General features: G+C 51.0%; 2 protein-coding genes across 2 annotated transcripts; one reads left to right on the forward strand and one right to left on the reverse strand.

The window, feature by feature from the left end:
- Positions 1-11288: 11288 nt before the first annotated feature.
- LOC129522272 (eukaryotic translation elongation factor 1 epsilon-1-like) lies at positions 11289-11842 on the reverse strand. Its single transcript, XM_055344408.1, has one exon. It carries the CDS (start codon positions 11835-11837, stop codon positions 11289-11291), a length of 549 nt encoding a protein of 182 aa, XP_055200383.1. The 5' UTR covers positions 11838-11842.
- Positions 11843-29247: 17405 nt separating this feature from the next.
- On the forward strand, positions 29248-60512 carry TGM2 (transglutaminase 2). The gene is made up of 13 exons (XM_055307723.1): positions 29248-29336; positions 32597-32776; positions 37365-37607; positions 40810-40928; positions 43328-43456; positions 44502-44679; positions 48241-48376; positions 49015-49118; positions 50467-50709; positions 52271-52543; positions 56628-56788; positions 57808-57944; positions 58723-60512. Exons 1-13 carry the CDS (start codon positions 29327-29329, stop codon positions 58871-58873), a joined length of 2064 nt encoding a protein of 687 aa, XP_055163698.1. The 5' UTR covers positions 29248-29326; the 3' UTR covers positions 58874-60512.
- The last annotated feature ends 7308 nt before the right edge of the window (positions 60513-67820 follow it).

Genomic DNA, 67820 nt, shown 5'->3' on the forward strand with positions numbered 1-67820 from the left:
GCCGGAGCCCCCAGAGAAATTAGTTCCTCGGCCTTGGTGGCTTCACCTCATTTGTGATGTTAATTGCATAGATTTGCATAATGTGCTCACTGAAGTGTTATTTTACTTGCACATTTAAATCATTTAATCATCTGTGTTTTTCCCCTCTTAATCTTGATGATCCCAAGATGGGGAGGAAGAGGTAAAAGAAAGGGGAGTCTCTAGGTTTCTCTCTCTCTCTCTCTCCTCTGTCTCTGTCTCTCTCTCACATACACACACACAGATAAAATACACTCTCTCTCTCTCTCTTTTTTTTTTTTTTATAAAATGCACTCTTGAATGCAACCGTCGTGTTCAACACGCTCTCCCTCCCTATCACTGGACTCCAGCCACATTGGCCTTTTGCCATTCCGCACACGTTAAGCGCATTGCCGCCTCGCAACCTTGGCACTTGCTTTTCCTCTGCTGGGTATATCTTTTCTCTGGATATCCATGTCGTTCCCTCTCTTACTTCCTTCAGGTCTTTACTCAAACATCACTTCGGAACACTTTCTCCACCTCCCTGTTTTATTTACTAGTTCTCATCCTTCTGTGTTTTTCTGCAAAGCACCCGTCACCACCAGCATCGCAGTATGTTTGTCCGTTTGTCCTTTGTTAATCCCCTTGGTAGAATGTAAATTCCACCAGAGCAAAAGTTTGTTTTTGTTTTTGTTTTTTGCTGCCGTCTCTCTTAGTGCCGATGCCAGTATCGGCCCATAGTAGAAACTCAGGAAATATATCTGTCAAATTAATGAACACCCATTGAGGGCTCAAAGGCGCCGGGAGGATAAGATGTGCTAGCTATACAGTCATGGTTTGCTCAAGACCATACACCGAGGCACTGTTAGCTCTGAGCTCAGTACCGGGGGTTGCTATCACCAAAGACAGTCTTTTCTCAGAAATGGAGCTGTTTCTGGACGTGCCCTCCAGGGGCTGACTGCAGGTCAGGTTCTCTGGGGGCTGACGTTCCCCAGGCAGGCAAGACCAGTCGTCTGGGCCATAGGAGTCTGAACAGGCAGTGTTCTGGGGAACCAGGCAGTTGTTTTGCAACGCATATGTGGCGTCCTATGAGGGGGTAGTCGGAGGTCAGGCTGATAAACCCAGAGGTCCCTCACTATCTGACCCTGGAGGATGCAAGGAGACAGCTCTGGGTCACAGGGTCAGAGGTCAAGGAGCCTTTTGAGGAGGCTGCTGTTCCCACTTCTTGGTAGATGTTTTGAACCAAAGGTCAGCTGGAAGGCCAAGCCTCATCGCACCATTGTACACATGAAGAAAGTGAGGCTCAGCCCAGAGGAGCTGCTTGCTCAGGTGCCCTGATCAGGACCTGCCTTACCCAAGAGATCCCAGGCTCAGAGGCCCTGGTCAGGAACACCTCGGGCAGCCATTCCCACGGCCTGTGTTGTGCCTCCTCCTCCTCCGGGTCGCAGCTCAGATGTCACTTCTTCAGGGAAGCCTTCCCTGATACCCTTGGTTTAGGTCAATTTTCTTTGTTCTCAGAGAATCACATTCTATCCCTTCAGAGCCCACATTCCTTTGCAGCGACCACCTGGCAATCTGGCATCTGCGTCCCCGACCAGGTTTGAAGCTCCAGGAAGGTAGGGACCATGCAGGGCTGTTCCAGTCACCTGCCTGTCCCCAGAGCCTAGCATGGGGTGTGTGTGTCGCAGGTCTCGCCGGCCACGGTTGGATGGATGTGCATAGCATGTGCACACATGTGGAGGTGAGACATGCAGAAGCATTTTGCAGACCACAAGGTGGCCACAGGTGATCCCCCTGGGGACAGGGATGGTCGCTCAGTTCCCCTCAGCCCTGGGAGCAGAAGCCCATTTGCCGTGCTCTGCCTAGACCCTTAGATCTCTTTCCCATTTCCTCACCCCAGCCTTGGATTTCCAGCAGTCTGCACCTGTGTCTCCGTCGTGGGCTGCCTCGGGCCACCGGAAGACCCTTTGGGAGCTGGACTTGCCAAGGAACTAATACCCCCTGCCCACTCCAGTGGGGGGGCCACCCTCCATCAAGGCCTGCCTGGAGGAGGTAAGACCCCAGCTTTTTGCCCAGCAGGGGGACTTACCTTCGCTTTGACCTGCCCTGTCCTGTCCCACTCCCCCACTTGGCTTCTGGTGCTCCTGGAGACACCCCCTAATAAACCCCAGTCACACAAATCCTGTCTCGGATTCTGCTTCAGAGGCCGCACCTGGACAGTCCCTTCCACCCAGCGGCCCTTTCACATCTGGCTGAAGCTTGAGTCAGACACACCGAGGTCTAACCCTGACTCTGCTCCTGACCAACTGTGAGGCCCTGGGCAACCTCATCGACCTCTCTGGCCTCCTCTGTAACACAGTAGAAGAGGTATTTAGGAGACACCTGATCCAGGCCTGGTGCCCGGGGCAGGAAACAGGGGTGGGCTCAGTGAAGGCTAAGTGCTCACCACTGTCGCCAGCATATTTTAACGCTAAACATTCCACTGCCTTTTGAAGCCTCAAATGGGAAAACCAGGTTCAGAAAAGCTGCCACCCTGTCCCCTAAACTATGCATGTGCCAGGAGTTCAGGGATCTGTTCTAGAAAGCTCCAGAGAAATTGTTGGGCCTTCAGCCTCCCTATCTTTGTTGAGTGTCTTCGGCCCAATCTCAGCTCCGTACAGAAGTTGCACTCTCCTGTTCCTCCAGGGCTTTGTCCTGCTATTCTCATCGGCCTGCCTGCCTAACTCCTACATACCCTTCAAAGCACAGCTCTGGTATCACTTCCTTCTGGAAGCCTTCCCCAATCATGTTCCTTTCCAGGTGGGGTTTAGCACCTTTTCTGGGCACCCACATCTCCTGTTCCTGGCCCAGCACAGAGATGGCCATATTTGTACATTTTTGGTAACTGCCTCTTGACTTATCTGTCTCTTGGAGAATCAGGACTGATGTGCTTTTAACTGAATCCCAAACACCCAGCACTGGGCTTGGAATACAGTAGGTGGTCAAATGTTTGGTGGGATGATGAAGACACCAAGCCAGCTCCAGATTTCCCATATAAGCTTGTAGCTCATAGTCAGGGGTGGCAGGGGTTTGGGGGGGGGGGCGCGGAATGGCTATACAGCTCTTTGTGAATTTATCTGTTATTTGGCTTCATTTCATTGTTTTCCTTTTCCAAGGAAATCATTTCAGTCTTGAGAGGCCCCATCTTGTCCTCTCTTTAGCAGGAAAATGTGGGCTCTGGCATCATAGGAGCATCCAGCAGGGGCTGGGGGAGCTGCTGACACCTCCCCTCTGCACACCACGCACCCTCCCAGCCTCTCTGGCCTCCTCCTGGACCCCTGCAACATCATACCACCTGGATTTGCCACCTCCCTAGCTCACTGACTTTGGGTAAATTACTTCCCTGCTCACTGCCTCAGGTTACCCAGTTGTGAAGTGAACAGCTTAAAAGTCCCTGCAGGGATTCTGAGGTTCCTATCCCTGTCTCTTGCTCCTGGGGGGAAAAAGAGCCAAAACACATGTTCAGGGACAGAACAGGGGTTTATTCTCTGGAGAGAGGACTGGAGCTTGAAGATAGGCTGGGGGGCCTCACCCTGACAAGCCCAGCCTCAGCTCTGGGAGGGCAGCTTTGCCACTGAGGCCCCCAGCAGGGCTGGGCAGGCTGAGCTGGCAGAGGGAAGAGGCTTGTTTTTCAGGGCCTGGTCTTCCCTGGGGAAAGCCCTTTCTTGGCCTGCAGGGCTTCGCCCAGCCCCTGGCACAGCCAGGCATCCGCTAGGGTGGGGGATAATAGTGGGTGACCCTGGCCTGGTCCCCGTCTCCTTCCCTGACTCTGACCTGACCCCACTTAGGCCTTCCCCAATTTTTTAGCTTGGGCATAACTTCCCTGGAGACCACGCTCAGAGGTCTGGCTCTCCTGGACCAGGGAGGAGCAGGAGTCAGGGAGGAGGGGGCTGCCTGTCACAGTGACCGAGGAATTGACCAAGGTGAGATCTTTGGATAGCACGGCATGGTGGTTAAGAGCCTGATGACTGGTTTTTTTTTTTTTTTTCTTCTTTAAATGAATCCTAGCTCTGTCTTTTAACTTTTCTGGGCCTCAGTCTACTCATCTGTAAAATGGAACTAATAATGATATCTGTTTACCTCTTGGGGTTGCTAGGAGAATCGGCTAAGCAATTATTGGCTCGTGGCAGCATATGGCACACAGCCAATGCTCTGTAATAAGCTTGTACTTGGCTCCATGGACCTGTGGGACACCAGATGTCCAGGTCCTTCTCTGAAAGTCTAGTCCTTGGAGGCTTGAGTAACACCATGCAAATGGGCAGCAGGACAGTCTCGGAGTGTGTCCAAGGAGTGAGGAAGGGGGAGAGAAGGAGATTCTCCAGCAAGGTAGAACATGGAGGAGTAGAGGGAATGTTTCTTCGACTGCTTTATGTGAAGATGCACTGCTTTATGTGCAGAGATCCCACGAATGTGTGCATGTGGTAGAGGAAGAACAGGGGTTGAGAGCAGCGCCCCAGACTGGGGTCAGGAGAGCCTCATCCCAGCTTCAGCTCAGACCTGCACTGCTGTGTGACACAGGGGAGGCAGTGCCCATTAGCAAGCTTGTTTTCTTGGAGGCCAGAACCATCTGGTCTCAAGGGGTTGTTTCTAGCACAACCGATGGTTGGATCTAGCTACAGCAAACTCTGAGCCACTGGCAGGAAGACGTGGTTCCGAAACTCATTCTATTGATCCTTTCTCTTTGGCTCAGGCAAGGACCTTATGCCCATTGTACAGATGAGGAAGCAGGCTCCTGAACTGAGAAACTCACTAATAATTCCTCACCTTTCCATGGCAGGAATTGGTTCCAAAGCCTTTCCGTGTGTAAAATAATCCACTTAAATAATCTGTGTGCTTCCACATCACACAAAAACAACGGAGTAGATGTTTACGCACTCTGGAGGCCATGTTTGGGGTGACCTGAGTTTATATGTAGGCCGCCTCTGGGATGGAGCTCATGTTGGCGTTTCCAGGTCTAGCCAGAGCATCTCAGAGAGAAAGCTGCCACCATTTAGCAGGACTGAAACTGAGGTACGAGGAGGGGCAGGTGGGTGATGAGGCAAGTGTACTAAGAGCTAGAGAGAGAACAAACAGTGGGGGAGGGGTGGGTGCTCTGGATGCACGCACTGATTTTTGGCCAAGCTACCATCAGAAAGTCAAGTGCATGTTGTTGAAATCATGTGCTCCTTGGCAAAAGGCAATAGGGTTTATTTAACAATGATCAGCATTCCCACTTGGCTGTTTGAGGCAACTCAAACTTCACATGTCCCAGACTGAGCTCCAGTTCTCGCCCACCAAACCAGCCATCCTAGCTCAGACATTGGCAACTCCCTCCTTCCTTGGAATCATCTTCGAAGTCTGTCTTTCAAGATCACACTCAATATCTTAGCAGGCTGGCTCTACCATCACCTCCGGCACGGCTGCCACGTCTCTTGTCTGTGATTGCAGTAACCCCTCACTCGATATCCTGCTTCAAACATCTGTCCAGTGCGATCTGTTCCTCACACAGGGTCCAGTTAACAGCCTATTAGACCCTAATTCGGATGGCTGTCTCCTCTGTTGAAATTCCTTCAATGGCTTCCTTTTCATCTAGAGTAAAAAAATAATGTCTTTGGAATGTTCTAGAAGACCTAAATAGTCTAGTTCTGTCTATTGGCTCCTTACAATACTTCTGGGAGGGAAGCAGGGGAGGAAGGTTGGCTCCTACTTTACCGATAGGGAAACAGGCCTGGAGGATGGAGACTGTTGTTCTGGGTCTGGAGCACAGATCACCCATTTGGGGGCCCTGTCCACCACCCCGTCCTAGATGCCAGAGCAGGCAGCTGCTGGGCTGCTCACCCCACCCTCTCCACAGAGCACTGGCTCCCTGCCCATTCTCCAGAGGGGTTATTGCCAGATGTTGAAAGAGGCTTGTAGACACTGGGCGCTTGGCTGGGACAGGCCCCTGGATTCCACCCCTTTTTAGGCCAGTTCAGAATAAGGCATGGTCCACTCTGGGCTGCTGAGTAGCCACCAGAGGAATTTAAATCCTCTAGGGTCTGAAGTGGGTCAGCCCCAGGGCAGCCTGCTGGACCTTGGTTTTTACCCTTATTTGCCAAGTGACCTTGGGCAAGTCACTTCTCTGTTCTGAATTAAGCTCTTTTCACACCACAGGGGGTCTAATATTTAAGCACTCTAACAACAAGTTGATGAAATGTGGGCTGCATTTTATAAGATCAAAAAACAACCAGAAGCCAGAAGATGTCAAATGTAAGCTCACCGTTGATCCAAGGAAAGGTCTAGAGTGAAATGTCACTGGGTTTGATCCCCAGCCCCATTATGTTCAACATGTCCATAAATCCCTTTTAGATGGGAAGAGAGCCCATGACAGTGTGATTGGGGCAGGCAATAAGACATTGGATGTCGGAACCAGGACGTCCAAGGACCAACAGGCTGATTATAAAACCACAAAATATAATATGAGTGAATGTCTCTCCCCTTGGACTTGGACCCAATCACCAGCAATGGAGTCTGGGATTAAGAGGTCAGGATGGAGGGAAAGCAGGTCTAACTCAGTAGTTCTCAGGAGGCATTTGATTTCCTGGGGTCATTTCTGGCTGTTTGAGCAATCAGGGGGTTCCAATGACATTTAAGAGGCAAGGACCAGCCCACATTGCACAGAACAGTCTCACACTGTTGAAAACCACCCCATCTTTTTCATACCTTACAGATGTCTATCGGATGCAAACACAGCAAATATAAATAGGTAAGGCTTCGGTGCATCCCAGTACAGCAAGTTCCGTATAAGAAGTGATGTGGAAAACTCAGTAACTTAGGAAAACGTTGTTGTTGATAGGGAAACACACATGGAATAAAGACACTAACTCAATTGTCGAATCTGTTCTTTTCTGCAGTGTGTGTAGTCAATGCTTTAGACTACCACCAGCTACGGATGTAGAGGAAAGGGGTTCCAGATCATGAATGCAGTTACTGCAAATGCAGTAGGACCAACCATAAATATTTAATAGGGGCGTGTAACTCCTTTTTAATGGGCTTAGAGCCAAATAGTAGTCAGAGATGTAAAAAATCTCATTGAATTGTTTTAAGGATAGTTGTTTTGAATCCATGTTGTGAAAATTACATGTTGAGATGAAAAACCTGTTGTTTTTCAATCTTACTCAAAAAATACCCCCCTAGATGCACCACGAGGTTTCTTGACAACATTGGATGGAAAGCTTCCTTTTGTGATCCATGCATTCATCGCCTCTGTCTAATGAGGGATATAATCGCAAAGTGCATTTTTTTAAAAAGATCTGAAGACAGAATGCACCCCTGTTGAGTAACGGGTTTCTTTTTTTTTTTTTTTTTAAGGTTTTATTTATTTGACAGTGAGAGAATGAGAGAGAGAGAGAGAGAGAGAGAGAGAGAGAGAGAGAGGTCACAGAAGCCTGGAGAGAGACAGAGGGAGAGGGAGAAGCAGGCTCCCTGCTGAGGAGGGAGCCAACATGGGGCTGGATCCCAAGACCCTGAGATCATGACCTGAGCTGAAGGTAGACACTTTTTTTTTTAAGGTTTTATTTATTTATTCATGACAGATACACAGAGAGGGAGAGAGAGAGGCAGAGACACAGGCCGAGGGAGAAGCAGGCTCCACGCAGGGAGCCCAACGTGGGACTCGATCCTGAATCTCCAGGATGCAGCCCTGAGCTGAAGGCGGCGCTAAACCGCTGAGCCACCCGGGCTGCCCTGAAGGTAGACACTTAACCCACTGAGCCACCCAGGTGCCCTAAGGAGTGGGTCTCTAAGGAAGGTGTGTTTTCTGTGGACCAACCACTACTATGTCCTATGTCATAAAATGGGAATTCTTTGTCAGTGCACCCTGAGGTTCATCTTGCTTATCTCTCCATTTGACAGGTTGCAGTGTCTTGGCATGTTCTCTTTACTTCAATTAAGGTTATTTATCTTTCTCTTATCATACACAAATAAGTCGGGGCTGTTGCTTCTTGCCCTAACAACAGTTTTTATTTTAATTTCCACCTGTGCTTTCTGCCCTGTCATTTTCCTGCACTTCTTGTGCATAATGGTGTCTGGTTGCCTACGTCTCTGGAATCCAAACTATTCATTATGAGTAGATATAGGTTTTTATGTCTTGTTGGGTAGTTGTGCCCAAGAACACATTGAAATACACAGATTTTAGTATAAATTACTTCCTTTGAATACCTCCTTCATATTACAGACTGGGTGTAGTGTTGACATATAAGTGTGTTGGGAGATTATCGTCCATGAATTTCATTTCAGAAAATCAAATTGAAAGGAAGCATAAAATTGAGATAAAAAGGGAACTTTGGCGATTACGCTTTCGGGTTTATACCCAACTAGAATGTTATACATGTTCACCAAAAGACAGGTGTAAGAATGTTGGCGGCGGCAGCACCATTTGTAAGAATCCCAGACTGAGAACAATGGAATATCCATCAAAGCTGAAAGGATACCTAACAGAGGTGAGCCACACAATGGAATACTCCACAGTGAGAAGGATGGACTATTTACAACTACACATGGCAATGCAGATGAATCTCATGGGCACATGCAGGTGAGTGAAAGAAGCCAGGCACAAAAAAGTATGTACCGAATGATGTCATTATATAATGTTCTAAAATCAGCACAATGAATCTATTAGAAAAGACAACAGTTACATCTGGGTGGTTCATGATTGGATGAAAGCACAAGGGAACTTCTGAGTGATGATCATGTGCTCTCTCTTGGTCTGCTGTGGTCATTTTGTGAAAGTCCATCAAGCTATACACTTAGGTGCACTTTCTCTGTGTGTATGTGTGTGTATACATATATATTCATAGAGAGAAAGAGAGATCTATATCACTATCTATATCTATCTATACAGAGTGTGGTGAGGTTTCTTTGTTTTGTTTTGTTTTGCTTGCTTTTAAGTATTTGGCTGACACAATTGTGGATGCTGGCAAATCCGAAATCTGCAGGGTAGACCAGCAGGCTGGAGGCTGGAGGTCTGGAGGCAGAGCCAACATTGGAGTATGAGTCTGAAGGCAGTCTGTTGGTAGAATTCTCCTTTCCTGGGTAGGGGTGGGGGTGAGAGGCAGGAGGGGCAAGGAGGTCAATCATTTCCTATTAAGGCTTTAGACTGATTAAATGAGGCCCACCTACATTATGGAGGGTAATTTGCTTTACTCAAAGTCTACTGATTTATTTTTTTTAATATTTTATTTATTTATTCATGAGAGACACAGAGAGACAGAAAGGTGGAGACTTAGGCAGAGGGAGAATCAGGCTCCCTGCAAGGAGCCCCATGTGGGACTTGATCCCAGACCCCAGGATCACGACCTGAGCTAAAGGCAGACGCTCAACTGCTGAGCCACCCAGGCATCCCTAAAGTCTACTGTTTTATTTTATTTTTATTTTTTTAAAGATTTATTTATTTATTTATTTAGAGAGAGAGAGAGAGAGAGAGGCAGAGACACAGGCAGAGGGAGAAGCAGGCTCCATGCAGGGAGCCCGACGTGGGACTCGATCCCAGGTCTCCAGGATCACATCCCGGGCTGCAGGCGGCGCTAAACCACTGCGCCACCGGGGCTGCCCTAAAGTCTACTGTTTTAAATGGTAATCTCATCTTTAAAATATCTTCTCAAAAACAGAATAATGTTTGACCAAATATCTGAGTACTGTGGCCCAGCCAAATTGACACATGACAATGCTTTACCTCAATAAAGTTATTAAAGGGTGGGAGGGACTTTTGGACTGACAAGGTTGAGAACCACTAATTTAGTTGAAGTTCATAAAGGAATCCACATTATGATTAGTCACCAAAGAGCCAGTTCTACATTAAATTGTGTGAGTAGAAGTATTGTAACTTGATCAAGGGAGGTGATCCTTTCTCTTTCTCTTTCTCTCTCTCTCTCTCTCTCTCTCTCTCTCTCTCTCTCTCTCTTTCCTTTTCTTTTTCTCTCTCTGCTGATTAGTCATCACTTGGAGAGTTTTGACAATATCTGGAGGCTACACCTTATGGTTACCTAGGTCATCATTGGAAAGATGGGGAAAAGGAAGTGGCCAAGGAGAATGATTGGCATATTAAGGGGCATGATTCATATAACATAACAAAGCCTTAAAAAAATGGATGATCTGAACTGATAAAGGGCATCTATGAAAAACCGACAGCTAACATCTTACTCATTGGCAAAAAAGCTAAATGTTTTTTCCTTAAGGTCAGTAATAGGACAGACAATGATGTCACTCTTGTCACTTTTATTCAACATTGTACTAGAGTTTTAAACCAGAGCAATCAGTTAAGAAAATTAAATAAAAGGCATCCAGATTGGAAAGAAGTAAAACTATCTCTACTTGTAGATGGCATCATCTTATACACAGAAAATCCTAAGGCATCAAGTAAGAAATTTTTGGAACTAATGAACAAGTTCAGCAAGGTTATAGAATACAAGTTCAGTATACAAAAATCAATTGTATTTTTACACAATGACAATGAATAATCTGAAATGAAATTAAGAAAAATTTCAATTTGTAATAGTACCAAAAAGAATAAAATATTTAGGAGTAAATTTAACAAAAAATGTGTAAGACGTATGCGGAAAATCATAGAATATTGTTGAAAGAAGTAAACGATCTAAATAAATGGAGAGAGATTCCATGTTTGTGGATCCAAAGACTTGATATTGTTAAAATGGCAATTCTCTCCAAATCGATCTACAGATTGAAGACAATCTCCATCAAAATTCCAGTTGGGAGGCAGCCCGGGTGGCTCAGCTGTTTAGCACCTGCCTTCAGCCCAGGGCCTGATCCTGGAGACCCAGGATCAAGTCCCGTATCAGGCTCCCTGCATGGAGCCTGCATCTCCCTCTGCCTGTGTCTCTGCCTCTCTCTCTCTCTCTCTCTCTCTCTCTCTGTGTGTGTGTGTCTCATGAATAAATAAAATCTTTTAAAAAAAATTCCAGTTGGCAGGCAGCCTGGGTGGCTCAGTGGTTTAGTACTGCCTTCAGCCCAGGGCGTGATCCTGGAGACCCGGGATTGATCCCACATCAGGCTCCCTGCATGGAGCCTGCTTCTCCCTCTGCCTGTGTCTCTGCCTCATTCTCTCTCTCATGAATAAATAAATAAAATATTTTTTAAAAATTCCAATTGGCTCTTCTTTTGCAGATATTGACAAGATGATCCTAAAATTCATATGGAATTGCAAGAGACCCCAAAGAGTGAGTACAATCTTGAAAAAGAAGAACTAAGTTGGATGATTCACACTTCTCAATACAAAACTAGTCATCAAGCCAGTGTATGTTGGCATTAAGGTTAGGATATAGTCTGTTCTTGAGGAAGACAACAACGGACAAATGTTGCCTGATTCCTGGATAATGTTGAATGTGACAAAACCAGCGAGACACATTAAGATATTTCTCCTTTTCTTGAACTGTGAGGTCAACTATAAAACGATGAAGTCCGTAGTATAATAGGATATCTGCTAAGGTAAAGTTATATCCTGCAAGGTACACTTTATCTTCAAGATACGAATTAAGATCCTTCAACAGAGTGCGGATATCATCTTTATTGGAGTGTCCATCTACTCGAGTTACCCTGTATTCCAACCACTGCTGAACAATCGCTTTTTCTTCTGCAGTGCTCCCAAGCAAATATTCTTTGTTGGCCTGCTTGACAAGATGAGCTGCTATAGTTGTCAGTCCTGTTAGACTCGGACCATTGTTTGTTTGAAGAACTGGAATCTGGCGCTCGCCCTGAGCGCTGTATTTGTTCCCTTTACTCAGCCCCAGGGACTTCTCCCACAGCATCAACTCCGCGGCCGCCGCCATCTTCCGGCAGGAGATGCTCTAAGGTTAGGATAGATCAAGAGAATAGAACTAGGAATCCAGAAACAAACCATTATATTTATGATCAGTTGATTATCAACAAGGATGCCAAGACCGTTCAATGGGGAACGAAGTCTTGCGACAAAGACAACTGAATGTATACATGCACACCATTCACAAAGATCAAATAAAAATGGATCATAGACTTCAACGTAAGAGTTAAACTATAAAACTCTTAGAAGAAAACATAGGAGTACAGCTTCATGACCTTAAGTTAGGCAAAGTCTTCTTAGATATGACACCAAAAGCACAAATGGCAAATGAAAAATAGATCTATTAGATTTCATCACAATTAAAAACTTTTGTGGTACAAACAGCATCATCAAGAAAGTGAAAAGACAACCCAACAGTAGGAGATAATATTTGCACGTATCTCATAAAGGATTTGTATCCAGGATACATAAAGAATGCTTACAATCCGTGAACATAATAAAAAGACAAACAACTCAATTTAAAAATTAAGGATCTGAATAGACATTTCACCAAAGAAGATATACAAGTGGCCAATAAACACACAAAAAGATATTTAGCATCATTTGTTATGAGGGGAATATAAATGAAAACTACTAGATACCACTTCACACCCACTAGAATGGCTATAATTTTTAGAAAGAGACAATATTAAGTCTTGGAAAGCACGTGGAGAAAATGGAAAGCTAAGCATTGCTGGCGGGCATGTAAAATGATACAACAACTTTGGGGAAACAGTCTGGTGGTCTCTCGAAAGGTTAAAGGTACAGTGACCATATAATCCAGTGATTACCCTTCTAGGTATATACCCAAGAGAAATTAAAAGCTACATCCACACAAAAATGTGTACACAAATGTTCACAGCTGCATTATTCACAAGACCCTCAAAGCAGGAATGACTCAGATGTCCATCGACTGATGAATGGGTGAATAAAATATGGGATATCCATAAAATGGAATATTGTCTGACATGGAACAGAAATAAAGTTCTGGTATGCGCTACAATATGGAGGAGCCTTGAAACCATTATGCCAAGTGAAAGAAATCTGTCACAAAAGACCACGTATTGTATGATTCTATTAATGTGAAATTTCCTAAATAGGCAAATCCATAGAGACAGAAAGTAAATTAGTGGTTGCACCAGTTGGGAGAACAGTGTGGAGTGACGTGAATGGCTATGGAATTTCTTTTTGGGGTGAAGAAAATGTCCTGGAAGTAGATTGTGGTGAAGATCAACAACTATGAATATATTAAAACCTATTAAACTGTGCACTTCAGATGGATGAATTTTATGATGTGTTAATCATATCTCAATAAAACTATTTAAACAACAACAACAACAAAGGGTGAATCCTTGATTCCATGGTTAGAAGTTTACCCTGAAGCAATAATCACGAACAGGCTCAAAGATGTAGCTTATATCGCTCAGAATTCAGTTGCAGGAAGCAGAAATTACATTTACCGCTCTATTTATTATCATTATTATTTTTACTTTTCCCACTTTAAACAAAAAAGACATTTAATATGGGAAGTTGGGTTCTTGCAAAATTATGGGAAGATCTAGAGAGTGGACTGGGCCTCCAGGAGTGACTCAGAAAGTCCCCGTCATGCCGCCTACCCATGGGAGCTACTGCCTCCACCACAACCCAGAAGCTTGGGGCTGTTGTCTTCAGGAATTTGTCACATTAGCTTTAATGTAGGGATCAGATGGTGTTGACATCCTCATCACCACCCCTGGACACCCACAGGGTGGTGACTGGACACTGAGACCATGGCTGCAGAGAATCCTAATGACCTTCCACTGGCAGGAAACAGCCAGAGCAGGAAAAGAGACCTGCACCTCACTTTTATCTTCCATGTCTCACCCGTAGGCATTTAATGGGCATGACCTAACTGGTCTCCAAACCCTAGCTGCAAGGGAGTCTGGGAAATGCACCCTTCCAGCCCCTGCAGCACAGAAAGGCACATGGGAAGAGGTTGAAGTGTATGTTTTTTTGTTTTGTTTTTTAAGATTTTTTTTAATTCATGAGAAACAGAGAGAGAGAGGCAGAGACACAGGCAGCAGGAGAAGCAGGCTCCCTGCAGGGAGCCCAGTACTCCCTGGGATCCCAGGATCACGACCTGAGCCAAAGGCAGATGCTCAACCACTGAGCCACCAAGGGGCCCGAAAGTGGATGTTGAAGGAACCAACCTAGCATAACCAATGGCTTCAGGAATGACTGACTACTGTCAACCTAGTGAAAAATGGGAGACAACCCAAATGTGCCACAAAAGGGGTTTGATAAATTAGGCTTGGTCTATCAAGTCATGATCTAGATGACCAATGCACCATGATAATACACACGTGACTTGAAAACTGCTAGACACACACTGAAAAATAACAGATGACAAGATAGTCCTTATAGGCAGCTTTCTTTCATGAGAGCAGGAACCACACCTGTCTTGTCCACCTATGCGTCCCACATGCATGCGGCACAGAGCCTGGGCTTGGTAAACATTTGTCAGATGAGTGGAAGAGATTCTATTTTAAGTGTATATAAGTGAAAATTTATTTATATGTACATAAATTTACAAATACACATCAACTTTTTTTTTTTTTTTACAAATACACATAAACTTAAATATGATTTAGCAACATTGAAGGAAATACAACAAAATGCTAACAATTGTCCTCTCTGGGGGTGTTATTTTTTTTAAAGATTTATTTATTTATTATTTGAAAGAGAGAGTGTGTAGAGGGGAGGGGAAGAGGGTAAGGGAGAGAGAGAGAGAGAGAGAGAGAGAGAAAGAGAGAGAGAGAGAATCTCAAACAGGCTCCATGTTGAGCAGAGAGCTCGATGTGGGGCTAGATCTCATGACTGGAAGATCACAACCTGAGCCAAAATCAAGAATCAGATGCTTAACCAACTGAGTCACCCAGGTGCCCCTCCAATAATTGAAGTGGCTTTTACTTTCTTCTTTTGGCTCTTCTGTAGTTTATAAATTTTGAACAGTGAACACCAATTAGCATCAATGAGGAGAAAACCAGAGATGTTCTGTTAAAGCCACAGAAAGAAAACATGCCTGCCTCATTGCTCTGTCTCCCTCAGGGCCTGGCACAGAACTGGGCCCAGAGTGGCCCCAACTCATGAGTGCCCTTTCATTTGCTGCCTGAGCGATTTCTGGCTCTTTCTCAAGGAACCTGAGGGTAGAATTGAGCTCCTAAGATAATCCTGACTCTAACATGGTGATGGTTCTCCAGCGAAAAGTGGCCAAGTGCCAAAGCCACGTGACTCTTCCCAAGTGTGAGGCTTGAGTGCTTGTGGAGGCTGTGACAGGGTGAGGTCATGCTCAAAGGTCTTTAACAGTTGGATCAATGACTCAACCCTGCCCCTCCTGAGCATCTGTCAGGCCTTGGGGAGGTCTGCCGGCAAGGAGACCTGATGTCACTACTACCAGCTGGGCTCAGCCAGGCCAAGTGTTTGTGGGGACCAGAAAGGGGCGTCTGTCCTTCTTCAGGGCTCCTTGGTATTGCGAGGAGTTCCTAGTGCATGGTTTGTACCACCTTGATTTATACAGCTGTTGAGATCTTAGGGTCACATTAAGAGGAGCATAGGGATCAGAATGAGAAAAGTGAGAGTCTCTCTTAGCTCTGTGCTATCCGTCGCCACATCTGGGCGAGTGAGGCAGATTATCTGCCTGTTTCCCCATCTCACCAAGAGCCAGCTTCTGCCTCACACTTCCTGCCAGTGGACAGGATACCTGATAATGGCTGGTCTTCTTCCTCCTTGGGGCTTTAGTGGGGGTTGGGGGAAACCGCAGAATGCTTGATAGCCAGTGTCAGTGGATCACACCCATTAACCAGATGAGAACACTGAAGCTTCAAAGGGGAAGGGATGTGGTCAGGGTCACACAACCAGAAAAGGAACCTGTGGGGAGTGGGCTCCACTATCAGCTATGGCTTTCAGAAACTTCGGGTTAGGACTGGGGTGGGTGGGGGAGAAACACAGAGAGATGTCACAGAAGGATGGGAACTAATCCCCACCGGGAGAGTGTGCCTCACAGGACCTGCAAACACATCCCAGCCTCAGGCTCCGCCCTCTTAGAGAGACTCCTACTCATACTACTTCTGCCCCTGACCCACCATGGGCATCATTTCTCCCTTTGTCCTTGATTTGTTTAGCCTTAAAATTGGGCCAGGGATCATGATAATCATTAAATTCAAGCTCTAAAATCCCACCGTTAATAATGACACCATTATCTTCCCAAAACTCTGGGCTAACTACACCACTCCCCTGCTTAAAGGCTTTCCCATGGCTCCCTATGGCTTACCCTGAGCCTGGCATACAAGGCCTTTTGTCATCTGGACCTTATGAAGCTCTCCAGCCTGGACATTCCTTCTACTTCCCCCTAAAGTCCATCCATGCTGGGGGACTCCCCCTTCCCATACCCCTGAATGCCCAGATAGGTTTCTTTGCATGAAATGTTTCTCTTTGCCTTATCTGCCTGACAAACCCAGCTCATACTGCAAAACCCAGATTTTTTTTAAAGATTTTATTTATTTATTCATGAGAGAGAGAGAGAGAGAGAGGCAGAGATACAGACAGAGGGAGAAGTAGGCTCCACGCAGGGAGCCCGATGCGGGACTCGATCCCAGGACCCCAGGATCACGCCCTGAGCCAAAGGCAGGCGCTAAACCGCTGAGCCACCCAGGGATCCCTGCAAAACCCAGATTAAGTGTCACCTCCTCTGTGAAGCCTGCCCTGATCTGCCACACAGAAAGAATCCCTATCCCATCTGAGTTCTCTCAACCCCCAAGCCTCCTCTCAGCCCCCAAGCCTCTTCCACCACAACCCCAGTCTGTCCCCTAGTTTTATGAGTTTTATGAGTTTACACAGTGAGTGAATTCTAACCTACTTCCTCCAGTGACCTGACAATTCCTTGACAGCAGGAACTATGTCTTATTCATAGCTCACCTACAGGAGGTGCTCAATAAATGTTCATTAAATAACCTATCCAGTAAGTAAGTTGATCCCCAGAAACCTCTGCAATCTCTAACTCTGGGTCTCTGGGTGGTGTGAGCATTCTCTGGGCCTCCACATCCCTAGCGATAAAATTACAAGGCTGAACCCGCTGGCTTTGAGGGCATGACCTATCTCTCCCCACAAGCTGTGATAACTCAGAAACCTCAGTGATGCAATCAGCTCACTTAAGAGCTAGTTAGCTAATGAGGAAATTGGGAAAAGTTAAGCCATCTCTAAGATCACACAGCATCTAATGTGTGTTGGCCAAATCTTTACCCCGTCATTACTGAGTTTCCTCTGAGCTTACTACAGCCTACCACTCCGACGCACAACCATGCCCAAGTAACCACATCAGGGAAGAGCATCTCAGGCAGAGAGAACAGCTAAAGCAGAAGCTCTAAGCTGAGAACATGCCCGACGTGCTGCAGGAATGTCAGGGAGGGCAGCAGGGGGAGGATGGTAGGAGAGCAGGTCAAAGAACAACAGGGTCAGACTATGGATGTCTTGTGGGCCTGATAAGAACTTGGGCTTTGGGGCCTGGGTGGCTCAGTGGTTGAGCATCTCCCTTCAGCTCCAGCCATGATCCTGGGGTCCTGGGTTCGAATTCTGCATCAGGCTTCCCACAGGGAGCCGGGCCCCCCCTCTGCTTGTGTCTTTGCCTCTGTGTGTGTGTCTCATGAATAAATAAATAAAATCTTTAAAAAAAAAAGAACTTAGGCTTTAATTGGAGTGAAATGGGGAACCATCACAGGTTCTTGAGCAGAGGGGTGGCATGATCTGACATATTCTAAAGGGATCCCTCTGGCTGCTGTATGGATGGAAGGAGAGGGGAAGGGACAAGAAAGGAAGCCCAGAGACCTGGTTCAGGTGACAGACACCAGTGGCTCTGACCAGAGTGGCGGCAGCAGAGGCTGAAAGAGAGGCTCAAATCCTGAAGATATTTGAAAGGTAGAATCATCAGGACTTGCTGACATATTGGTGGGGCCTGAGCAGGTGGCATGGGGAGAGTCAAGGGTTGTTTTTTTTTTTAAGATTTTTAAAATTTATTTATTCATGAGAGACACAAAGAGAGAGGCAGAGACATAGGCAGAGGGAGAAGCCTCTGATGTGGGACTCGATTCCAGGATTGAGTCATGACCTTAGCCAAAAGCAGATGCTTAATCACTGAGCTACCCAGGTGCCCTGAGACTCAAGGATGACTCCAAGGTGTGAGGCCGGAGCAGATGGAGTGGTGGCATTTCCATCCACTGGGAAGGGCGGCTCTCGAGGCGCAGGTCGGGGTTCCATCGGAGAGTCGAGGACGCAGAAACCTGAATCTAGAATTTAGGAGTGAGGATAAGCCTGAAGACGTGGGAGTCATCAGTACACAGACAAGGTCTAAAGTCACGAGGCTGACTGTGCTGCTCCTGGGATTGGCATGAGGGTTGAGGGAGGTGAGGGATGGACAACGTAGATCCCAGGGTATGGTCAGTGGTTAGCGAATGATGGCCACACAGCTGGTGACGTGCTGGCTGTGGGAGGGGCACGTGGTCCTGGGGTGAGACTGGGAAGGACAGACAAGCACAAGGAACAGCAGAGGCAGAGGCACGAAGGTGTGAACAGGGCCCCAACACCTCCGTAGCCCGGGGCCCCATCCTCTCCGGCCTGGACACTAACAGCAGCCTCTGCCCTGCTCTCCCTGTGTCCTCACTCACACCCCAGGGAACAACTGACTTCTTCCAGGGGAAAGGCATTTTGCAAAAAGCATGGATTTTGGAGCTGGGCAGGCCTGGTCCTGGGCAAGTGCATCAGTTTCCCCACCTGTAACAGGGCAGGCCACGGAAAGGCTTTTAACAGAAGCTACTGGAGGTAGCTGAGCCGGCATCTGCTGCTCCCTGTGGACCTGGGAGGGAAGGTTAATGAAGGCCAAAGCCCTGCTTGGCCCCTGTCTCTCAGGATACCACAGTGGATGGCCTATCTGAATGCCAGCAAGGCGATTCCAGTGGCTTTCTTGGACCTCCTGGTCCAGAAAGATGCACTTTTCCCAGGGCTACTAATGGCAGCCAAGAGGGGGTGGGGAGTAGAGGTGCCCTTTGTGGTCAGCTGGCAAAAGAATGTGTCAGAACTCAGGACCAGGGGCCTGAAGAAAGGGACAGATGGAATGGGAACCAACCTGCAGACCCCAGGGCCCAACCTGGCTCCCAAAGTTCCACCCATGACCGTGGGCAAGCCCCTTGCTCTCTCTGACCCTCACCCTTCCCATCTGGAAATTGGGGTACGGGGCCATTCATCAGACTGACAGAGCACTCCTGGAGAGAATGACAACATAGGGTCTTTGTGCAGCCAGTGGGGCTGGAAACAAGCCAACACAAAGCGATAATGTGCATAAATGTTCTCCATGCGGAGCTGGCACAGTTGGGGCCTACTGACGCCGGCATCCTCTCTCACACGCCCAAGGGAACAAAAGGAATTGAGGTCCTCCAAGCCCTTGGGAATAGTAGGAGTCATAAAAATAGCCAACATTTGTACAGCTTTTCCTGGGCCCAGTGCTGTCCCCGGCACTAACTCATATATTCCTGAGTCTGGGAGGTTGATGCTCTCGTTATGCCCATTTTTGGGGGGTGAGAAAACAGGTACAGAAATGGGAAGGCACCTGCAAAAGTTCATGCAGCTGGAAGCTGGCTGACCCTAAAGCCCGCTGTCGGCTCTGCCGCTGGGCTCCCTGATAAGCCAGGATACTGCCCTGAGCACCCACGGAGGGTGGTGACCCGGGATGAAGGTAGGTCCTGATGTGGGATTTGTCCTCACCTGAGATGGGGCATCAGTCACCTCCCTCTTTCCACTTCTCTGTCCCCCAGCAAGCCAACCACCCACCTCCACCAGGAAAAGACAGGGTTAATCTTATTTCAGCCTTCAAAAAAAAAAAAAAAAAAAAAAGACCCCAACCTGTCAGGTCTGGTTTAGAGGCCTGAACATTCTGAAAATATTGACAAAGCAAGGGGGCTGCCTCCGTGAGAAGATCCTCAGCGAAAGGGGAGATGCTAATCCAATGTGACAGGGGTATTTTTATCTTAGGCCAGGAAAGCAGAAAGTGCAAATTGCTCCTTTGGGGGTCAACCAGCTGTGTGGCAGCTCTGAAGCCCTCTGTGGGGGCTGTGGTGGGGTGAGTGCTGGGGTCCCCTCCCCCACCAGCTCTATTTCCCTGGAATTGTTTATCAGAAAACCAAGCCTTGACGACTCTGCTCTTACAGTCACAGCATGTGGAAAGCACAGACTCTAGAAGCATCAGAAATTCATTATTTGGTCCAATGTTGTCATTTCTCAAGTGGCCAAACTGAGGCTGGCAAAAGACAATGAAGCCCTGATTTTATCAACCATCTATCAAAGACCATGGGTTAGAACCTTGCATTTCAGAGCTGCTGCCCTCTCATCACTGCAACTAGGGATCTAGAAAGGCAGCTGTGGCTCCCTCATGACTTCGATTTGGATTCAGGTCCCTGTTGTATGGTCCAGAACAGGTTATTTAGGCTCTCTTAGCCCGTGTCCTCAGTAAAATGAGGACAATAATCTCTAAACCCCACAGAGTTGTGGGGAGAATGACAAGAAGGAAGTGTGGTTGCACCCATTCAGCTCGTTGGTTGCATGAACAGGCACAGACTCAGGGCAGCTTAATAACCCAAAACTCAAATGGAAGGAGGTGGGGATGGCTCACAGGTATTTATCCAAAGGAAGACCCAATGTCCCAGGAGAGGTTCTAATTGGCTGAGTTTGGGTCCCAGGTCTGCCCTTTACTCCTGTTGGGTAGGGCTACTGATTGACAGCCCACTAAACTTATAGAAAAGGGCAGTTACCTAGAAGCCACCCCATGGACAAGCTGTACAAAAAGGGGTCCATGAACTTGTGGAGACCCGTGTGCATTGGAGTTTATTATTCTGGACACTAAGGTCTACCCTTTCAGGAATGAGGTCAACCTTCCCACCTCCTGTGACATTGAGACACGGTGACTGCAGGCCCCCCTTGGATGGGAAGGTGTGGCTTCAGGCTAAGTGGGTCAAGCTGAGTATTGCTTCAGACCTCCACGCATTCGGTTGGGGCAGACAGTCACTCAAGTGGCTCATCAAACAGGCAGGAGAAACAAGTGGTCGGTTCAGCCAGACAAATGTTCGATTTAGTCAGACAAGCTCAGCCACTGCCCTAGAGGGTCATTTATTTCCATGAAAGAAAAGTGTGTTTGATTCTTATTGACTGAACTGGGTGTGTCAGGCAGACAACCAATGACTCAGGCTAAGGGGGTGGGGGTGGGGCAGAGATGCTGGGGAGGGCTGCAGAATCTGGTGGTTCATCCCAAATGGGAGCTTAGCAGGCACTCACCACAAGCCTTAACTCCCTTTGCATGAAATTCTAGCAAGATTGCTTATAAGCGTGGACTTCAGAGCACCCTCTGCCCCTCCCAAGCTGATTGACTTTGGGCAAGTCCCTTCACTGCTCTGACCCTCTTTCCAACTAAGCAAACGATTTTTCAAGCACTTTCTTTGAGTGTATGTGCATGTGTGTGTGTGTGTGTGTGTGTGTGTGTGTGTGTGTGTAGGGGTGCTCCAGAAACCTTGTATAACACGTAAGTAGGGCTGTGGAGCAAACGGAAAATCAGTGCACAGTCCTCAAAATTCTGAATTTCAGATGTAGGAGCTCTCATGATGAATTTCCTCTTTATTCATGTGCTGGGTTTGTGGGTTTGATTTTGTTAAGTTTGTGCCAATATTGACAAAGGTATTTTAAGGGTTGGCTGTGCACTTTTTTTTCTTTTTTTCGGCACACTTCTGTTCTCTTTTATCTCTAGCTATAGTTTTTCTACCTACTTTGCCAAAATTTCTTTGTTTTAGAGTATTTCCATTTTTATAAAAGCTTGACTCTAAGTTTAAAATGGATGATTCTTTTCTTTTGAAAAATCAATCTTTAATGACCTAAGAGATATGTAAAAACATTTCCCCACTTAACAATTTTTCAACTTCCAGAGAATTCTGAAACCACTTTAATACTGCCGCCCACCCTCCCAGTCATGGCCCCCAAACCCCTCCCACCACTGTCAGCAATCTGGAGTGGACTTTTTCAAATCTTCTGTATACTTGTATTTACATACTTTACATATATTTCCTTATATGTTCTCATAGAAAGTGAACAGTCATGTGGAAGTCACTCCCCACATAATATTCTGCCATTTCTTCTCCTTGCTCAACATTATGACTTGGAGTTTATTCCACGGCTGTGAGCAGAAGGCTACCTCTTCCTTTTTTCAACTGTCAGCATTCCTGGGCCCTAAGGTTGTGGCCAATTTGTCATAGGAGAAAATACTCTAAAGACCCTCCCTGTCCATTTCCCTTGGGCACACATGCAAGTGCTTCTGTTAGGCTTTTTTTTTTTTTTTTTTTTTTTTTTTTTTTTATGATAGTCACACACACACACAGAGAGAGAGAGAGAGAGAGAAAGAGAGAGAGGTAGAGACATAGGCAGAAGGAGAAGCAGGCTCCATGCACCGGGAGGCCGACGTGGGATTCGATCCCGGGTCTCCAGGATCACGCCCTGGGCCAAAGGCAGGCGCCAAACCGCTGCGCCATCCAGGGATCCCTGTTAGCCTTTTGATATGAGAGTGGAGTACTATTTGCAAAAAATTGCAAAGCTTTTTCTTGACTTTTTGTTTGTTTTTAAATCAACTACTATTTCTAAAAACCATGCTATTGAGATATGATTCATACCCAATAAGATTCATCAATTTCCAAGTACATAGTTCAGTGGGTTTTGGTATAATCACAGATTTGTACAACTATCAGCAAATCTGATTTTATTTTATTTTTTTTAAATTTTTATTTATTTATGATAGTCACACACACACACACACAGAGAGAGAGAGAGAGAGAGAGAGAGAGAGAGGCAAAGACACAGGCAGAGGGAGAAGCAGGCTCCATGCACCGGGAGCCCGACGTGGGACTCGATCCCGGGTCTCCAGGATCGCGCCCTGGGCCAAAGGCAGGCGCCAAACCGCTGCGCCACCCAGGGATCCCAGCAAATCTGATTTTAAAACATTTTCTTCACCCCCCTCCAAAGAAACCTCAAATCCATCAGCAATGACTCCTCAATCCCCTCTCCCTTCAGCTCCTGACAACCAGGAATCTACTGTCTGTGTCTACGGATTTGCCTATTCTGGGCATGTCATGTATATGAAATCACACAATATGTGGTCTCCTGTGACTGGCTTCTTTCACAGAGGGTTATGGTTCTGAAATTCATGTTGTAGCACATGTCAGTACATCTTGCCTTTTTATTGTCAAATAGTCAACCACTCTTTTTGACGGCTTATTTGCTACCAGGCATAGTGTCAATCCTCACAGAAAGCCCATGAAGGGTCACTATTGTTCTTGTCCCTGTTGTACAGATGAGGAAGCCAGGGCTTGGAGAAGTGCCTTGACTTACCCATGATCACACACCAAAGTAAACCGAGATGAACCGGGGTCTCTTGGGCACTCAAGCCTGTGTCCTCATGCCTCTGGGTCATTGTCATGAATGCTGAAGATTGCCTTGTACGGCTGGACAGAGTGAGCTGGGCTATTTACCCAAAGCCAACAATCCCGGGTGTGACCATAGTTCAAGCTCCTGTGTGGCTTGCTTGCTCATGCAGCTTTTTGAGTGCATCTCTCTTTTTCACTCACTCTTTCTCTCTTTTTGTTTCAGCACCGTATCTAGTGCTTTTTTGCTCTGATCCTTATTTCTCAACTTCTAATCTTTGGGGGCTGTCGTATCAGGCTAGGATATCACCTCTTAGTTAGGACTGTATGCCAAGTAAGTGATAATGGGTGGCGAGTCTGGTCTGAAGTGGGTTTTCCCATGAGTAGAGCAAATCTTGCTGCCTGAAATGGTCAGGAATCTGCTCTCCAAAAGGCCAACAACTCTCTACTCCCTGGGGTATCTGGAGAGTTAACAACTGAAACTACTCAGTGGGGTCAAGGATAATAGGATTATAGAACACACTTTCTCCTTGGGAGGGGCTTTCACTTCCTCTTCGGATCTCCTCCTCATAGCCCAGTAGGTTATTAGGGGTTTGGAGTCTCTTTTTGTTAGGAGACTCAGGCTTGAGCCCCCACAGCCAGTAAGAGGGGGCCGGGGTTGGAGCCTGGGGTCGTGGGACCCAGGTCAGTCCCTGCCACACCAGCTCACCACTGGTCCCATCATCCACACGCCACTCTGCTCCCTGGGAATTGCAAGTTAAATAAAAAACAACTTTCTATCTTTTCAAAATTGGGAACAGAGGTACAGGGCCAGAATTTACGTTTGTATCGTGTTTGGAGGCCCCACTCCAACTCTTCTGTAACTTGCTGTGTGGCCTGGGGAAAGTTGTTTGCCCTCCCTGAGCTCAGCAAGGGGTCTTTCTACTCCTGGGATTGGAGGAGATGTAAGTTGGGCCCAAACATCTCATTTCTGGTGGACACAACAAGAATTGAGAGAGGCCCCAGCACCACACCCTGGCTCTCCTGGTCCTGCCATGGGCAACTGGCACCATACATCCTGCCAGTCAAGACTCTGGAGTTAGCTCAGGCTTGAGCGAGTCTCTCTCTTCCTCTCTCTCTCTCATTCTCTCTCACTACCACAGGTCACTTACTCACTCAACAAACATTTATTGAGCAGGTGGGTGGAGGGAGACAGATGCATATACTGGTCCTTATTCACGGCGGGCTGTGACAGTGCCCTGCCGGTGGGGAAAGGAAGTCCTGGTGTGGATGGACTCTGGGAGGAGGTGGCTTCTGGGAAGGGCATAGAGCTTGGGTGAAACTTCCGAGAGATCAAGGCGGGAGGGCGTCCCAGGCAAAGGGTGTGGCTCGAGCAAAGACCCAGAGGCAGATAACCTCGGGGTGTGTCTGGGGCCAGTGGTGTGCCTGGTGAGGCTGGAGGGTGCAGATATGCGTGATGAGATTGGAGGGTATGTTGGGCCAGATCTGTCCTCCGAAAGCCAGGCAAAGAGCTTGACTTGGCCCCGAGGTATTTCAGCAGGGAGGGGCCGTACAGACAGCTCCTCAGAAGGCTCCTTTTGGCCCCACGGCTCCCCTCATCATCACGGCAGTCCTGTGAGTTCTGGCCTGTGATTCCTGCTTTCACAGAAACTGAAACTGGAGCCCCACCAAGGGGAACCAAAGTGGCCACAGTCACAGAGCTAAGAGGCATTGTGAGGGCAGAGCTACAGACAAGATGTCTGGGTCAGTGCTTCCACCTGTAAAATGGACACACTGGGAGGGCCCTTCCCAGTCGGGCACTCTGTTCTCTGCTCCCCATCCCCAGGCCACCTAGATCCCAGCCCTAGACAGGCCACCAGTTGAAAGGTCACGCCTGTGCCTTGACATTTTCGTAAGTCCCCTGTCCTAATACCGCTACCTCACCCCATTCCACCTCAGGGGAGTCTGGCCCTGCTCTCCCCTGGGCTCCCTCATGCCAGACACTGCTCATCTGTCATTAGTCATCAGTTGGTAGAAAAATTGAGGCCTTCAAATGCCCTATCATGGTCCCACCCACTACTGCCCTGCCCTCCCTCTCTTTCCAGCTCAGCCCTCCAGGGCCATCTCTGGCCTGGGGATCCCTTGTCCTTGGGGAAATGGCTGAGTCCAACCAGGGCCTAGGAGCCCCGCTGTGATGTGTGATCTCAGGCAGTTTACCCAAACTCTCTGAAGCTTATTCTTTTCTTTCTTTCCTTCCTTCTTTCCAAAGCTTCAAAGAAATCAGTCATAAACTTTTGAATAGGAAAATCTCTAAACTCTTCTACATTCTGAATTTTTTCTGCTGAATGATCAGCAGAAAAATGGGCAATCACAGAAAACAGAAATATCAATAAACATATAAGGTGATAGTCAACCATTCTTCCTTCAACTCTCTCTGACTCAACCCTCCTTCTCTCATGCCATAAACATTTATTGAACCTACACCAGGCACCATGGCTCAGAAGCATGGACCCCTGCCCTCGGAGGCCTCACTTGCCAAGGACTGTAGGACTGAACATGACCCAGGCCCCTGAGGCCCCACCCCAGGGGGGCCATGTGGAATAGGACAGCCCTCTGAACCATGGAAGAGCCAGCACAGGCTTTTGAATCAAGCCCGAGTTCCAAGCCCCCACTTCCTGACTGTGTGACCCTGGGCAAATCACTTCCCTGCTCTGAGCATCAGTTTCCTTATTTAACAAATGATGAAGACCATACTGTGAGGTTTAAATGCCACAGCGGACTGGTCAGGGGCTATTCAAAAGTTCTCAAACTTCATCTTTGTCTCTACCTTGAGGCTTGGAGATCCTTAGGGAGGCGAAGGAATGATCTCTTTAATAGTGGGGTTTAGGCATCTGTCAGTGACCCTGGCTACAAGACTTACCTAGACTGTGGGGAGTTTGAGCACCTCTACCCTGAATGTTCTACATTGCCTGCAACCTGCTTTACTTACACATAAGACTATCCCTTTTATGAAAGAAGGGGAGTCCTGATTCTTGATGGTATCATCATTAAAAAAAAACCTTAGGTAACATTTATTGGGCACTTGCCATTGTGCCTAGTACTGAACAGACTTTATCTCTGATCCCCAGAGGTGGGGCTCCTTGTTATACCCATTTTGTAGAGGAGGAAACCAAGCCTCAGAGAAGTCTAGTAATTGCCCAGAGTCACACACAGCCAAGAGTGATCTCAGGTGCTCCCCATCTGACCATTGCATGGCACTTCTCCCGCAGAGGATGATGAAGAGCCCTGCCTATACTCTTTGAAGACCTTGAGCCCATTATCACCTGCTCTGGGCCTCTGTTTTTCCTTTAGTAAAGTGGAGTTTTGAATACTTACTTGTCCAATAAGGGAAAACAAGGCAGGGTTTCCCAGCCCCTCTGAACAAACAGGAAAACTGAAGCCTAGAGTGGGGCAAGGGGCCCCCTGGTCACCAGGCCTGGAATTCACGTGTTTAGGCCCAGCTTGGGCTCTGGCCCCTGCCTGCCATTTCCTGGAAACCAACTGACCCCAACTGTCCCTTGATTGCTCAAGTCACTGCATCACTCAGGTGGCCACAGTTCTCTGGAAAGGGGAGAGGAAGGAAGAAGAGGCAGCTATTTGGGTCAGGGACAGGCCCAGGGCTCTGTGCCAAGCCCCTTACCAGTAACAGCCTGAGGGGTATTCTGAAAAGACTCAAGTGGGTTCCTGTCCTCCAGGGAGCTCCCAGAAGCAACAAAGGGAAATTAGTCCCAAGTGAAGAAAAACCCATTTCCAAACAGAAAATAGCAGACAAAAGCAAAATCTACCCTTTCGATTGGGACAGGGAAGGGCAGGATTGTAGAAAAATGCAGCCTGCAGAGCTTCTTTTGCAAAGCCTGACTGTGCTCGGGCCTCCTGTTTCTCTTTGAGCTCACCTGTTCCTCCTGGCCAGGTTTTGGGACACAGGCATTTTTGTTCCCAAACTCAGGGACTCCAGTTGTCAAGTGCTCCTTATCTACTAGCTGTTCAACCTCAGTCATTTGGGTGGAGTCTTACTCCAGGTCCCCATTTTACAGAGGGGAAACTGAGGCTCAGAGAGCCCAAATCCCTGTCCGTGGCCACACAACTGTTCTGGGTCAGAGTGGGACTCAAAACTGGGTTTCTTGGGGATCCCTGGTGGCTCAGTGGTTTGGTGCCTGCCTTTGGCCCAGGGCATGATCCTGGAGTCCCGGGATTGAGTCCCACGTCGGGCTCCCTGCATGGAGCCTGCTTCTCCCTCTGCCTGTGTCTCTGCCTCTCTCTCTCTCTCTCTCTCTCTGTGTGTGTGTGTGTGTGTGTCTCATGAATAAATAAGTAAAATATTTAAAAAAAAAAGTTTTCTTGACTGACACCCACTCACCTTGCTTCTCCCTCTGATCTCTTACCAGTTGCAGGAAAGAGTTTTTGTAACAACATCTGCATATCTATAAAATGGGGGCAATTACAAGGTTCCCTCACAGGGTTATATTTTATGGGTCAGCCCTGGGTTATGGGTTTGCTCACTGAGACCCCGGGCAGAGCCCACTGGGCCCAGGGACAAACATCCACTAAAGGAACATGGGTTTATTCCTTGCACTGTGCCACACAGGAATGAAACAAAGGCCAGTTTGGTAGTCGAGATCCAACGGTAGATAAGGAATTTGTTCTAGAAAAAAGACAACAACTGGGGGAGGCAGCCAGGCCCCAGTCTCTCCAGGGACCCTCCCTGCTCAGGTCTCATGGCAGGTAAGAAGCACAGAAGGCTGGGGAGCTAGAGACACACAGCTAGGGTGCTGGGGTCCAGGGGCCAGAGGCTGAGTCCCTGGAAGTTTGGCTTTGGTCCCTTCTGACACATGGTGGATCTGCAAGGAAGCTCAATGAAGTGGGGGGGAGGGGGAGGACGGGTGGTGAGAGGCGTAAGTGGCCCAATGGGTGCATGGATGTTGAGGGGGGGCTGAGGGGTGGATGGGAGTGTCAGATCATAGCTTGGCTACCGGAAGAGGTGTGGGTGTACCTGTCTTCGTGGGCCTGTCTGCACGTCTGCACCTGAGTCCGCGTCTGCGTGTGGGTCCCTCTGAGTATGTGCAGGCTCGTGTGTCTACGGGTGCCCCGTTCTGCTTCTGTGTCCACACCTGGTGATGATGTGTCAGTGTCTGTGAGGTCTGTCTGTGAGCTGGGTGCACCTGGACACCTGCTTATCTGTGGGTGGCTCTGGATGGGGACCCAGCCATGTGTATCTGGCTGTATCAATGTCCTGGCATGTGTCTCTGATTGCGTGTGTGTGTGTGTGTGTGTGTGTCTGATTCTAATCTGATTTTGCGTTCATGTCACAGTGTCCGTGTGTCGGGGTTTGTCTGTTGTATCTGCTGGGGTGTGTCTGTGCCACTGAGTGTCTACATCCCAATGCCTCTGATTGTGTGTCTGTGTCCCTCTATATCTATATATGAATATCTGAGATGTTCACTCAAATATCTATATATTTGAGTGAATGTGTGTGTGTACACACACGTGTGTCTTCTGGATCTGGGTTTGATCCATGTCTGTGTATCCAGGTAAGCTGTGTCCTGCTGCAACTCTGTGTCTGTACCTGCGTGTGTACATCTCTGTGCCTAAGTGTCTCTATTACCTGAGGTCTGATTATGTGTCCAGGTGTGCCTGTGTGTCCCGGTCTAATTGCATCTCGCTGTCCCCTTGCTGCTCTATCCACTCCCCCAGGGGGCGCCCTTGCCCATCCACTGCTCCCTCCCTCCCTCGGGCTCCTGCCCCTGGGGGCACCCTAACTGGCGGAGCGGGGCAGCCGAGAGCTTGGGCCCAGCCTGGGCAAAGGTGGCCCCACCAGGTCCCCGCCTTCGGCGGCGGCCCCGCCCCCTGCCCGCCCAACAAGGGCTATAAGTTCACATCTCTCCCAGGCTTGCCAGTGCTCGCCCGACAGTGGTCGCACTTGCAGGGTCCAGCCACCAGGCAGAGGAGCCACCACCACCACCTGACCATGGCCGAGGGTGAGTATGAGGGTCAGCGCTGCCACCACTGGGGTGCCCTGCACCTGGCCATTCCTCCCCAGTCTCAGTGGTCCTGCCTCTGCCATGGGAGGGGAGTGATAAACACCTGGCGGGGGGGCGGGGGGGGGCTCAGTCCCTAAGTCCCCAGTTTGGGAGTGACGGGAAGGCAGGGCTGTGTGAGAAGCGCCTGGGTCCCAGTCCTGGCCCAGCTTGGGCCCTTACTTTCCCCATCCCCAGGGCAGGATCATTAACCCCTGCCTCCCTGGATCAGACGAGGCAACATGAAGGTGTGTTGTGAACTGTAAAGTACTGGGCCACTGAATCGCTGTCTCTTGTCCTCAGTGAGTGAGGCTGGGTCCTTGCTGCGTGCCCGGCGGCACAAAGCTATGTGGAGGGGTCTGGCCTGGCCTCAGAACACTTGGCTTTGGTTAGCTCCTGCCAGCTGGGAGGAGGTGTGCACGTCCTCCGTAGTGGTGTGCAAGCGATGCCTGGCCGACTCCTTGGCCCCGGTGGCCAGAGAAGAGGTTCCAGCACCTGATGGGGACCTGGGCTGAAGGCAGACCTGCTCTCTAAGGTCCCTCCAGCCCTCCGGTTCTGCAACTCTGGTCTTTGGCCACTTGTTGATTCTCAATTTTCCCTCCTGTAAAATGGATGGCACTGCCAGCTCTTGATATATCTGTGAGAGCCTTGAGGAGTGGAGAAGGGGCGTGATTAGTTTCTTACCTGCTCCCCGCCCCCCTACACGCACATGCACATGCGCGCGCGCGCACACACACACACACACACACACACAGGGGCAGGGAGGGATTTCTGCAGTGGAGGTTGTCAGTGCACTAATGCTGCTGGCCCCTGTGGGGTGGCTAACTCTTGGGTCAAGTCCATTTGAAGATGGTCTCTGCACACGGCGGTCCCTGGAAGGAGGTGCCGGAGGGGGGAGAAGGAATGTGAGGAGGGACGTGGGGGGGGCAATGGAGAAGGGAAGGGAGGGAGGAACCAGGACCTGCCTGACCTGCTGTATGACCTTGAGTCCCCTCTGTCCCTCTCTGGGATCTGCTCCCCAACATATGGGATTGAAAACCAGCTCAGTGCTGGCCGTAATGGGTGACCTAGGTGGCCACTTGTCTGCACTGCATTTTCCCATCCCTGTCCCCAAGAGAGACTCCATGGGGCCGGGAGACCCTGGAGGTGCCTGTTGTGATAAGCTATGTGCCCTCTTACCGCGGTGGCTACTTCCTACAGGGGTCCCACTGGCCTGGAAGACCTCGGGTCCTTTCTCAGTGCAGAAATCCTGTGATCTTATTGCTCAGTGTTTTCTGTACCTTTGGAGCTGGGTGTGATTTCTGGAAATCCTTCTTCAGACAATCGCCCAAGAAATCACCCCACCTGCCCCAGCCCAGGAACTGACCATCTCTGTCTGGTCTCCCAAGAGACAATGGTGGTCTCTTTCCTGCTTAAACTTCCTGGGATAGAAGTTTCCAGAAACAGTGTTTCCCCACCCCAGCAGGGCAGCAGGAAGTTTTCCCTGGAGGCGGGGGAGGTCCCACATCTGAACAACACAGGGGTGGAAGGAGGGGAAGGAAGGAGTGGGGGGATGGAGGACGAACCCTGAGCTGTGAATGAGGTGGTTTCCAAGTGCAGGATCCCCAACCTACAGCCCTGCATTCAAATCCCGAGGCCTCCGCTTGCCGTGGGACCTCCCTCTGCGCCGTGGAGGGGTGCTTGTACCTGTGTGGGCAGAGTGGCTGTGAGGTGTGAGTGGAGATGAGCCATGTCAGAGCCCTCCCTCAGCAGTCACTGGATGCTCTGGGATATTCCTTGGCAGAAGGCAAGGGACCCGGGTCGATGCCCCAGTGGAAGGACCCAGTTGCTGGGTGACTGTGGGCAAACCGTGCCCCTGGCCTCCGCTGGACCACACACTCTCCAAAGAACCCACAACTCTTCCTAATCGTGACCTTGAGCTGGTCAAGATTTATGAGGTTTGCGCTTCCCTCAGACCTCCACTACCACCGCGGCCTCCACCCTGGTCTTCAGTTCCCTCTGAAACTATAAACAGAGCTTTCACATGCCCGACTTGTGCCCTGGGCCAGGCCTTGGGGAAAGGGTGCACAACCTCCCCTCCTAGTCCTCACAGTGGCCTTTTGAGACTTCAGAGGAGGCCCAGAGAGGGAGAGAGACCTGCCCAGGATCACACAGCAGCACAGCAGGATCAAAATGTAGGTCCAGAAGACGCCCAACCCCCCGTCATTTTAAAAACCTTTTTTTATGGAGAATGCTGAACATAGATCAAAGTAGAGAGAAGTTTAGAATAGTTTTTTAAAAATCAGGATCCAGGGCAGCCCGGGTGGCTCAGTGGTTTAGCACCGCTTTCTGCTGGGGGCGTGATCCTGGGGCTCCGGGATCGAGTCTTGCGTCGGGCTCCCTGCATGGAGCCTGCTTCTCCCTCTGCCTGTGTCCCTGTCTCTCTCTCTCTCTCTCTCTCTCTCTCTCTCTCTCTCTCCCCCCTCTCTGTGTCTCTCTTGAATAAATAAATAAAATCTTAAAAAAAAAATTAAGGATCCAGAGGAGGCTTGCACAGCACAGTAAGCCCAAATGTCTCTTTAGTTTCTCTTAAACTATAGTTTCTCCCTTCGACTCTGTTTTTCTCCACGCAATTTATTTGTTAAGGAAACCGGCCCCTCCGCCAGTTGTCTCCCAGAGTGTCTCTTTCTGTCGATTGCGTCCCAGCGCTCTGCTGAACACGTTCCTCACTCCCTATTGCCGGTAAATTGAAAATTGAACCTAAAAGGCAGAGCCCGTGCAAATAACCTATGCCAAATACTGTTCCCCACCTCATTTTTGCCAAAAGAATCCTTCAGTAATACCAGATTAGCTCACGTTGAAGTAAGCATGTGTGACGTGCCAGGTACCGTATACCCAGTGGTTCATGAGGGTCCTGTGGACAAGGGAGCAAAGTGATGCCCAGAAAGTGGACTTGCCCGAGATCACATAGCTGGAAGGTGGCAGAGACCTCTCCCAACACGCCCCAGTGGGCATGACCTTGTGACCTGGTTATGGTCAAGAGTTGGGGACGTGTGGCCTGGCTAGTCCCAGGGAGACAGGGCGGGCTGGGAGATGGGGAGGGGGCAGGCTGGTAGCCATTCTCTAGAGAGGGCTGGCTCCCCGATGGCCCTGGGGGTCCCCACGTCCCGGGAGTCCTGGCATCACAACCGGCTGACGGAGGCCACCCACTGTGGCTCACGCTGCTCCCACTGTCTCCGTAGATCTGGTTCTCGAGAAATGTGACCTGGAGCTGGAAGCCAATGGCCGTGACCACCACACGGCCGGCCTGTGCCAGCAGAGGCTGGTGGTGCGGCGGGGCCAGCCCTTCTGGCTGACCCTGCACTTCACCGGCCGCAGCTATGAGTCCAGTGTGGACAGCCTCACCTTCAGCGCCGTGACGGGTGAGTAGCTCCACAGCCCCTCGCCCGGCCTGACCTGCTCTGTTCTGGGATTCCCGGCCCCTGACAGTGGGGCACGTGGCTCCGTTCCTCTGCCCCCCAAGGACTTCCTAGCAGCCAGCAGCCCCATTTAAGGAATGAGGGAGCTGAGGTCCAGAGACCGGAGGGATGATGCCCGGGGCCACGCAGCCTCATAAACAAGAGGGCTGCACACCCGGGTTCCGAAAACCTGTTATCACCAAGGGATGGGGCTCAGCTGCCTACCACAAAGGTCCATCCAGATCCTGCCCGCTCTTCCCCACATCAAAACAGCTTTCCAACAGCTACTTCCCCAAATCCACAGAGCCGGACCAACCCCATCGGGTCCAGGTGGGGAACCCAGTTGGCTCCGTCTCTCTGAGGGGAGCATTTCATATTCCCATAGTTCCTTCTCCAAGCCTCAGGGGGCTGCCTCAGGCTGGGGAGCTGACAGACAGACCTGGGCCCTGGTGCAGACTGAACTGCCTACTTGCTGTGTGACGTTGGGCAAGTTGCTAAGCCTCTCCGAGCTTGAGTTTTATGCTATGCAAAGCACTCGTGGTGGAGGGTTGTTAGGGGGGAAGGGCTTGCCATGGCGGGAGGGCCTTGTAGTCATTAGCAGCTGTTGCTGCTCTTGCTCCAGGGGGTCCAGGCATGGGTAAAGGGACATTGAGGCCCCAGCCACCCCATCCACAGATGCCCCATGCCCAGTCTTCTTGAATTGCCACTCCAGGGAAAGGGGCCTTGAATGCCAAATCTCTGGATTTGGCTTCTAGAGGGAACCACTCCCTTGAGGTCAGCTAGGGGCTGCCTGGCTGGGACTCTGCTCAAGGGTTAGAAAGGCCAGTTCTTTCTGAGACCTATGAGGGCACAGAGAGCAGCAAACAGGCTGAGGCCCGAATTTACCTGGCAGCCCTGTGATAAGGCTTATCAATGCGCCTGCAGACTGGCCCTGGATATCCACCCCAGGCCTTTCCTCCCTCCCCTTCCCCTTCTGGCGGGATACACCCACTATCCAGGGGTGCCCCCTCTGACACACAACCAGCACCTTTGGCGCCTTTTTTAACTGACCTAAGGAGCCTCCAGGAACTTCTGATCTTTCTAGCCTCAGTTTCTTTTTCTGTAAAGTGGAAGGTTGTAATGCATAACAGGATACCCTGAGAAGAGCCAGGCTTGGGATGAGGAGAATCACAGCAGCTGTAGAGCACCCACCATATGCATGCTCGTCCTAAATCCTCCCGTCTCTGGAAGCATAATGAGACCCTGTTTTACTGATGAAAATACTGAGGCTCAGAAAGGTCAGTTTACTTGCCCAGGTCACACAGTGAGTGAGGGACAAAGCAGGATTCCGCCCCTGGCCTTGCTGTGGGCTGACAGTCCTCTATGAAAGGGAACAGTAGAGGAGCTGCTGGTGGGGGCTACCTGTGACTTCCCACCTTCTTTCTCTTCCCCCACTCTCAAGGCAGCCCCTTTCTTTCTTCTCTTCCCTTCATCTAGGCAGGCTGGTGCCAGGTAATTAGGCCTTAGGTTCAGGGTTGGGATAGGGACAGCTGCTCTTCCCAACCCAGCAACTAATCTCTGTTCTCCAGTGTCCACCAACTTATCTCAAGCCCTAGCCAATCTGCCCTGATCACCTCCGCAGCCCTGGCAGGCAGTCTCAGAAGGCACTCTATCTCTGCAGGCACACAACTTCCCTGTCTGAGTTACCAAGAACTCCGATGGGCTGGGAAAGCCTGAGGGACAATACCAGGAAGCCAGACCTTTTACCTCAAAGCCTGGCTGCAATTAGCACCCAGCCCCAGGCCTAGCCTGGGCACCCTGCTCTTATGCTGGAACATTCTAGCTTGGGATCAGCCTGGCCTACCTCTTTTGAGAAACCGAGGCCCAGAGAGGAGAGAGAGCTAGGGAAGGTCACTCAGCGAGCAGAGTATGTGGCCTGACCCTGCACACTCCGAGGGGCTGTGTGTTTCGCCCAGATACTTGGGAGACCTGACAGGCTCTGTTATGGGGTACAGACCACAATAGACAAACACCATTCCTATTATGGGAATGAGGGAGGGGGCTAGGGTTGGGAGGGTGAGTGGGGTGGGAGTGAGGTCAGCCTGAAGAAATGGAAAGAACTTTTATGAGGTTTATAAGATGGCTTTCCTCTGGAAGGTTCCCCTCATCCACTCTCACTTCCCAACCTCCACCAGCCACGGTCGGTCTAGGAGAGTCCCCAGGACTCCTCACTCTCCAGGTCATTTAGGCCCAGAGAGGTCCCTGAAGCATCTCCGGCCCCACAAAGAATACCATGTGGCATGGCAGCCAGTGAGTATTCGAAGCCAGCTTACAGGCATAGTGGTGGGACAAGGGGGACAGCCTGTCCTCATCCCCCCACCCCTTGCCCAGGGCCCTTTAGAAGAAAGGGGTGTGCATGTGTGCACAGTTGCCCCAGGATGGGGAGAAAGGGAAATGTGTTTCCTGATCTGTGCTTGACGGTGGTATGTTGACAGTGACAGTGGCCGTGGGCCCTGGCCCAGGCTCTTACCGTGGTGACCAGATCATCGATTGTCCAAACGGGCTTTTCGGAGAATGAAAGAGCACCATCGAGAATTATGCCAGGGCCACAGCTGTGAACTTGGACTGTCCCAGGCAAATTGGGCCATGTGGTCGCCCTGACTTGGTCCCTTTCGGACTCAGTTTCCCTATCTGTAAAGTGATTCAGTTGAATGAGTTTATTTCTACATTTCATTCCAGTCCTCAAAATCTGTCGTTTGGCCTGAGGATTCTGACTTTTAATAGCAACTTTTGGTGCCACGGAGGAATGCTCACGTACCCTGCATGATTACCATGCTAGTCATTATCTAGAATGCTTTCTATGAAGTCTCTGCAGGTCCTCTAAACTGTGCTAGGTTGTGGGAGGGACGATAACAAACAATAGCTATCATTTATTGAACACTTACTGGGTGCCAGGCACCATGCAATGTACTGCTATCTCTTTAAGCTTTACAGTGACCTTAAGAGGAGGTATTTGTAATTGCCTGTAACTAAGCCCATTTTATAGATGAGGAAGCTGAGGCACAGGGATGCAAAATAGCTTGTCCAGGGTCACAGAGCCAGCTTCAGACCGAGAATCAGACCTTCCCAGACATGAGTTCTAAGCCTATTTTCTTTTTTGATGAGAAAATTGCCAATCAGAGAGGCCTGGTGACTTAGCCCAGGTTACACAGCACTCTGAGTAGGGGAACCAGACCCCAGCCGGCTCTTGGGGGCCCAGTGCTACCCAGCTGCCAGGAGCATTTAAAGGCTTACAGCCGACTCCTGGCACCCAGACAGGGCCCTGGAAGCCTGTGTCATGCCTGTTAGTTCAGGGTTATATTTGGGCCTGGGTGTGGGTGGGGCTGGAGGGTTGAGAGGAGGGGGTGGGGTGCAGGGAGGGAACCCCTCAGTGCACAGGCCCCCATATTGTCAGCAGCAGGTGGGCAGAGCTACAGGGAGGGAGATTGAAGAATAAAAATAAACTTTCCTGGGCAGTTGCCCAACCAGGCAGAGAAGGTTCTGTTTCTCCTCTCAGCCACCCAAGTCCAAAGTGGATGACCAGCCCCTCCTTGCCCTCCCATGACTCAGACCTGCCTGCACGGGCAGGGCCTTCCCCCCACCAGAAAAAGCAGAGGAGCTGAAGGCAAGCTCCCTGTCTCACTGGGCCTTCAAGAGCCCTTCGAAGGAGCATGGGCGTGAGAAGCACTGTGGAGGACAGCCCAGAGTCTAGAGACCTGGGCTCAGATGCTAACTTTGCCCTGGGATATCCTTGGGAGACCCTCCTCTCTCTGAGACTCCGTTTTCTTACCTATGCAGGGGGTCTCAGGGGCAGCAGGAAGTGCCAAGGCACTTAATGAAGTGTAAAAGGCTGTGGGGTGGGGGTAGAGGGGTGGTCATGACTCCTCCTTGGAGCTTCCCATGGAGACACGGAGGTCAAAAGCCAGAGGGGACACTGGGGAGACAAGCCAGCACCCGACAGAGAGGGGCCTCTCAGACAGGCTCCCATGGAGACATCAGAGGAGGACCAAGGTCCTATCTTGCTCAGAGTCTGAGCTTTTGTTTTTTTATTTTTATTTTTATTTTTATTTTTATTTTTTTTTTTTGAGTCTGAGCTTTTGAAAGGGAAAGCTGCACCCTAGCCCATAAAGGACCCAGGTGGGGATGCTCCCCAAGGATTCCTGTTCGTGCCACAGGTAGGCACACTGAGCCCAGAGAAGGGGACGGGCTTGTGACTGAGACCCTGCCCCAGGCTGAGCTGTCCCCTCTCCCAGGAGAAATCCGTCTGCTTGGGAACCTGCTGTGTGCCTGGGGCTTTTCACACCTTCTCACAGAAGGACCCTGCAAGGTTGGGGTCCGATCCCCACTTTCTAGATGAGGAAACCAAGTCTCCGGGAGATGAAACCTCTTGCCAAAAGTTCCCTCAACGGTCCGCAGCAGGACTAGGCGTCAGAGCTGGGCCCCTGGGACCCCCTGCATGGGCCTGGCCCCTGCCAGCCTGGCTCCCTCCCCGCTGGCCACGGTGGGCTCACAGCCACTGCCTTTTGTCTGTCAGGCCCAGACCCCAGGAAGGAGGCCGGGACCAAGGCCCGCTTCTCCCTGTCCAGTGGTGTGGAGGAGGGTGCCTGGACGGCCGTGGTGATGAACCAGCAGGACAGTGTCCTCTCGCTGCAGCTCAGCACCCCGCCTAACGCCCCGGTCGGCCTGTACCGCCTCAGCCTGGAGGCCTCCACCGGCTACCAGGGCTCCAGCTTCGTGCTGGGCCACTTCACTCTGCTCTTCAACAGCTGGTGCCCAGGTGAGCCTAACGATCCACCGGGGGGGGGGGGGGGCAGGGGCGGGGACAGGGCTACACCAGCCATGGGGCACCGAGGGTGGCAGGGAATGGGGCACAAGAGACAACAAAGCGGATGGAGTGAAGCTCCCCTCCATGTAGGACCACGCTCCCATCCCACAAAAGCCCTGTAATGTGAGTACTCTTCTTACTCCCCTGACACAGGAAGAGACAGGCACTTGGAAGCAAAATGATGTGCCCAAGGCCCCACAGCTCCCAAGGCATCTCACCCCATGTCCCGGAGCCCGCGTGTTCCCCTAGCGTTCTGACCTGGGCATGGAGGTGTCTTGTGTTCACAGTTTCCTTCCTGCTCCTGCACAGCGAGGCAGAGAGATAGGCCTTGTGGGTGGGCCCCAGCCTAAGAATGGGGTGTCCCTCCTTGAAGCCCAGGCCCAGCCACAAATTCTGGCCTCTCCAAGCATCAGAGAGCCAGCTTCTTGCTGGGCTGCTGCTTTGTTTTTTTCTTCTCCATTTTGGGGCATTTTATAACATAGTTGAGGTTAAAGATTTTTTTATTTTCTCTTCCACATATTTTGGCTTTTATTTTTAATTATAACAGTAAGACATGAGGATGTCCTCTTTATATAAGCTTTAAGTGCTGCAGGGAAACAGCCCCCACTTTGACTCTCCTCCTTGGGGAACAGCATTATTAGCTGTCTTAGGGGACTCATCTCCTTAGATTTGATGTGCCTGGAGACATTGCCGCAGTAATGGGTTTCTCTGTCCTTCTTAACCATAAAAGGATCGCACAGTATCCATCAACCCACAACTTATTTCACTTTTCCCTCTACCATACATCCTGGGGATCTTTCCACACTGGTGTACATACACATCTGTTTGTTCATTCATTCATTCTTTTTAAAGATTTTTATTTATCCGAGAGAGAGTGTGTGCCCATGAGCAGGGTGGGGGAAGAGCAGAGGGAGCAGGAGAAGCAGGATCCCTGCTGAGCAGGAAGCCCAACAGCCAATGATCCCGGAACCCTAGGATCATGACCTGAACCAAAGGCAGACACTTAACTGCTTAACTGACTGAGCCCCCCAAGCCCCCCCCACCCCCGCCTTCTTTTTAAGAGCCCCGTATCTTACCAGTGTAGACAGTTCATTGATCAGGACTCCACCCAGGGACATGAGGTGGGCCCCAGTGGATCCTCCCAGGAAGGGTATGGCATGGAGCACCCTGTTCACATGCCCTGGGGCCACATGGAATGGTTGCTCAGGACAGAAGCGGCCTTGCCGGACTGTAGACTTGTTTTGATTTTGTCAATCTGCAGAGCTTACAGAGAGTTGGCAGCCAGGCCCATGGCAGCCCTCCTGGCAGCAGGAAGATGCCGGTGGCCCCCCATTCACCCACACTGCAGGGTTTCGGAGTTCAGGGAACAGGGAGTGAAGTTCTGGGGATAGCCCCTTCCTCTGGCCTTTCCTCCAGCCCTGCCCCATCCTCACCCTGCGGGTTGGCGTGGCTGTCAGCCAAGCAGCACAGTGACTAAAGTGACCCGACATCTCAGGGTGGGAGCGTGGAAGGGGTGGTGGAGCTGGCCCTGTGGAGGCAGGAAGCTGGCCTTCCTCGGTGGAGGTGGGGGTGTTGGGTGGGAACTCTGCTGTCCCTTTGGGACCTGCCCCTGAAACGAGATCCTTCTATCTCTGAGCTCAGTAAGGACAGGAAGGAGGACGGGAGCGAGTGCCAATTATGTGTGGGACCTCTGGTCCCCAAGGCCCCCACTTTGACCGGAAGAGCTGGGAGGAGGGCACGGTCCCTGACACCTGGGTCCGGGTGGGACAACGCTCTCAGCCCCATGACGAAACACCATGAGTTTCCCTTTCTCTTTCGTTCTTTCTTCCACCCTGTCAGCTGACTTATTACTACAGAGTTCATTTGCCAGAAGGCTAATTTTTCTTGTGGTCCTCAGAGCCCCAGCACAGGATGAATAAGACAAAAGTTGTTTGGCCACTTTCACATTTGCCTGTGGGGGCTGCAGATGGGGCCTGAGAGAGCGCAGGGCCGACAGAGTCCAGGGCCCCAAGGGGCTGGAGCAGCTGCATTCCAGGCCAGTGGCACAGTATTTTTAGGGACCTGTAAAAATGTTTTGATTTCTTTTAAAATCAGAAGAAAAAATGAAAGTTTAGGTCAGAGAATATGTTTTAATATGTAATATTAATATATTTGCCATTATACCAATATAGTATATATATTTACTTATATATAAGCATATTAAATAGTATTAAATATTTATTTATTTATTTATTTATTTGGAACAAAAAATGCACAGGGCCCACCAAAGTCATAATGTGGCTCTAGATGTCCTCTTCCCAGCCTCAGTTTCTTCACCTGTGAAATGGGGATGGTAAAGGCCAGCTTGACCTTTGACCTCCCACCATCTGGCCCCGACTGCCCCAGCCCTCTTTTCTGTGGTCATCAGCCATGGGGAACTAAGTGCCATACTAGCAGCTGTCCCTTTGTGCTCTCTGGTCCTCTGCTTAGAATGTCATCCCACCAGACTCCAAGGATCTAAATTTTAGTCGTTTATTAAGACAGCATTCACCAGCCACCTACTCCAGGGAGCCCTCCCTGACCACCTGCCCCTCCCACCCCAAGCTGGACAAGATCCCACTTCCCCTGAGACACAGTGACCCTAGTAGGCTTTCTCTCTGCCTTGAATCAAATTCCTTCTCACACTGGCTCAGGGCTTAACTTGCAAAGCACCTTTCAAATCTGCATCCCATGTTACCCTCAGGAACTCCAGTGAGGAGGGTGGAGAGGTGATCTCTCCCGGGTCCCACAATAAGTGAGCATCAGCTAGGAGATTCCTGACTCCTCGCTGAGTGCTCCTCTATCTCTTGCATTGGCATCGGTTTTCCTGCCTGTAAAATGGAGCTTTCAAGGTCCCTTTCTCATAAAGCTCTTGCAGAGGGTAGATGTTAATATACATCAGACACTTACCATAGACAAGTGTTGGAGGAATGGCAGCTACTGGTAATTCTAGCTGAAAACACCTTATCTCATGGATATAGGATTATTAATTAATAATTAGCTTTTCTGATTCAAAGATAGAAGGGCCTCTGAGACTCCAGCCTGGCCCTGGGTTTTGGCACCTTGGCTGCCAAGTCTGTGGGGACCCTGCGCCTTACCAGACCCAGAGCTGAGGCCCCTTCCCTCCCACCCCCAGCGGATGCTGTGTACCTGGACTCAGATGAGGAACGGCGGGAGTACGTGCTCAGCCAGCAGGGCTTCATCTACCAGGGTTCAGTCAAGTTCATCAAAAGCATCCCTTGGAACTTTGGGCAGGTAAGACCACATCCTGCCCTTCCCAACCACTGCAGGCCCATACTGTGTGCTGGGCCCTGGCTCTGAGGTGGTCAAAGCTGCAGAGGTGTGAACTGGTCTCAGAGCTGCCCACCCAATGCTTCCAGGGATTCAAGGGCCCCAAAATGGCTGGAGGAACACAGAGGGTCCAGGCGAAGCCCGAGGTTATACAAGAAAGGGTCACCCTGCCCATCATGGGAATGGCAGCCCCAGATTCTAAATGGGGAAAGAATTAGGAGAGCTTTGGGGAATTGTGGTGTTAGCGGGTGCTCCAGGAGGGAGAAGGGGAATATGCAAGGCCATGCATCAAAATAATAGAACTGCTAACCAAGTGCTAAGTGTGTGCTGAGAGGAGGTTTTATACCATTATCTAGATCAATGGTTCTCAAACTCAAATATATGTCAGACTCAACCAGAAAAGTATGCTAAAACACAGATCACTGAGTGTCACCCCTAGTTTCTACTTCAGTAGGTCTGGGTGTGGGCTGAGAATTTGCATTTCTTACAGGTTCACATGCTGCTGATCAGGGGTCATACATTGCAAATCACTGGTTGTATCAGTTAGCTACTGCTGAATAACAAACAAGCCTGAAACTTATAGGCTTAAAATGACAGCCATTTATTATTTCTTACAAATCTACGGGGCAGCCAGGGCATGGCTACCTCAGCTAGATGGCTCCTCTCTGTTCCCTGTGGCTCCTCATCTTCCAGCAAGTCAGCCCAGGCTGGTGGTTCAAATTCAGGATCTTATTTCCTCTGCCATTCAGGCTCCTGCGAATATTCTTGAGACACTGCTGCAAAAACTCATAAAGCAAGAGTTGTCACACTCCTGGTCCTTCCACCTCCTGGTGTGTTGGGGGTTATTGGCCGTCTGGGGTGGGGTTCACCTGGAGACTTTTCCCAATAGCCCCTGGGTTAAGGTTTCCATAGTCAGGCCTCCAGAGTCCTGCCCTGGGACCACAGGGAAGTCTTCCCTGTATGATGTGGGGCTCTGACCTCACTTTCCACATCTGAATATTGAGTATACTAATTGCAAAAATATCCGCCCAAGAACCTGTAGCCTGCTGTGAGATATACATGAAATGAGCATGATACCTAAAATATATCACAATGTACATTGGCTCCTAATTCTGAGGCTCTGTATTCTCCTGAGAAATGGAACAAAGCCAGATTCTTTCTTTTATTTCCTGAGTTCCTATTCTGTGTCCAGGCTTGTGTTGGCCATTGGACACGGCCCTTGCAAATCTTACGGCCCTTGCAAATCTTCCGGCCCTTGCAAATCTTCCGGAAGCCATCACAATCCAGGATGATAAGACCTAGAGGAAGGAAATGAAAAACTCCTGATGAGAATCAGGGTGATTCCAGAAATAGGCAAGATCTGAGCTGGGCTATGGAGGAGATGGAAGCACAGTATACTGGGCAAAGGGAATTGCATGAGCAAAAGTTCAGAGGTGGCAATGGGAGCACTTGACGTCTGAAGGAGTCCCGAGAGAGATCAGCAGTGTCCGGGTTGTGAACCTCAGGCTGATGGGAAGAGGGAGCCACAAAAGGACTTAAAGCCATGGAGGGAGACTTGTGATGAAGCCTGGTTTGGGACAAGACCACAGAGGTGGGGAGCAGGGAATGGATCACCTTTGAACTTGTCAGACGGGTGGTCCAGCGTAATATGACAAGGAGTGAGGGTTCTACTTTCGATAATGCTAACATTTGAGTTGCAAGGATGAGAAGGTATGAGTCATACAGAGAGTGGTAGGAAGAGCATTCCAAGAAAAGGAAAGAGTAAGTGCAAAGGCCCTGTGGCAATGAGTGGTGATAATGAGGTCAGAAATGATAATGAGGTCAGAAATGAGGTGGGACACAGATTGTGAAAGGCCTTGCAGGTCACAGGGAAAAGTCTAGATTTTAATCTGGGTGCAGTGGAAAGAGAGGAGCGATATATATAATTTCCCTCAGTTCCCATCAGAGCAGTGTGTCAGGGTGGGGGGTGAGGGAGGAGAGGATTCTCATCAGCTGTGTAGGATGAGTCAGGCCTTAGGGGAAATGAGATAACTGGCAGAGAGAGGTGGGAGTGAAAGGGGCAGTGGAAGGGCCTGAGGTGACTCTGAGGAGAGGGAAGCCCCAGGGACACTGTGGGTTCTACTCCAGATTCCCAGGACCCCCAGCCCCCAGCTGGCCCTGAATGCAGGTATATCCCTTCCTCTTTCTCACAGACTCAGTCATCTGTCCCATCCCACCCCATCCTGGGCCAGACAAAGCTGGCATCACAGAAATGTGGCAGACCCACAACAGGGAGGACCTACAGCTGCAGGGCTTCAGGGCAGGCTTCCTGGGGGAGGTGACTTCTAATTTCCCTCATCCTTCTCTTGTTTCTACCAACACAGTTTGAAGATGGAATCCTGGACATCTGCTTGATGCTCCTGGACAGGAACCCCAAGTTCCTGAAGGATGCCTGCCGTGACTGCTCCAGCCGCAGCAATCCTATCTATGTGGGCCGGGTGGTGAGTGCCATGGTAAGTGAGTGGCTGGGCCCATGATGGGCCCCCATAGGCTCCCCTCTTCCTGGGATGATGGAGGCTGCACTCCTCACTGGGCTTAGTGGGGGGACCCAGGGGATGAAGGAGTCTCAGCTAAGACAGCTTGTATTTGGAAAGACAAGATTTACAGAAATAAGGGTAATGTCATGTGGTCCCTAAAAGCAATTCATCCATTCATTCACTCATTCAGCAAATATTTATCAGATGCCACGTGTCCTAGGCACTGGGGATACAGCTGGGTATAAGATGTGTATGGTCTCTAACTTCAGAGAGCTTGTATTCTCGTGGGTGGGTGGGAGGAGACTGACATGAACTGAGATACCACGTGCGTGCGTGAGTCACAGAGATGATGATTGATGCAAGTGCTGAAGGAAGCTGGAGGTGTGAGGGTGTCTATCTGTCTAACTTTAGTCAGGGGCGGGGCAGGAGGCGGGGACCTCCCTAAGTGATGATCCCTATGCTGATAGAGTAAATAGGAGAAGAGCATTCCAGGGAGGGGAGTAGGTTGTGCAAAGGCCCTGAGGAAGGAAGGAAGTTGGCAGGTTTGAGGAGCAGAAAGGAGGCTGGCGTGGCTGGAGTGGAGTGAACGAGGGGAAGTGGGGTGCAGGAGGTGGGCACAGGTTAGATCCCGCAGGCCTCATCGGCCACCGTCGGGAGGCTGGATTTAATTCTCAAGGCAATGGGAGTTTGAGGGGAACAACACGATGTGGTCAGGGGCCAGAGTGAGTCTTGGTAAAACTCCGATCACATTCTGTCACTCTCCTGCCACCCCACAGGACCAATTCACATCTCCGGCATCACCTTCACGACCTTGACCCCTCTTCACCTCCTCCCTTCCCCTTCTCTCTCCCACACCCTGGACTCCAGCCCCAACCATCTCCCACATACCAGTCTGTCACACCTTGGGATCTTTGCATGGGCTGTTCCCTCTCCTAAATTCTTTTCCCTGCCTTTCACCATGCACTGAGCTCACAGCACCTGCTCCCCAGGCTGGGCCCCTCTGATGTCCCTCTGCTTGTAGGTCAACTGCAATGATGACCAGGGTGTGCTGATGGGACGCTGGGACAACAATTATAAGGATGGCATTAGCCCCATGTTCTGGATCGGCAGCGTGGACATTCTGCGGCGCTGGAAGACCTCTGGCTGCCAGCAAGTCAAGTATGGCCAGTGCTGGGTCTTTGCTGCTGTGGCCTGCACAGGTGAGCTCATGCTGGACGTGGGGAGGACCTGGAACCTGCTCACAGCCTCCCTGAGCCCTATGAGGAGGGCAGGAAGAGCACTCAAGTGGGAATCAGGAGCCCTCAGCTCTGGTCCTGCCTCTGCCTCCAATGCCACCAATGTACTACGTGGCCTGGAGTTGGCAGCTGTCCCTCTCTGGTCCTTTTTCCAACAATTACCCTGCAGGTGGTTATTAGGATCGAGGGACATCACTGGGGGGGCAGCCTGGGCACAGGGTTGAGAAGATGAGCTTTGGAGCCGGGCTCACCTGAATTAAAAATCCCCAGTAACACTCACCTGCTCTGTGACCTTGAGCAAATGACTTCCTTCTGAACCTTGGTTTCCTTGTCTGTAAAAAGGGGGCAATCGGATCTCCCTCCTAGGACGGGTTGATAGAAAGCTGCTCGGCCCACAATTTAGCCCAGTGTGGCTCTAAGTAAATAGCAGCTCTTAGTAGCAACTCAATAATAACAGCCATATCGACCTCAAGAAAGAGAAAACACTTTCTAAAATGCAGATGAGGAAAGAGAAAGCAATTTAGAACCAAAATGTAAAATAAGTATTTATAGAGTCTTAAAAAAATTCGAGTTCAGATAATGTTGAAGATTGTTCCAGGTTGGTGATGGTGCTTATGAGAATGGGTCTGTATCCCGTACCAGTTAAAAACATAGACTCTGGGGTCGAGGCCCGAATCCCAATCCCAGCTCTGCTTCTTACCAGCTGAGTCCTCGGGTAATCACTGGGCTTCTCCGAGCCTCAGCTCCGTTACACTGAACCCGATGTAGTGACGGTGTATCCTGGAGCGGTTGTGAGGATAATGCGGGAAGTGCTGGAAATGATTTCAGACGCCCAACAGCAAATACTTGTTTCATGCTGCTAGATTATTCTTATTACGATTATGACTACTGCTGTTATTATTTATTAGGCTCAGGAAATCTAAGAGGCTGGTCCTGGTTTGAAGCTTCTCTGACTCCACGACCAGGGCCCAGGCCCAGAGAAGGGTGTCGGGGCGTCCCAGGGCTGTCCTCCACACCAGCAGTCTGCATAGGGTGGTGCGGCCCGGGCTCCCAGCTGGGCTGTCTCTGCTCCCCCTTCGCCATGGCCAGACCACCCATGACTGCCCACTTCTGGGACCCATGCATTCCCTTTTCTTGTGCAAACTTCCCCAGACCCCTTCCACTGAGGGGTCTGAAATGCCCTTCTCAGAGAACCCCATGGGTTTTCTGGAAACACACCACCATCTGCGGCCTGGGTCCCCAAGCCCGCCTGCAGCCTCCCTCCTCCTGGGGCTGTGACCTCTGGAGGTCCTGCTCCAGACCGCTCTCTCCCCAAGGCCAGGGCTGAGTCTGGGTCCCTTGCAGCCTTCTCCCAGCCCGGTGTGTGAGAGAGCCAGGGAAAACTGGCTCAGGGGAGCAGGCCCCCGGGGCTTCTCCAAGTTGCCGCATGCTGGACTGGTCCAGGGACTCTGGTGTCCGGCTGCCTGGTTTTAGTCCCAGCTCTGTCGCCAGCCCCTGCGTGGACTTGGGCGAGAGAACTGGGGTCTCCAAACCTGTATCCTCATCTGTAAGTGGCCATTGATGACTGACCTAATTCACAGGGCTCTCTCAGGACGCAGGGAGATGTCACTTGGCAGTCTCTGCTTCAAGTTAGGCTTGCGTTTGCGGGTTCCCAGGGGAAGCTGGGATTCCTCAGCTGGATCCTGGAGCATTTTTTGGAATGTCCAAGAGTCAGCCAGCGGTGACTGCAGAGATGTCTGCAGTGGCAGGCACACGCCACTCTTTGCACTTCCTCCCTGGGCACGGGGTAGACCAGACTGCCTACACCCCACTGCCTCTCTGAATCACCACCACATTCCCCCCAAACTACTATTATTAGCTCCTCTTAGAGGAGGAAATGGAGGCTCAGAGAGGGGAAGTGGTTGCCCAAGGTCATATAGCTGGGGAACAGCACAGCCAGGCTTGAAATCAGGTGTCTCCGGTTCTGGGGCAGCATCCTGGCCTCAGCCTATGATGATGAGGCCTCTGGGGGCACCATCTCTAGGACAGGGGTGATGTCTTGGTCCTTGGGCAGCAGGGACAGGCCTTCCCACACCCGGTCTGTTTGCTGAGGCCTGTCATGTCCTGGGGCAAGGCCTGGTCCAGGACACCAGCCCCTGCTGCAGGCGGCAGACAGTCTACTGCGTGCGCCACAGGGAAGCAACCAAGCAGGAGTGGAGGACCAACCCTGTCCCTCCTCCCCGCTCTCAGGAGCCCTCCTGTCTCCTGGCCAGAATCCAGGGCAAAGGCTACACACACACACACACACACACACACACACACACACTCTCTCTCTCTCTCTCTCTCCACCCGCCTTCCCCAAGACTTAATCTCAATCAAAACTAAAAGACAAAAGTCCCACAGGTCACATTCAGCAGGGCTCTTCTCACTTTTGAAACAAGATATTTATTTCCTTTATCACACCCTGAGAATGTGTTACTTTCACAAAACACTCAAAAAGCACATTAAAAAGGGGAGTGAAAAAGTACCCCAATGCCACCTGTCAGGAGCACCCCGCTATTCAGGCCCAGATCGTGCCCAGGGCTTCCCTCCCTCCCCGGAGGTCTGTAGGCGCCAGCTGCTGTCCTGCCTCGTTTTCCTCTGTCACTGTGACCCCTGTAAGCTGTGCTCTGGCGTGAGCGCAGGGCCCTCCACGTTCACGGGGGTGCCCCAGCACGACTGCCGGCCCCACGTGTACCACGACCTTGTGTGGTGGAGGAGGAAACAAGGCCCAGAGGGGGTGAGGGGCCAGTCCCAGAGCCCACAGGCCAAAGCTGCCAGGGCTTGCATGGAAGCCCCCGACCCTTGTTCCCTTTTCTGCATGTTCCACTGTTGGCTCCTTGTCCTGAATCTCTACCATTCTTTCTCTCCTTCCTTCATCCCCTTCTTCCTCCCCTTCTCTCTACGTCATCCACCCCTTCATCCATTTGACAAATTAGTCTATGCCAGGCCTGTGCTGGGCTCTGGGCATATAAAGGAAGGCAGATCCCTCATTGCCCTTGGAGGACAAATTAAAGGATCCCTCATGTGCCCCTACATTGAGCATAATGATGAATCCCCACTCTTGCTATGACCTTCCAGGCTGAGGGAATAGCATATGCCAATGGCCTGTGGCTGGCAGGAGTGTAGAGTGCTGGAAGACCAGCGGGTGTGGCTGGAGCAAAGTGCCCAGGAGATGGTCTGGAGCCAAATACTGTGAGGCCAACGGCCATAGCCAGAGGTCAGTCCTTGACCCCAAGGGCCACCAGGAGCCATGGAAGGTTTAGCAGAGGAGCATTGATGTCAGTCTTGCATTTTGGGGGTCTTCTTTTTTAGCTGTGATATGAGGAGGCAGAGTGGACATGGAGTGACCAGTGAGGTGGGCACCATCCCCTTACCTGGATGATGTAATGGGTACAGTGCTGCCCTGGATACAGGTGGGCAGGTGGATGCCCAGAGCAGGGCAGATGTCTCCAGATCCTCATCATCTAATCCCTCTCTCCATCCTGTCCTCTCCCCAACCCCCAGTGCTGCGGTGCCTCGGCATCCCCACCCGAGTGGTGACCAACTTTAACTCGGCGCATGACCAGAACAGCAACCTGCTTATCGAGTATGTCTACAACAAGTTTGGGGAGATCCAGAAGGATAAAAGCGAGATGATCTGGTGAGCTGGGGCCCACTGGGGAGGGTCTCCTGGAAGGGACACCTAAGAAGACTTCTCAGAGGAGGCCACTTTTGAACTGGGGTTAAAAGTTGAACAGTATTTGGACAAGGGGGAACAGGGCCCGGGGAGGGCTCTCCAGGTAGGAGCCACAGCATGAGCAAAGGAGGGAAAGTCAACACACAATGCATGAAAAAGCATCAGGTGAATGATTTTTCGGGAGTCTGGATTGCCAGGTTAGGGGGTCTGGGCTTGACGCCACAGGTGACAGGTTGTCACCAAACGCTTCAAACTGAGAGAGACACTGATGACACTGGCAGGAGGTGAGGAGGGGAGAGACCGCAGGTGAGGGGCTGGGGTGTGGTCCAAGGAGGCCGTGACGAGGCCTGAACTCGAGCAGAGCCCGTGAGCTAGAAAAGAAGGAACAGCTCAGAAGCCACTGAACGGTGGGGGGCTGTGGGAGAGGCACTGACAGTGACTCCCGGGGTAGGAGTGAGCAGCTGGCAAGGGCCCAGGGGAGGAAGAGCAAGGAAAAGCGTTGGGGACATGCTGGGCTGAGCCCAGGCCAGGCCAGTGTGGACTGCCCATGGGAGGTGACAGGGAAAGTCTGAGTGTGAGTCCTCGCTTCATTTCTCCAACAGGAACTACCACTGCTGGGTGGAGTCATGGATGAGCAGGCCGGACCTGAAGCCTGGCTATGAGGGGTGGCAGGCCCTGGACCCCACGCCCCAGGAGAAGAGTGAAGGTGGGTATGCGTGGCCCCCTTCCCTAGGCGGAAAAGCCAAGCCTTGGAGAGAACTCCCCAACAGTGCCTCAGCCGGGGGTAGCAGAGCCAGGGTTCTAACCCCAGTCCCGCTGGCTCCAGAGACCACTGACAGGTCTGCACAAGTGTGGGGGTCCTCTCCGACAGTGTGCGATCCCCTTCTTTATCATTTGAAAAGTAATTCACATTGTGGAAAACAGAAAATATGGAGAAGTGCAAAGAAAAAAATCAAATAACACCTTCGTTCTCTCCCCCCACCAAAAGAAATAGTAACATTCACACACATTAACCTTCACACCCATTCCAGTCATTTCCTATTATATATTTGTATGTGTGTGCAGGAGAGACAGAGACAGAGAGGGAGAAAGCAACAGAGACAGAGAGAAGGGGAGAAAAAGACAGAGAGAGAGAGACCTGGAGGGAGGGAGGGAGACAGAACACGAAGGCAAAACTGGGTGAAACCAAATGGATCCTTTCTCAGAATAATATTTTTAAATGCAGAGAATATATTACCTAGGGTAATGAAGAAAACTATTTACACTGAAACATGTTCATCAAAATTTCTTAAAAATAAATTTATGGCATAATAACATATGCTTTTCATAACAAGATCTAGCGGTAGAGATAGTAAGTTCCATAATGTACTGGTACAGATGCATACAGGCGGCATTTCCAGTTATCTATGACAACCAAAGTGATATATAAATGTCTGTGTGGCTTATGGGTGACAAGTCATAAGTGCGCCTGAGACTAGGGTTTGTCTGCTTTCACAATCAAAAGATGTGTTATCAAATTTCAGTGAAGACAAAGATGTAATGTTTTTTCCATCCAAGTACATGGACTCCTGAATTTTATTTGCAGCACTTTGGGGGTCTTTGGTCCCTGTGTTAAGATCTCCGGCTGCATGTGGCCTTTTGTTTCTTGGCCCCGTCGCTTCTCCATATGTCATTGGCATTTCTCTATCACGTAGTTTTCTGTGATTCTAATTTTATTTTTTATTTACAAACATTTTTTTTTAAAGATTTTATTATTTAGTCATGAGAGACACAAAGAGAGAGGCAGAGACACAGGCAGAGGGAGAAGCAGGCTCCTTGTGGCGGGGGGACGCAAATGCAGGACTTGAACCCAGGACCCCAGGATCACACCCTGAGCCAAAGGTAGACGCTCAACCACTGAGCCACCCAGGTGCCCCTGGAGTCTCCATTCTTAAGTTGTACTTTCTGCTGCCTTCCTAGAAATGGGTCCCCGAGATTGCTACATTGTGGTTGAAATGTGGAAGGTCACCCTCCCCTCAGCCCAGACTCGAGACTCTCCTCTTACCCCCAACCAGGGACATACTGCTGTGGCCCGGTCCCGGTGCGTGCCATCAAGGAGGGTGATCTGAGTACCAAGTACGACGCGGCTTTTGTCTTCGCCGAGGTCAACGCCGACGTGGTGAACTGGATCCAGCAGGACGATGGGTCCTTGTGCAAGTCCACCAACAACTCCCAGACCGTGGGGATGAAGATCAGCACTAAGAGCGTGGGCCGTGATGAGCGGGAGGACATCACCCACAACTACAAGTACCCGGAGGGTAGGTGCCCCGCTGCCCAGAGCCTTGGCCACCGCCTCGCAGAGAGGCAGCGGCTCAGACCGCGCGGTAGGCTCCGGAGCGCGCGCGGGCGTGCGTGTGTTTGCTTTGACAGCCCGCGTGCAATAAGGAGCTGCGGGCTACTCTCCGTTTTTTTTCTTAGAAAAGAAGCATCCTGGGAGGCAGTAGTAGAGGAGTATTTGTTTAAGAAAAGAATTCTGTATTCCATAGAAGGATTCCACTGTTTTTTTTTTTTTAAACCTTGCTTTTTTGGCTGGCGTGACCTAAATACCACTTAAGGGATGACAGTCCCGTAGCAGAGGCGTGCATCGGAACAGAAAAAGGAATGATGTCTGTGTCGTTTATTAAGGATATTTGTCTTAGCGGCACCTATAATACAGCTGAAGATGGGCAATCCCACCCGCATCACCCCACCCCAACCCCTTTTTTTTATTGCAACATATTTGGACTAGAGCGGCTTGGAAGTCCAGAGGGGCCAGTCCTGGAAGACAGATTCCAGGAACCCTGTTGTGTTTATCCGTGCAGTATTTCACACACAGCTGGGGAGGTGAGCCGAAGATGGATGGGGCAGGAGAAGAGAAATAGAGCAAGAGCAGCTTAATCACGTAGCTTCAATCAGATACAGAGACGAAGCCGCTAGCTGCTTTTTGCATCTTATGTTAAATCAGGAGAGGGAAGAAAGGATAAGGCTTATTTTCTAAATTGTTTTTGAGCACAACCAACAGTGCAATGCAGTAGATGTTTTCGAACCATCTGTGAGCACAGGGGGAGCTCACAGAGGGGCCTAAGGAACCATCACCCCCGCCCCTTTCTCTGACTCCCACTGACTCACCAGGGCCGGCTGGTGCCTGGGTAACAGGTGGCCATGCTCTAGCCAGAAGGGAGACAATGGAAGGAACAGGTGCTCCCCCCCTGGCCTCTGAAAGGTCTAGAGCTGATGGTTTGATGGGAGAAGTAGCGGCGTACCCAGCAGCACGGGGGAAGAAACGAAAAGGAGGTGAGGCAAGAGATAAATGGGACACAAAGGAGGGGAGCTCCACAGGTAGGGAAGAGGAAGAAAAATATTTCAGGTAGAAGTAATCCCTGAGCAAATGCTGGGAGGTGAGAAAGTTTGCCTTGTATCGGTGTTTACTATCCACCCAGGCTTTGGATACGACATAAAGGTAAGTAAAATACAGTCTTAAGTCTTCGAGTGGCTCCAAAGAGTGAGTCAGGAAACAATTTGGCTAAATAAAAAGCATGATAGGCAAGAGGCACCCATGAAACTCCAGAAGACATTGTGACTCATTTTCTCCTAGGGCTGGAGTGATCAGAGAAGTCTTCCTGGAGGAGGGGGTATCATTGAGTGAGGGTCTTGAGGGATGTATAGGAGTTTACTTGTGGAAAGTAAATAAAATATTCTTTCGTTTTCCTTTAGAGGAGGGGCTCCTGTAGAGGTGCCCGGAGTCACTGGGGCTCTGAAAAGCCAGCTTGCCCTGCCCCAGCCTCGTTACCCTTGGTCCCTATTTCTGCCGTAACGGAACTCTCTTCCCCATCCTCACAGGGTCCCCAGAGGAGAGAGAAGCCTTCAGAAAGGCCAACCACCTGAACAAGCTGACTGAAAAGGAGGAGACCGGGTTGGCCATGCGGATCCGCGTGAGCGAGAGCATGAGCATGGGCAGTGACTTTGACGTCTTTGCCTACATCAACAACAACACCTCCAAGAGCCACAGCTGCCGCCTCCTGCTCCATGCCCGCACCGTCAGCTACAACGGGATCCTGGGGCCCGAGTGTGGCACCAAGGACCTGCTTGATCTTTCCCTGGAGCCCTTTTCCGGTAAGGCCTTGTGTTCCTGGAGCAGTTACTGATTGCCAACCGACCATGTGCTAGGTAGTGTCCTGGGCGCTTGGCATGTGCAGTTCACCTCACAGATGTTTCTGTGGCACTTCCTCTGGGCCAGGCCCTGCCTAAGTCCTTTATAATGAGCAACCCATTTAATTCTTACAACGAAAAGTGGGAGGTAGATTCTTTTGTTGCCCCATTTTCCAGATGAGAAGACTGAGCACAGAGAGGTGAAGGAACTTTCCCAAGGCCACACAGCTAGGAAGTGACAGGACAGCGACTTGAACCCATACTCTGAGCAACTATTCTGTTTTGGTCCACGTCATCTTCATGGGACCTCAGGCTGCTTTCCTGGACTCTCTCCTGCCCGCTCCCAGCTAATTCCTCTCCTCTGGCTCCCTGCAAGGCCCCTGCAAGAGCCTCTCCTGTTCCTCTGGCGGTTCTCAGCCTCAGAGAGAAGAGGGCTTCCTGGTCAGAAACCTGCACTCCTGTCCCCTTGGTGTCTTTCCCTGCCTGGCTGGTTCACGGCACCTGATTGTCTTCCTGAGGCCCTGAGGGCTGTGGCCACTGAGGTCACTTGGTGAGGCAGCACAGAGTCTGGGGTCCTGCCCCCCAGCCGCCTGATCCTGGTTTGTGTGTTTGTGGCCTTCAGGCGTGAGGAGGCAAAGGGGTCTTGGCGGTGGGAGAGCACCAGGGAGCGGTGGAGCCTTCTGACCATCCTCTGAGGGGCAACGTGAACATTCTTCATGGCTGGGGCGCAGAGAGGAGGGTCCCACTCGCTGGGTGACCTGGACAAATGCCTCCCTGAACTTCAGTGTCCCCATCGGGCACGAGGGAGCCACGAGGACCCGGCAGGGTGGGACCGTCTGGTGCGGGGAAGCGGCCGGGCACCGAGTAGGTGCTCGATGCGTGGAGCCAGCATGCTCCCATGCAGAGCTGCTGGAGGGGCCCAGCGCCAGGAGGGCTCCACATGTGTGGAGTCTGCCCCCCCCCGCCCTGTATTCTCTCCTGTCAAACCCACGGGTCCTCCCCTTATCACCCCTGCCTCTGCCCTCCCCTATTACCTCTGGTGCGAGGGCCACAGCCTTGGAGTTCCTAAGAGAGCCTGTTAAGCCTCGAGTCTGTGGTGTGGACGGTGCCATCTCCTGGTTTTTCTATCTCGGGCCCACCACGGGCACTCCTGGAGCCTCACACCAGAGCAGACCGTCTAGCAGGGTCCCTGAGCCGGGGGGGAGGCCCTCGGGGGCAAAGCCAATGGCACCAGCGCTGGGCCCCAACACTTAGGGCTGCTAGAACACATGTCCTGAGGCCGGCCAGACCTGGCTTTGTCCCTGGCCTCCTCCACCTTCTAAATGGATAAACCTGGGTGAGGTGAACATGCTCTTGGAGCCTCGACTCACACCCATCATTCAGTGGGGTGACAGCACATCCTCCTGACGGGCCGCCAGGAGGGCTGAAGGAGACTGTGTGCTCAGGAAGTATCTGGAAAGTATGAAATGGGGGCCTGACCATGGGAAGACAGAGAAGCCCCAGGGGTCTGTCCTGAACACCTACTGGACAAGATGGCAGTCTTGGTGCTGAGCTCAGTAGCTCCTGAACCCCTGCCAACCTCTGCCTCCAGGCCCCGAGGGGCAGGGGCAGAGGTTCATCCCTGCAGGTGCGTGCCGTGGCCAGGACACGCAAGTTCTAGCTCCTACCATTCTGCCAATGGGCTGTGGGCTCCTGGGTATTCGTCTTCTCCGTTCCAGGGCTTGGGTTCCCCACTTGTACGAAGGCTGGTTCATGTTTGAAGAACCTGCCAGCCCTTCCCTGTGACTGTTACACCATCAGGTTCTTCTCATGTTCAGAACCGCTTCACAGGGAGAGACTGTGTTTCCTGGAATGTGTGGCACGGGGTGAACTCCAGCCTGGGCCAGCGATGCCAGAATAACTTCCTTCCCCTTGAGTCACACTTTGCCGCGCATTTACCATCTGGGCCCTTGCAACACTGTCCTGTGGAGGCTCGGCCAAAGCCCGTCAGTGTTTCCCATCATCCCAGGGATGTGTCCACAGCAGAGAGGTCCCTCCTGCCTCAGAGACCCGTGAGGGGCCTGGCCTGTAGGAGACCTCAGAGGAGGGCTGAGGTCCTGTGTGTTGCCCCCCGGGCTCAGGGTGAGGCTGGTCCAGGATGCCCGGCTGGGGCCTTCAATGCCTAGCTTGCCCTGAGATAGACGCTTTCACCCCCGGAGACCCTAGACTTTGGCTGCCTTGTTTGTTATTCTTTGATGATAAGATATGGGGAATTTCCAGAATGCGCTAATGGACAGGAAACCAGGCCTAGGAGAGGGAGCCATCCCCACCCTTGCCTCCTTGCAGTTTCTCTCCCCTCCCCTTCCTGCCCCCGCCCCTCACCCCTCCAGGTGGGTCACTGGGAGTGCACCAATGTGGCCACGCCCAGGGCACCTTCTAGAACAGGGCAAGTCATCTAAGGAATAACTGACACTGACTACACACAACCTCTCCTTTCAGCCATCATCTGGCTTGAGGCCAAGGCCATGGTCCCTAGACCATGGATGACAGTTCTCAAAGGTCCGGCCTTGCCTTGGCTTCAGCCTTTTGGAAAATTCAATAGCTGGGGTCATGTCCTCTAAGCTCCTGGAGAGCAGTGTTTTCCTTCTTTCCCACGTAGCTGTCCAGTTTCCACTCGGTTCCACCGAGCCCTAACTCTGGGATTTTCACCCTTTTCTGTTTTTTTTGCAGAAGTTTGAGTTTCCTTCCCCCATGTCATCTGCTCAGAGGTGGGGGTGGGTCCACCCCGGAGGATGAACTGCTGGGGCTCCGGGCAAGCGGGGGGGCCAGGACCTTGACCAGCAGCGAGAAGGTGGCTGCCCACTGGGCCCTCACCGTCCTTCAGCGGCACTGGCAGGCCCAGCACCCCACCCCTCGCCGACCTCCCCTCAGCCCAGAGCCCTCGGCAGACAGGAGTTCCTAGCCGGAGTCGACCGAGCATGACTTGGCTTCTATCTGTTTTTGCCAGTTACCTTCTATTTATAGTAAATGAGACTGGTTTGCCACAAATGACGACAAGTATCCATAGGCAAAAAAGGTTAAAAAGAATAAAGCGAGTGGACTGAGAGAAAAAAAATGAGCAAATAATGAGGTTATCCTCAGATGTGTGAGAAGTCAGGTGAGTGGCCGGAACCGGTGGAGGAGGGAGGAGACAGGTGGCAGGAAAAAAAGCAGTCTCCCATGGAGGCCCTTGGACTGCAGGGAGAGGTGGGCTGGGCTCCACCGAGCCCCGAGACCAGCCCTCTAGCACCCTCGTTTGACAGGGGAGGTCCAAGGAGCCTTCCAGAAGGGGTTTGCCCAAGGTTCTCTGTGACCAAGTGGGCGAGCACTCAGTGGACGAGCCTGCAGATTCTCAGGCCTCTGCTCTTTGAGTGCTCTTTCCTGCCTCCTGCAAGCTGACTCCTCATGCCCTCGTGCCTCAGTGTTGTCAGAGAAATGGGGCTAGAAACCACACCTTGCTTCTCTGTGGTGGGAGAGGTCGGCCCTTTTCATCTCCTCATCACTGTGTGGCTTTTGCTCTGAAACGGCCTCTGGTCTTAGTTCCTCCCAGCCAGTGCCCGATGTCCCAGGGGATAGAAGGGAAACAGAGAGGGGAGGTCACCTTCCCAGGCTCACACAGCCAGTCGGTGGCCGAGCTCAGCCAGGTCTCCTGATCTGAGCACTTACTGGCAGAAGTATTTGTTCATCTGTAAAATGGGTACAATCCCATCAGCTTCATGCAGGGAAGTTGAGGTCCTGAGAGGTGAAGTGACTTGCCCAGCATCATCAGCCAGCAGAGGGCAGAGAGGCAAGATTAGAACCCCGGCCTACTGGAGTTCTAACACTTCTCTGTTCTGTCTCCCCTCCCAGTGCCTCCCTGGGAACCCCCCAGGGCAGGGCAAATAAGGGAAAGGCCTGGGATTTGCCCATTCGTTCACTAGCTATGTGACCTCAAGCACCTTCTTTTCTGTCTCCGTGCCTCCGGAGATGCCACGGGACAGGTGGGGGCCGTGAATCAGCTATCACAAGACTTCTGTCTCCCCTCCTGCAGAGAAGAGCATCCCCCTTCGAATCCTCTATGAGAAGTACTGTGAGTGCCTGACAGAGTCGAACCTCATCAAGGTGCGGGGCCTCCTTGTGGAACAAGCTGCCAACAACTACCTGCTGGCCGAGAGGGACATCTATCTGGAGAATCCAGAAATCAAGATCCGGGTAAGGGATGGCAGGGTGTGGGGGCAGGGGCAGGGTCCCAGGACAGGCCCCCCACACACCAGCAGCCCTGCCGCCTCTAGATCTTTGAAGCCACAGGCTTCCTCAAATCCTAACTCTTGTCAAAGGAAGACATCGTGAAGCCAAAAGAATCTGGGGACTCCTACCTCTAGGAATGAATCCTAGAATCCCAGAGTGGTGGGTAGGGGTGTGGAATTTAGGGATCTCAGAATCCAGAGCTCTGGTGGGGGCAGTGGAGAGGCAGAGGAGTTAGGGCAGACTCTGGAGTCTGACTCCCAGGGTTTGTGTGTGGGTGGCCCTGGGCAGGTTACTTTGCCCCTCTGGGCCTCAGTTTATTCGTCTGCAAGGTGGAGTTAATACTAGCACCTAGGTGTGTTGTAAGAATTACACGTGCATCGCAGGAAGCGCATCATAAGGGCTCATAGTAGCTGACCTTGTCACCATCAGCATCAGCATCACAGCAATTTGCTTGGAGGAGCCACAGCCTCCGAGTCCCAAATGCAGCAGTTTCAAATAAATGATAAAGAGCAGAGGGGGAGGGATTGAGCCCTGGGTGCCAGACACTGCTGGGAGCTTGCACATCTCCGCTCAGTTAATCCTCACGAGAGCCCTGCAATAAGGCATTTCTCTCCTGTGAAGAAACCAAGGCTCAGAGTGGGTAGTTTACTTTCCCAGGGTCACACATTGAGAAGGGTACAGACTAGCCTGGTCCCAAAGCCTGTGACCTTTCCACTCCAGACCCTAGAACAAGGGAGGCACTTTCTACCCACCCACCCCCCCGAGTCCTGAGGAGCCCCGCTGCAGGTGTGCGAACGTCTATATTTTCTAGATGAGGGAACAGGCACAGAGGTGAGGCGTGATTGTGCCAGAGCTGGGCCAACACTGGGCCAAATCACAGCAAATACAGAAATGGCCCAGCAGGGCCCCGGCCTGCCCCGGAGGGGCTCTGGGCTCTTCTGCCTCAGGGCTGCTCCTGACATCTGTTCCGTACGTTGTCCCAGATCCTGGGAGAGCCCAAGCAGAACCGCAAGCTGGTGGCTGAGGCGTCCCTGCGGAACCCCCTCACCGTGCCCCTGTTAGGCTGCAGCTTCACCATGGAAGGGGCCGGCCTCACTGAGGAGCAGAAGGTCATGGACGTGTAAGTGTCCGGCGCTCCGGCCTGGGGGCCTCGGAGCACAGGGCGGGTGCAAAGGAGCGAGGGGCTGCCCTCAGGCACCAAACCCTGGCTCCTGACTCCCCCCTCTCGTCTCTGCACCCCTGCCCGCACCCCCACCCGCACCTGGCCATCATAAGACCATTCCCTGACCCCCTTAGGCACAGTTCCCACCCTGGCATCGTCTCTGAGCACCCCTGCACCCCACTAGCTCACTAGCTGCTTCCCGCACACGTGTCTTCACGAACCTGAACAGTTAACACATTTAGTCACTAAGCACCCGCCTCTGGATACACAAGGCCTCATGTAAACACGAGTGTCCTCAAATGTGTGCGTGTGTCCTCGTGGAGCATGCTTACGTTCAGAAGCACAAGCATATGTGTTTACTCGTTTATTGTACTGTGACTTACACACAGTAGGTAACACGGATGGTGTGTGTACAGCTCTGCATTTTCACACGTGTAGTTCCCCGAGTATACCCACTCTTTCCCCCCAGGCACAGCATCCACTTCCACACACTCACGCACATGTGCACACACACACATGCACACACACACACAGGCCCCTCTGCACGTGGGAGGGCAGATTGCCCAGGCTCTTAGAGGGCGGTGAGTGGCGCCTGTTTCCTTCTCATCGGCAGGAAGCTCTGCACGCTCAGAGGCTCTGTGCTAAGCTCCAGTAGCCACACGTCATGCTGGCCTGACCCCAACGTGGGGACTAGGCTGGGCCCCTCTCCTCACCCTCTTGCTCTTTCTCTCCGCAGCCTGGACCCCGTGGAGGCGGGGGAGGAGGTCAAAGTGAGAGTGGACCTGCTGCCATGCCTCGTGGGCCGCCATAAGCTGGTGGTGAACTTCGAGAGCGACAAGCTAAAGGCTGTGAAAGGCTTCAGGAATGTCCTCATTGGTCCCGCCTAAGGGGTGCGTGCCCAGCCCCACCTCAGCCAGCAGAGAGCCCCTGACTTAACCCCCATTTTTGTTCCAAGCTAGTGCGCAAATGTGCCCCTTCTCAGCCTCCCCCGACCTCAGAGCCTGTGAGGGCTCTTTGGAATGGAATGTACTTCTGGCTTATCTGGTGCCCCTGAGCCTGGATCCCCATCTCCCTTTAACTGTGAAGAATATTCTGTGCCTCCCCAGTGGGAGCACTGCCCTTGGCTGACTGGGTCTGCCAGCCCAGAGGCCGTTGGAAAGCCACTGACCACCCACCATATTGTTTGATTTACTCCAGAGCCCCTTGGAGCCAGCAAAAGAGAGAGTGTGCCCATTGACCAGATCCCAGGCAATACGCAGGCCCCAGGAACCCTTGGGAGAACCAGAGCAGGTGCAGGTGGGGTCCCAGGAAGGGCCAGACCCAAGTTCCCCTCACATCTCAGCAGCCCTGGCCCAACAATCCTCCCCCCGTCAACCACCACTGTGAGGCACCTACTATGTGCCGGGCACTTCCTGTGCTTGCTAGGGCTCACACAGCCACTGATGCACCGAAGTCACCAGGGAAGTCACCAGGGGAGATCGTACAACAGGAGCTGCTTTCCCCATGAAGACCCTGGGGCTTGGAGGCGGGAGAGGCAGCCCCTCTGCAGCAGCAGGATATCTGCAAGGCTGGGTAGTAGGAAAGTAATTCACAGACATAAATAACTCTGACTCCGAGTCCAGCTCCCTGTTCACGGCACTAGCCCCAACCTGAGAATATCACAGAGGCCATTTGGGACCTGATCAGAAAGGATGGGATGAGGTGGGGGAGGAGACTGGAGGGGTCAAAGCCCTGGGTTTGAGCCCCAGGTCCAGCCAGCTACTGCCTTGCCCTCTCTGGCCCTCACATCCCTCACTGGGCAACGGAGTGGTTGACTCAGCTCATGTGCGAGGCCCTCTCAGCTCTGCTCTTCCAGTGCCTTAGAGGACCCAGCCTCGCAAGTGACAGCAAGGCCACAGGCGCAGATGCCTCTGAGCGTGAAACCCCACCTATGACCACCTTCCCACCCCCAGCCCTGTCTGGGTCCCCCGTGTGCACCTAGGCACCTCCCTTCAGACCATAGTTTTAGGGAAGAGAGCTCCAGAGGCCCCTGTCCTACCCATGCACCTGCTCACTGCAATGCCTGGACTTCACCAGAGCCTTAGTTAGCTGCCTGTGTTGGTCACTAACCAACAAGGTTAGCACCGCAGCCACCTCCTCTCTGCAGGGCCAGGGCCCAGGAACACAGCCCTTGCCCTGACTACACTTCAAGCTGTCATCTCTGACTGGGTCCCCCACTCTTTCCACGTGACTGGGCTGGAAGAGGGGTGAGGGAGGGAGCATGCTCTATCCGGAGCGGGGTCACAGCCTCCAAGGCCCCCAGAATCTCAACGGGGGACTTGAAGAAAGTCACGCTGATGCACGTAGAACTTTCTGCTTTGCACAGGGAAGGATCACAAAATAAGCCAACACGATATGTTCTTACAAATGTTGCAGTAATTATCTATGGTTTGATAAATACTTTTGGTTTCCAAGCAGGCAGTAGATGTGCTTTAGAGCCACAAAGAGTGAGCACGGAAATAAAAGAGTTTGCTTTGCACATTCAAATGAGGTCTGGTCTGGTCCTTTTTTCTGCTTTTGAGGAGGGTAGGCAGATGAACTCACATTGGGACCAGCCACGTCCTTCCTGAGAACCTTTCCCCAGCCTCAGCCCCTCCCCGAGGTTGAAACTTGACTGGCATTCATGTTTCTACCAAGTCCAGCTCCATCTCTAGCCTCTTCCTCCAATCACGTTTACACCACAGTGAAATTCCTGAATCCCTCAAATACCCTGTGCACCTGTCAGCCTCTTAGCTTTTGCATGGGTATTTCCCGGGGCCTGGAGTGCTCTTCCTCTTATCCTCTTATCCGTCTGGCAAACTCCTACTCATCCTATAATGCTTAACGCCAAAGTCACTTCTGTGAAGCCTTCCTAGATTTCTTCTCAGCCCACCTCCCCCACCCTTGCAACCTCAAGCCCTGGAACATGGACCAGCAGCTCAAATATTTATCACAGTGAATGTTAGTTCTATGTTGGTGTATCTGTCCCCTTTCCCATCCTATCTGAAGTCCTCAAGAACATTCTATCTGAAGCCTGTCTCTTAAATAGACTCCAACAAATGCTGAATCGATAAACCAATGTGTTTCAGCTCAGCTCCCGTAAGACCAGAGCTGTCCAAGAGAAATAGCATGTGAGCTGCAAAAGCAAGCCACCTATGTAATTAAAATTTTTCTGGTGGCCACGTTAGAAAGAGTAAAAAGAAATAGGTAAAATATGTCTTAATAAGGCATTTTATTTAACCGAGTATGTGCAAAATATGTCAACATGTAATCAATATAAAAAGAGATCTTTTACATTCTTAGTTTCACACTAAGTGTGCGAAATACAGCATATATTTTATACTGACAGCCCGTCTCAATTCAGACTAGCTGCATTTCAAGTTCTCAATAGCCACAGGTGGCTTCTAGACTGGTTGTAAAAGTATGGGAACTTGGTCACTCATCTCAGTCCCCACTGACCAGCCACTAATAAGTGTTTGTTGAGTGAAAAAATGATAGAGGACAGTCTCTGCCCTCGGGGAACTCTTGTTGAAACACATGACATGCATCTGAAAAATAAATCAAAACGAAAACATGACATCACATTTTCTGGGTACTGAATCCTTCCGGCACTTGAAAACTACAGCTTGTTCTGGCCTACATGGCCTGTACATTTTATCAATTAGTGACCAGCTGGAAAACAGCAACCACTGGGCTATTTCAGGATAAGAGGATAAGAGAAATGGGTTCCAAAGGCATCCCAAGTGCACGAAGAGAAGAAGAGAGATGGAATGTTACAAGGCGGCTGTCGTCCAGAGTAGTCAGGAGCCCCCAGCCAAGCCCGCACTCACCGCCTACCCCCTGGAACCAACAGAGCTGCTGCAATCTGTGAAGTCTGCTGAAGTCAACCTGGCCAAGGCAGGAGCTAGAGGTGCACTGGCGTCTCTTATCCTCCTGCCTTCACCCCACTGGCAGAGCCTAACCGGAAACTAGTTGGCAAGGGGCTCTAGAAAATACAGTTTCCGGGCTTCCAGCCCCCTGAAAAACAGGTGGCTAAACGAGGGCGCGGGGTGGGGATGGAGTTGAGTAGCTGATGCTTATTGCTGCTCCCTCTGTAAAAACAACTTTACCGTCATCTCTACCTAAGGGACTCTTAAACAGCCTTCAAAACCCTGCTCCAAGGAGGGTCTCCTCTGTGAAGCCTTCCCGGATGGCAGCCAGTGGCTTCCACCTCTGGTTCTCCTGGGAGTATCACAGGTAGCTTTTGCTCTACTCAGCAGCCTGGATTAGGAACACCTGTTGGTTGCCTGGCCCCTGCTCTGGAGCACCTCAAGAGCAGTCAGGGCACCTCCTGCAAGGGGGGGGCCACCAAGTGGACTCAGGATACTGCCTCTGCCTTGGGGCCTGGCTGCCTCCCTCCGAAAAAGCAAGGGCAAGGCTGCCTCAGCAAAGTCTGCCAATGCTGAGCAGATTCAAAGGGCTCTCCTGGCCAACCTCCTTGCCTGTCCCACCCCTGGGAGCCCACTAGCCAGGAACCCAGGAAGGAGAAAGGCCCTGCTGCTCATATAGGCCCATTTTATGGACAAAGAAAATGAGCCTGAGGTCCTCCTCCCTGAACCAGGGGAGGGCTGATCTGGGTCCCTAGAGTACAGTGCTGTGCACTGCTCCATGGCAGCTCACAGCCCTGGGGGCAGAGGCCTGGGCGCTGGAGTCAAACAGACCCAGGATCAAAGCTTGGCTCTGCCATAGTTTTACATTGTGGCTTCAGGCAGGTTCTCAGCCTCTCCGTACCTCCACTTTCTTATCTGTTGAATGGGGATGGTATGGCGTCTACTTCCACGACCGGTACGCAGGTTCAGTAAGATGACGCACATAACCTAGCTGGCACCATAATCATAAGAGCCAACTTTACTCTGGGGTCGGGAACTTTCACGTGTGTCGAGCTCTTTCCTCCTCGGACAATCCCACCAGGTTGTTGGCCCCATTTTATGGATTTTATAGTCACAGAGCTGGGATTTGAACCTAGGCAGCCCCAGCACACAGCCTGGCCCAGAGGAGGCCTGCTTGGCCCTCGGACCCTCCCTTCCCACGGTGTTCCAGGGCGCATGGGGCAAAGTCTTCCCTCCACACAAGCCCTGACAGCCCTCAGTGGGGATCTAATTGGGCCCATCCTCCCACCCCTAAAAGTCCCTCTCCTCTCCCGCTGCTCTTGCTTACCTAGGATGCCTGCCAGCTCACCCTTCAGCTTCACGCGAAGCCTGGAATAACAGAATGTTGACAGAGTCCAAATGGGAGGGGCCTCAGGAGGGGGGCCAGGCGGCGGCCTCCTAGAAACACATGTATCCCAGAGCCAGGACTGGGTCAGCACATACCCTCTCCCGGCCTCCCCACTTCCCTCCCCGCAGGCCTGGGCAGATGCACAGACACACACGCCCGCCAGAGTGTGAAACCTGGGGTTCTCGTTCAATAAGAAAAGCCCAAAGAGACCCATTAAAAGCAGAAGTTGTGACAACTATGATGATATGCAGGGCCTTGAGTACAAGGGCTCTGTGATGACACACGATGATACAATGAATCCCCCAGACCTGAAGTTGAGCAAAAGAAGCAAACACAAAAGGCTGTGAACTACATAACTGCACTCATACGAAGTTCACAAATGGCCAGAACTCATCTGTGTTCTCCTTGGCGGGGGAGACGGGGCTGGGGGGCTCAGGAGCTTGGGGGGATGGGGATGGGTTTCGATTTTCTTCATCTGGGCGCTCAGTACCAGGTACGTTCCACTACACACACACAATGGTGTTCTTTTTGCATGTAGGGCTTCAATAAAAGTTCAAAATATATAATACTCCAAGGTTCTAAAATTAAGTCCAAAGGTGGATGGAGAAAAAAGACTTGGCTTCCAGAGTTCTCTCTTTTTCTTCTTCCAGGAGATAAGATACCGGGAGGGCATACCTCCCAGGGCCACTGTGAGGCTTAAGCAAGATGTTTCCTGTGTAAATACAGGACCCTAAGGGCAAGGATTTTGTGTTATCGCCCCTGCTGTGAACAATCGTACATCAGCCACCAATGCATGTAATGAATGGGCGGACACAAACTGTAATTTTATGATCTCAGCTAATCCTCAGAATGGACCATAGAGATTACCACCCTATTTCCCAGATGGGAAGACTCAGGGAAGATTCATTTCTTCAGAAATGTGAAACAGCTTACCCAGGAATCTAGCAGGTTGATGGCAGAGAATGGGAATTAGGATCCAGTTGACTCTCCCATGCATCCTGCAGAAGACCCTGAAAAGTGAAAGGGAGGACTGTGTCCCCGGGCCCTGGGTGCTGGGAATGGCAAGCCTCCCGACTCCCGTCAGCACCCCCAAGGTCTGAGCCAGGAGCCCGGGCTCATAAACGCAGAGCTGCAGAGGACTCAGCAATTCTACTCCTAGTTATACACCCAAGAGAACTGAACGTGTGTCCACACAAAAAGCTGTACACGAACGTTCATAGCAGCAGCATCCACAATAGCCAAAAGGTGGAAACAACCCAAGTGTCCATCAACTCATCACTGGATGAATAAAACGTGGCACACCTGTACAAGGGACTATTAGCCATAGAAAGGAACCAGGTACTGATACATGGTACACCGTGGATGAAACTGGAGAACAGTATGCTTAGTGCAAGAAGCCGGTCACAAAAGACCACGTATCGTATGCAAAATGTGCAGAAAAGGCAAACATATGGAGACGGAAAATAGATGCATGTTTCCAGTCTATCGGGGATAGAGGGATCACAGAGGCTGGGGGAGAGGAAGGGGACTGACACCTAAAGGGAACAGGGTTTCTTTCTGAAGTGGTTAAATGTTGTAAAATCAATTGTGGCAGCAGATGCCCAGCTCTGTACTCGAATCCGTTGAACTGTATACTTTTAAAAAAGCGAATTGCAAGATATGTGAACTGTATCTTAATAAAGCTATTTTTAGGGGATCCCTGGGTGGCTCAGCGGTTTAGTGCCTGCCTTTGGCCCAGGGTGCAATCCTGGAGTCCCGGGATCAAATCCCGCATCGGGCTCCTGACATGGAGCCTGCTTCTCCCTCTGCCTGTGTCTCTGCCTCTCTCTCCCTCTCTGTCTATCATGAATGAATAAATAAAATATTAAAAAAATAAAAATAAAGCTATTTTAAAAAATAATTAATATGAGCAGGGGGGCGGGGAAAGGCTGAGACCCAGAATCACAGACTCAATTCTGATTCGGGAGGTCTGCCTGGAGGTGCTGGGTGACATTGGCTAAATCCCTTCCCTCTCTGGGCCTCAGTTGCTCCCGCTGTCAACTGGGAAAGGAGACAGTTGACAGGAGTTGTGAAGCGCCAAGATCGTGTCTGCTTGTTGCCCACCCTGTAAGGTGGCAGTGGCAGGGGGTTTTCAGGGGCTGGTAAACCCCTAACCATTCACTAAGATCTTTGCAGATCATCTGGGCTTGCCAGCAGCAGGCCACACTTCATCAGTAGCCTTTAGTGATGGCAGAGGAGGGATGCCTGGGTGGCTCAGTGGTTGAGCGTCTGCCTTCGGCTGGGGTTGTGATCCTGGGGTTCTGGGATCGAGTCCTGGATCAGGCTGTCCACAGGGAACCTGCTTCTCCCTCTGCCTATGTCTCCGCCTCTCTCTGTATGTCTCTCATGAATAAATAAATAAAAGAAATAAATAAAGATGGCAGAGGAGATGCTTCTCCAGGCATTGCCCCCAGACACTGTTCTGTGTCAAGAAGGACACCAGAGGCTTGGAAGGGAAATCCCAGTTTCTCTCCATATTGTTCATGAGTCCTAACTCCATGCCAGCTTCTTCCAGAGTTATCCTGGAGAAGACAGACAGACAGAAGGACCAAGGAGAAATACCACCTGGGTCAGTTGAGACAGATCTGCCTTCATTTGGTAAGTTAACCTCTCTTACAGATGGGAAAACCACCACACAGGTGGGTCAAAGCCATGCCCACAGTCCCAGAGCCAACAATGGAAGCTCAGCCTGTCCTCTTTCTGCTCTTTCTGAACAAGCCAAAGTGCCTACTCTATGTTCAGCCTGTGACGCTCACTGGAAGGGACAAGAGATACCTTGGGATGAAGGGTGGACAGCCCATCCCAGAGTCCTGGGCGTGTGTCACATCTCCCCCTCTCTCATGTTTTGTGACTTTGAGGAAGCCACTCACCCTCTCCAGACCTTTGTAGGACTGGGGATCCCAATCATTGCCCTGTTACCTAACCCAGAGATGTGGTTATGGAAGGGAACGGGCCTTGTAAACTGTAAATGGCTGTGGACACAGAAGCCAACAGGAAACTGGCTCCAAGTCTGAGAAAGGTGAGATCGGGGTAGGTGGCCGAGGCTCATGTATTCAATCAGTGGCTGTTACAGGTGACCATGGGGTGGGGGGCTGCCGTCTGCAGGAAAGTGATGAAGATAGACCAAGGTACAGCTGTGGCTTTTTTTTTTTTTTTTTTTTTTTTAGCTGTGGCTTTTAGATACCGGGCTGAATGTGAGATCTGTTGAGGAGAGCCAGTCACTCAACATCTTCTTTGCCCCTGATGTGTGCCAAGGTGTCACATTCGGCCTGGGGATACAGCAAGCACCACGGTAGACATGTCCTGCAGAGCACTGAAGCAGATTACCAGTGTGAGGGGACATGTGCCAGAGGAGAGAACCGTGGCTCATGATAACGGGGACCATCATGACAATCCTACAAACAAGGGTGACAAGCACCCTTCCAAGTGCATTACGTGCATTAACTTGCTGGTTCTTCAGGACATCCCATCACTGGGAGCCAGCATGGCCTACTTCACTCCACAAGGGAGGAAACTGAAGCCCAGAGAGGTTGTGTGATGTGTCCAAGGTCACATAGCTAGGAGATGGTGGAGTCAAGAGGCAGGCTGGGTCCCAGTGACTGCTCCTAACCTCCTGTTGGGTCATCATCTGTCTCATGACATGGCCTTATACAACGAGGTCAGAAAAGGCCTCCTGAGAAGCTTACATGGAAGCTGAGACCCTAAAGAAAAGGAGTCAGGCCAGCAGATGGTAGGAGATAGGCAGGGGCCAGAGGTCCTTTCCTAGGAAGCTGCTGACACCCGAGCTCTGGGCCCCTTACACGAGGGCCTGTTCACAGAAAGCTCTTGTGCAGCTGTTGACCACTCCAGGCAGGGAGGGGAGCCAGGTTGCTATCAGGAAGCACTTCAATGTAAGCATTTCTGGGAAAAGGCCTCAAAAAAATCTCACAAGAAAGGAATCTGAAGCTTGAAAGTCTCCAGAAATTTGTTATGATTTCTTTTCACATTCTTAATAAACATTCACTTTTGTACTTAATTTTATATTCAAAATCCTATTTTCGATTCTTTCTCTTCAAGAGAGTTCCCTAACATCAAAATTGAAACCGCAATGTGATAACACAGCCTACTCACCAGAATGGCTGAAATGAAAAAGAGAGTATATATATTTATAATCTCTCTTTCTGTCTATATTACACACACATGCACACAAAGTGTGCATGAAGATATGGATCAAGAACTTTCATATGTGACTGGGAGAGGAGTGTAAATCAGTATGACCATGTTGGAAAACTCTTTGCGGCCGGCATCTTCTAAAGCTGAATGTTCATTTATCTCGATGAGGTGGCAATTCTTCTCACGGATGTTTACCCAACAGAAATAAGTCCACACACACACACACACACACACACACACACCAGTAATGAGTCCATATGTCCTCCAAAATGTGCAAGAATGGTCTTTTTTCATAATATCCCAAAGCTGAAAACAACCTCAAGGCCCAGCCCTAGTGGACTAGACATATACACGGTGGTGTAGTGGCTG

Source organism: Nyctereutes procyonoides, unplaced genomic scaffold (genome assembly GCF_905146905.1).
Source record: "Nyctereutes procyonoides isolate TBG_1078 unplaced genomic scaffold, NYPRO_anot_genome, whole genome shotgun sequence".
Lineage (NCBI taxonomy): Eukaryota > Metazoa > Chordata > Mammalia > Carnivora > Canidae > Nyctereutes > Nyctereutes procyonoides.

Excerpts from the sequence above, each read along its gene's own strand:
- LOC129522272 (XM_055344408.1), bottom strand. The coding sequence starts at position 11,837 with ATGGCGGCGGCCGCGGAGTTGATGCTGTGGGAGAAGTCCCTGGGGCTG.
- TGM2 (XM_055307723.1), top strand. Across the intron at positions 37,608-40,809 it reads CTTCAACAGCTGGTGCCCAG|CGGATGCTGTGTACCTGGAC; the intron begins GTGAGCCTAACG and ends TCCCACCCCCAG. Across the intron at positions 49,119-50,466 it reads GCCCCAGGAGAAGAGTGAAG|GGACATACTGCTGTGGCCCG; the intron begins GTGGGTATGCGT and ends ACCCCCAACCAG.